The sequence below is a fragment of the Rosa chinensis genome, chromosome 1 (genome assembly GCF_002994745.2).
Source record: "Rosa chinensis cultivar Old Blush chromosome 1, RchiOBHm-V2, whole genome shotgun sequence".
NCBI lineage: Eukaryota > Viridiplantae > Streptophyta > Magnoliopsida > Rosales > Rosaceae > Rosa > Rosa chinensis.
The window spans coordinates 1,505,069-1,574,265 of NC_037088.1; the positions used below are offsets into that span (position 1 = coordinate 1,505,069).

Below are 69,197 nucleotides of genomic sequence, written 5' to 3' on the forward strand. Positions count from 1 at the left end.
TGGCAGCCCCATGCTTTCACTTTGACACTTGTTTTTGCCACCCATATGCAGGACGCACCACTATACAGGCATCAAAAACAAGTGCAGTGCACCCTCTAGCTTGGACCTTGCTTCCGCCACCCATATGCAGGACGCACCGCAGTATAGGCATCGAAAGAAGGCCGAAAACACCCGTGAGCCCCTTCCCTTGCCGAAATCTCTTCTCCTCTTTCATCTCTGTGAACGTGCTTCTTTTTTGTCTCCTTGGACCTGCACTGTTTGTTAACACAAAGGCAAATGGAGGTGTATTTGGTTGTTTTGTTTTCTGATTTTGGTGGGCAACAATGAGGGATTTGAGGCTTTGTGAGTTGTGATGGTGTTGTTGGCATATTTGGCCGGAGTGGTTTATTTGGGGAACGGAAGGCTTGTTTCTGGTGCTTAGAAGCAGAGGCAAGTCTGCACTTCAGCAACGATGAAAGGAAATAGTAGGAAAAGACCATGGAATCAGTAGGATACCTGACTTTAAAGCTCCTCGCCGGGTCGTCATCTCCAGGTAACTATCTCCCCCTTCTGAACGATGCTTTGTTTCGATGCAGTGCTTCGACTCTCTAATTTCTCTGTTTCTCTTCCCCCTTTCTTATGCAGCCTTGTGTTCCTTATATAGGGGCAGTGAAGATTCTAGAGGGCTGGATAAACATTTGCTTGAAATTTGAATCTCCCGAAGCTCACGAAGATAAGTTGTTGAACGGAGACTTCGTCTTTGACTTTGAGACTGAACTTGGACGCCCTCTGCCACTTTATCCTTATCTCTCTTTGAGATATTTGATTCAAAATTTAAATGCCGCCCTTTTGTTTCTGTTTTGCAGCTTTTCACGTTGAAACTAGGTCAACATTCAACTTGTTTTGAATTTAAGAAAGAGATAATTTGTAACTAAAGCATCTGTTTAATTGCTGCCATTATCCTCATTTTTTGAATAATGTTGCGACAGCTACACGCTTTGTACATTGTGCGCTTCTTTTATTTTTATTTTTTTATTATTCAACAGGTTGACGTTTACCGCCAGGTGGGTAGGTTGGGGAATGGCTGACTGGTCTGCCTGCTCTTCAGCGTTTCCCCCGCTACCATTAGTCATGGTGATTGTGGCGGGATGACCTTTTGTTCAAGGGTTCCCACATACGGTGCCAATGTTAATGCTCAAAGTCCGGCGGTAGCCGATCTTTCGTTAAACGCGGGTCCGGTGGGCGGACCGCTACTTTGAGGATTTGATGGCCTCCGCTAGCTGTCACACAAGAGACAAGGCGTCAGAGGGAGACCGCTTTGGGCGGTCTTCACTTCTTCGATGCCTAAGTCAGTCAATGCATATAGGCAACGTAAAAATAAATGAGTAGTAAATGCGTAATTAATGAGGAGAGATGGGAGAACCTTTTATAGGTGAGGAGAAGGTTGATCTTCTTCTTGTTTTCGATGTGGGACTGATGTGCTTCGATTCCCAGCGTCTGGAGCTTCTGATGCTATCTTGGCGCGGCGCGTGATGGTGTGTCAGCAGTGATCTGGGGGCTATCCAGGGCTCGGGTGGTAGCCCGTCTGGCTGTGCCTTGGCAAGTCACTCCTTTGGTGAGTCGGTACCTCTGGCGGTACAATGAGCGTGGCTCATTATAGCTAATTATGCTTGTTCTGGCACATATAGGTACAAAGAGTTTTCAAGCTCTATTTGTCATCTCTCATCGTCGATTGACCAATACATGTCTTGTAAAACTATTAGCATAATTGTTGGTGGATACGACATCGGTCAACTAAATGTTATCAAGCTAATTTCGGTTTGACTAAATGGATTGAAGTCAAAACATAGACAAAAATGGATGAATTTTGAATTAGAAGTGTAAAATGTTGTAATTCTCACATCCAATGGCGGTGCCCCAAACCTTATATCCGTTGACTATCTTTCCCTTTGAATTGTGTAGTTAATAATAAAGCCTTATTCGATTGACCAAGAAGATCGAAGTTGAAAAATAGACGAAATTAGATGAAATTTGGACTAGAAGCCTAAAATAATATAATTCTCACATCTAACTGTCGGTGTCTCAATCATTATATCCATTAATGGTCTTCCCCTTTGAAGTGTGGAGTTAAAAAAAAAAAAAAAAACGTATTTATGTGATTTATGGAGGGACGGATTTCTGTTACAATAAGTTTTTGGTACAGATTTCTGTGTGAAATGAGTAACACACGAATATCTGTGTGAAATGTTAACACGGAAATCCGTGTGAATAAACAACAGTAACAGATGTCTGTGTAAAAACTAAAACATTTTTACACGGTTATTTGTGTGAAAATCAATTCACACAGATTTCTGTATGTATTATAAATTAATTTATTTAGAAATTGTTAATTTTTTATGTTATGTAAATTATGGAGGGATGGATTTCCGTGACAATAAGTTTTTGCCACAAACTTCTGTCTGAAATAAGTAACACACGAATATCTGTGTGAAATGTACACTCGGATATCCGTGTGAAATAAAAAAATAGCTACTGAATTCAGTGTGAAAAGAGTCTAGAGACAAAAATCCGTGCACAATCCCATGTCAAGTTACTGAGATAAATAGATACAGATGTCTGTAAAAAATGTAAATGTATTTCACACGGATTTCCGTGATAATTCCTTTTAAACCAGCAAATTGATAGGTTTGTCACTCTTCTTCTTTTCTACTGATCACATGTTTTTAATAAGGTTGGGTAGAAACCGAACCGGAGCCTCAAAATCGGCCGAACATGCCCAGAATACCGGTTCGGGGACCGAACCGGATGAAACATGGGTGGAAAAATGATACAACCGGATCGAACCGGAGTATTACAGTACGGGACCAGTTTTAGTTGTTGAACCGCCCGAAAATAACCGAACCAGACTGGATATTTAATATTTATATAAATTAATATTATTTTACTTAATTTAGTATTATCTATATATTTTTAAATGAGCTGTTGAATTGTAATTGGTGGAAATCCAGGTACAGCTACTCCCTGATGCACTGGATTACTCTCAATGAGAGAAAACCTTAGCATTAGCCTCTCAATCTCTCATTTCGACTTTGCCTGCTCCCGACCTCATCTCTCTCGACTCAACTAGTCAACACCGACCTCTCCCCAGTTTCTCAGTTGACTGAAGATGCCTCGACTCAACGCCAATCGAAGACTGACGACGCTGACTGGAGCTGAGGACGCCGACATCGACTGACGCTGACGACAACGGTTTTCTCAGCTCTCATCTGATATGAGGATGGAATCAGTATGGAGAGTTAGTTCGATTTCGATTTCGAATTAATTTTGAGTTGGATTTTGGGTTCAGCTTGTTTGGGAGCATCAGTTTCAGATTGATCTTACTTGGGTTAAATTTTGGGTATGGTTCAGCTTGTTTCGATTTGATCTTAAAACTCCATGACTGGTTCTTGGAGATTGTTTATCTTTTGGTGAACAAACTCGATTCTTAGTTTCTTGGATGATTGTCTTTGTATATGAACTATTACCCTGCATCATTTTTCGTTTCTTGGGTTTGTTTGTGTCAAAAATGTTCCTTGTTGTTCATAAATTTGGCCATGTTTCTTGGATTTGTTAGTTTTTGAAGAATGAACTTGATCTTAGTTACTCTGCATTCTCTGAAAATGGGCATTGTTCTTAGCAGCTCGATTTTGGGTTCATCAGTTTCTTACTTACTGTTTGAGAATTGTGGTTTGATTGGGAATGTTTCGATTACAAGTCTGTTTTTTATTTTACTGTTAGGGAAGTGGAGCATCGCAAACTCCCAATGCGACACCAACTGGGTCAAGCACCGGAACAACACCAACTGCTACGAGTGAAGTTGCCGTACCGCTTATGCTTCCTCCGCCACCACCTTCTGCAGCAGTTGCTCCACACCTAAAAGAGTGGTTTATTTGAAATGTTCATTACTTGATTTAGTGAATAGATTATAGTGGTTTATTTTGTTGATATTTTGATAGTAATGGTTACTCATTTTAGGACAGCTAAATTTGTTGACTTTGGTCGAAAATATGCGAAAAAATAGAAAGTCGAACACAGCCGAAACCGATCCGCACCGCACCACAAAACGGTGTAACCGAAGTAAGTGGTGTAGGTTTTTAAAATGCGATTGCGGTTTTAAATATAGCACAAACGAATGAAGTGGTTCGGTTATGATTTTGGCCCAACACCGACCCGCACCAAACCGCGCCCACCCCTAGTTTTTAAGAAGAGGGATCCCTCTCTTAACAAAAAATAAGCCTTTCCCTCTTATGACTCTTATTCTGCCTCCTCTCACCCCCAAGGAAATTCGTTTCTAGACCCAACCCGTCCAAATCCCTCAACCTCACGCTGGCAAAAGCCATCGGCAGAGGTGTCGATTGCAGATCAGCCGTCGTCAATTCCAAGAGCCACTCTCCAATTCCTCGACATTTCCTTCTCCACCGCCGATAAACAATAACCAGCTCGTCTTCGTCGACGATGAGAATATGCCCTTGGAAGGTGCCATTCAGTTCGACAAGCCCAGCTCCTCTGCTCGAATCAGAAAATAAGGGTTAGTAATTCATCGATTCAAAACCCTAATTTCCCTATTTTTGACTTTGAAACCCTCTTCTCGAGCTCATCTCCTTTCTTGAATGGAACCCTCCAACTGGATCTCCGATGTCAAGCTGGGTCTGTGAAATTGTGGCTTAATTGACGCCATTGTTAGGGTATCTCTGCCCAGTCATCCTATCTCTCCCTTTGAACCATTTTGGATGAGGTGTGTCATAATTGTTCTGATAGTATGAATATGGGGGTAAATAAATTAATGTCTATCTTCAAATAACGGGAATAATAACCAGCATCTTTTAGTCAATTGTGGATGTGGAAATTGCATCCATTAAATTGCTTTGTTCATCCTTTTTTTCTTTGATTTCCCTCCAGACTTTGTTTAATTATGTTCTGCTAACTTTTACTGCCTGACATCTTGTTCAAACATAGGCACATTACATAAAATCTAGGCGTTGCAATACTGCAAAAGATGTTCTTGCTTTAGAGTCTACATATAAATAGGCTCTAAGCAGCACGCCCCTTCAGAATCGTGTTGGAGAGATATATTGACTATAATCAAGGTTTCTTGGTCATCCAACAACATATTTGAATTTGATTTACGCAGGTCCGCTACTTGCAATTAGTCCCATACTCGTATTACTTGTGTAAGGACTGTGACTGCAGAACTCTTGATCATAGGTACGTCCTATGAATGAATGTTACAATAACTTGCATGCCTAAATTTGTTGGATAATTACTGTTAGACATATAGGACAAGGGAATTTTGTCATAATCTAATAGCTATACTTTTATTTGAATTATCATTTGGCTTAAATGTTCAATACATTTTTTGGTGTCTATTTGCAGTTCCACACTAATTGTTACAGGGGTTTGAATCTCTAAGCAGATCTATCTCTCCAACTCTCAATTCCTCTCTAGGTATATTCAATTCTCAAAACCATCATCTTCCATATATACATTCAATTCACTTCATGCCACTCTCCATTTCCCTAAGCGTATGAAATGCATCTCAGTTTTTTTTTCTGAACCTACAAAAATCACAAGCTTCACTTAAAAATCCATGGTTGTAGTATGTGCTAGGTTGGTTTTGTCTTAGGTTTGTCTGGGAAGAAGCATTAGATTGGTGATAAAGTTATTTGAGTCTATATTTGCATCTTAGATTTCATTTGCTGTTTGTGATTGAGAGTTTCAAGCTCTGCTTTGTGTTTGGGATTAATGGTCTTTATCTCTCTAGAGCCTGGCCTAGAGATAATCAACACCTTGCACAATGTTAACTACATTTTTGTTTGTTTCTGTAGTCAGGTTTGTCAAGATGTTTACTTCAAGGAAGAAGATTCATAAGGATAAGGATGCTGAGCCAACTGAGTTTGAAGAGTCGATTGCATAACTAAGCTATATTGCTTTCCTTAGCATTGGATGCTGGACCTGTGATAGCCAGTGAAAGATTGGAAATTGATGATCAAACTAATGTATTAACAATGCTTATATGAAACTTATGGGTGCAAAAGTTTTAGATTTTATATGTGAAGATTCCCATCTAATCTTTCTTTTCCAAAGTACAAATCTACCATATGAATACCTCATTTGCATGGAAGATTTCTAAGGCTGCCTCACCAGACGGCAAATTATATGTTGACATGTCATTTCACATATACCACTGTCCTGTAGTACATTTACATTGTACAATCGCTGTTGTGCTTCATAGTTTAGTTGATCTATCCAAGTCCAATCAATATTTCCAGTTATCTGTTGCTTCAGTTACAAATCATTTAACTAACCTGATTCTTATCATGCAGGATCCAAACTATTTATTCACTGGATTCCTTCCATATTTGATGGTTCAGCTAAATTAAAATTATGCTGGAGCTTAAAATTATCACAACCAAAGTTCGCAGCCATAACACTATTCAGGTCAACCAAGCAGATTACATTTTTTTTCGAAAGGGTGCATTAGTATTCCCCTGTGGAGGTCCACATCACTTGAGGTGCTACTGCATTTGACAAAAATATGATACTGTCTAGTTTACTGCTGGGATAGGATCATGACATACAGTCGTGCCTTCTGTTGTTTTCTGAACCATTTCTACTGCTGGGATAGGACCAAATGACACAGCTTGCATCAGTCCACGCACAATACAGTAGACTTGTGATACCAACCCCAGCCATCAATGATGGGTATCGACCCGAAATGCCTCAAACTGTTCCAGATTCGCTGCTGAACTGAAAGGGTTGGTTTCACTTACCATTAGCTGGTTTGATGGTTATGTTTTTGTCTACTTTGAGTTAGTCCTCAAAGCATTTTGATGGAAATTATTCTTGGACAAGGATTATGTTGTTAAAGGGGGGAAATCTTAGTGATATTCCACCTTCAATAACAATGTATTCTAGAAAGCAGCCTTGTTTTTTGTAATCCAAGAATTTACTTTGGTATGAAATGTATTTTGCTAGGAATGTAAATAACATCTTGCTATGAATGCAAAGTTTAATATTTTCGATTGAGTTGTGGATTTGTTCACTTTATTTGAAGTATTTGAAGTATATTTATTGTAGATAAATAAAAGTATTATTATGTTCAGGTTGCAAATTAATTAGCAGAAATAATTTTTTTTTAAATGCTGTCACTCTTACACACTGAAATTAGTGCGAGTTAGAGTACAGGGATTACCTATAGAAATGCGTGTCAATAAGTTATAGGTTTTGACACAGAAATCAATATGAATTGTATTTCACACAAAAATCAGTGTGAAATAGAGTTTACATATTTAACACAGAAATCCATGTGAAATAGAGTTGTTCACACGGATTGCATTCTATTACGGTAATTCATATTTATGGAGAGATAGTGGGGCCCACATCTAATATTGGCACGGACAACATAATCTGTGTGAGATGAGTATTACCCCCCCTCCAAACCACACGGTAACTCAATCTGTGCGTGTACGGTAGGTAAAAGCTATCACGCACTGAAATCCGTGTGAGAAAATCTTATTACACACGGATTAAAATCTGTGGGTGATTGTTGTTTTGCTAGAAAGTCTCATGAGCTCCAACTGTTTGTAAAAATCCCTCAATGAATACATACTTGACTTGAGATTAAATTTCAAAATGTGAATATATGCATTTGACATCAGTCATGTAATGCATCTATGTGTGTAGCTAGGCAAATAAGTTTTGATGTGTATATATACCAATCATATGCCTATATATATAGTTAGTTAGCTACATACATGAAATCCATCGGCTTGCGAACCAATGGGTCGACGAAACTCAATGATTCATGTTCTAATCCAATAACGTAGCTGCAGCTGCTGTGAATTTAATCCTACTTTTTGTGAAGTTGTTAATCTCATTGTTTTAGAAGAGTCCGTGTTTGTATGTTGGACAGAACAGTTTTAGATAACTCTAAAAGGGCTTGTTTTTGTTTTGGTATACCTCTCCACACTTTAGGAACTGGGGATATATTTACTATAACATTTGATTGTTTTGGTGGTCATTTGCATCTGGAAAAAAGATTTGGTGTTGTGAAGTGAATATTGCAAAGCTTACTTTCAGTGGCACATGACCTTTACTTTTAGTATTGCCTCGATACAAGTGACCCCCTGAAAAGGAGGCATGAAAAAAAAAAGTTTAAGCATGATTCGTCACACATTGCCTATAGTACTTGATACCATTTGCATTGGTTCACATTTCTTTGTGCTGCTCTAATCCATCGAAACAACGAAAAAACTTGCATGTCCTAATCCTCATTTATTCGATTGTTTGATTACATTTTTTTTTCCTTGCATGCTCAGTGTGCTCTCTTTCATTTGGCAGGAAGTTTGATGCACAATCTAATTACCTTCATTCTTATATTCCATATGTTAATATATTACTGTCCTTAACATGATTGGTGATATTAAGATTATATGTGCTCTGCAGTTTCATTCCTTTGTTCCTTATCTTACTACCCAATCTTTTAGTGTCAGCTCACTACATGTAGAAACTAATGAACTCATCAACACAGATGAAGCGTTAACAACAGTCGATATATGATCTAACTGAAGAAACGTTTAAAGAATTTATGTAGATTCATTGGTTCGAAGTATGAACGTAAAATATTTTGATGACAACTAACAAATTTTGTAATTTGTACATAAAGAACAAGTTTGGTTAGAATGACCATCTTTTGAAAAAAGTAGATATATGAGCTCGGTTAAAGTACCAACTTTTCCTAAAAAATTTCATTTGTGAAGATATACAAGTCTAATTCAAACACCATTTGTAATGTGTAAAGATATATCACTTTCAATTAACGTTTATTAGCTTAACATTTTCTCTCTTATAATTGTAACTATATTACTGACAAAGTTTGAGGGAAAAAAAAAACCCGCAGCATTGCACGGGTACTACCAGTATATATAATAATTATATATATATATATATATATATATAGGCTTAAAAGGATAATATAAATACTTATTATAATTTATAAATAAGAATATTCTAAAACAAATATTTTATTAACGGATACCAATGCAAGTCAAACATGACCTGATGGTTTCCGTAATCCTAGTCAATACAAACTCAACAAATTTACATGGACACCAGCAAAACCGTCTTGGAAGTTGGAAAGACTAGTTCCTCTGCGACCAACTGGTGGTTCTTAATAGTCTGGAACGTTCAAATTTCGGTTTCGGTACTTCAAATTTAAGGAAATTTAGGAGAAAATTTCGATTTCGGTGGAAATTTCGGTTAAAAATAAAGAAATCAAATTAATTGCATTTATAAAATGATATTTTTGAATGAAACTTTTACATAGACTAAACTAACCTATAATAAACCTATTTACAATGTAACATCTCTAAAATTATACATTTATAATAGAATTATGATATTTTATATGGACGAGTAATTAACTAGTACTGTAGTAGGTTGCTAAACTAGTGTTTTTATCTATGTGTATTGATAATGTGTTGTATATTGATAATGTAAATATGATTTACTTTTTTTAATAATTAGAAAATTACAAGGGGGTGGAGCGGGGCACGTAAAACCAAAACCCCGTGAATGAAAATGAACAAGTACAACAAAAGGAATATAAAAGCTACTACGATGTGGTTTAATCTAGCTGGTTGAACTGGTTTCATTTAGTATCATACAATACTGCTCCCAAGTACATGAATTTTGGAAATGATTTTCGTACTTCATCACATGGTTATTGTATGTGTACGTGTTGTTTCTTTTCCATAGGCAATCCATATATAAGATATTGTGGAATTACCTAATATGATGTTATAGTGTATGAAGCATATAATATTTGAGAAGCCAAAAGGAAATCATGTTATGGTTGGAGCATTCAACTTTGTAGCAGATAAAACAAAAAGGTTTTTTGTTGTATTCAACTTGATTGCCAAAAAATAAAAATAAAAATTTCATATTTTTTCTATAAAAGTATGAAGTAAAAATTCATTGTAGGTGAGTAGGTGACATAAAAATTTAACAGAAATTTTAGAGAAAATTTCGAACAAAATTTCGATGTGAATTTTTAAATATATATTGTGTGTAGATATTTCAGAAATTAAGAATTTCGTGGAAATGTATGGAAAATTTCGGAAAATTTCGGGAAACTTCTGACGGAAATGATATAGTATATGAATTTTGTTTCAGTACTTCAAAATTACGGAAATTTTGGCAATTTCGGAGAAATTTAAAACCTTGAATAGAACATTCAAAACCGACAGATTGCATCAGACAAAATGTATCGGTGTCCACCGTCTGGGTATTCAAAGAAAACTCAGAGAGCTCGTCGAGATCTACGCCGTTATTCTCTGTAGCTTCCGATTCTCCAGCCTCTCTGCAAAACAGCCAGCGCCTACCTACAGCCGCCCAGACGGTTCAGACACCCGCCTAGGTCGCCCAAGCGCTCGTTCAAATTATGACCGCCCAAAGCCACCAATTACACAGTAGGTGAGTCAGGAAGTAGCCGCCCAGTGCCTAGGCACCTCCTAGGCGGCATTTTTAGAACACTGATCGTAAAAAAGTCACCTCTGCATGCGCTAATCGTCTTCTTCTTCACTAATCTGCCAACTCCCTCTCCCTCTCTAGCTCCACTAGCGAGTCCTGAATGAAGCTCTGCTGCTTCTTTGAGGCCAAATCATAGCCTCAGGTATACCTCAGCTCCTCCGCCATTGAAGAATTGCAATAGAACAAGGAATTAAGATAACTCTACACAAAATGCTCATATTGTTTGAACCTAAAATTAATATTTTTTCTGACAAGGGGTGTCTCAGGGAATCCGAGCTAATATCTGTGGCCCAAGTTCTATATTTCTGGCAAGTTCGGAATATATTGTTTAGAGGCTAAATATAGCCTACTTGGAGATCAAGCAATCTAAAGACAAATTTAGATATTCATTGATTTAATGGTAATTATCAAGGATTTGATAATTAATGGTGAGTTGCTTGATTGTCAAAATTGTGCAAAACTGGAAGATAATTATGCAAGCTTCATGGCTCAGATTACGTGGGCAATATATGTGCATGCAAGTAATCAACGATTGCACGGGTAAGGCATGTTAGGCGTGAACAGATGAACTCCTTAATTGTATTTCACAAGGATAGATGTGCATGCCCAGAAGTTGTTTCCTAAGAGGCAATTACGTTGCCTACAATATTGCTACGTCACAGAGGCAATTTTTTATTGCCTACGATAGTTATCAAGACTAATAAGAGTTTTGATTTGATCTAATGCTAATAATTGTGGTCTAAAATATAGTATTGCAATCCTATTAGGAAGGTGAATATGCAGTAAGTAATATACATACATACATACATACATACATACATACATACATACATACATACATACATACATACATACATACATATATATATACAGGAGTTCTTGGTTGCAGACGTCTGTACCTAAGGATTAGGTACGGATTTCCATTCCCCCCCCTTTCCGATCACACATTTAGATCTTAATAGTTCAGTTTTTAGATCCTAATGTATAGATCATCTCTGCAAAATTTCAGCCAAATTGGTGATCGTTAAGACATTCAAAACTGCAATTTACAACAATGAATACGAAAAGTTCCGGTTTGACAATTTTGCAGAGATGATCTATACATTAGGACCTAAAAACTGAATGGTTAAGATCTAAATGTGTGATCGGAAAGGGGGGAAAATGGAAATATGTACTTTTTACTTAGGTACGGACGTCCGCACCTGAGAATATCTATATATATAGGCTAAAGGCGAAATACAAAGACAACCTCTCAATCAACTAATCTCAACGATTATCAAAGTCTCTCTGGAGCAACCTACCCTTAACATCAGTTGAACCAGTGAAGCCAGGGTAACCCCCTTGCAACTCAGCGAAGCTAAAGATCACGCTTTAGCAGCCTTCTGTTTTCTCCTACTTCCCGGTGATTTCTCTGCTTAGTCTACAAAACTAAGTATCGACTCGGTGACGTAAGAGATCACACCCCAAGTCCTTATCCGCAAGACAAAAGTCCTTTTCCGCAAGGCAGATAAAAGAACCCTGTGACAAGCTAGGTTGGTGCTCTCCTTGTCCACAATGTTTGGTAAGAAGTCAGGTTAAGTTACGCCTCGACGACTACACCCTCGGTGTTGGCATGCTCGCACATCAAAAGATACAGTTGGCTAGCCCAAACCAGGAAATAGCCAAACATTTTGGCACGCCGAGTGGGACCGCACTAGAGTCTTTTTTTGTTCACCGTCATTGGGATGCCAGGGGAAAATCTTCACCAAAAGAAATTCCAAAAGTGATGCCTATCGTGGTCTTTCTGAGAAAGAAGTGTAAATTCCTAAACTTCCCAAAACACAAGACCTCTAATTACAAGCAACATAATAATGAAGCATGTCGTGGTCTTTTCAAGGAAGAAGTGTCTGCAAAATTACTCTAGACTCGCAGACAAGCACGATGGCTAATTCGAGCAAAGGAGTTGAGATCAGTAAAGTCGTCAGTGCTAACACAGCTGGTGCTAGGTATCTACAACAGCTCGATATCATGGAAAAGCGGATGGAAGAAAGAGATAGCCCGTTGAGGCTCGTGCAAGAGCTTCTCACGACCAGACTCAAACAGGCTGCTCAGTTTATTGCAAACACCGCATCTGAATTCACGACCTTGCGCAAGGACGCCAGTCTAGCTGTAATAATAGAAAGCATAGCTACTCAGGTGGATTCATAGCATGGTGAGGTCGACGCCATCAACACGAAGCAAGAAAACTTCTTGGAAAGTCAAGTAGTTACGCGTGAAGATGGTGTTTCTAAGATTGAATTGCCTATTAGTGGCGATCAATCTAAGGGCAAAAACCTTCGTCCAGACCAGTCCGTTTTGGAAGATGAAATTAGCTTGTCCACTGGTGAGTCACAACCTTACACAGAAGTTGCTTATGGAGAAGATGATCAACAAAATGGTTCTTCTGACAATACAATTGTCTCTGAACAAATATCTGATTTCTCTACTGATCCAGCCATATACGTGGATACTAGTCAGATACATGGGGGGCAAGATGTAGCCCATGTTCATTCCTATGATCAACGAGAAGATGAGTTGGATAGCCGAGAGATGCTTAAATATCATCAGAAAGATCAACCTCTTAATTATAAGAAAGAAAGGGCTACCATACGACTTTATTCAAGAGGGTGATAATATCGATGTTATTGGACCCTACCATGGTCAAGAAAGTGATCAAAATGGTCAACTCATTTATCAATCAAGTGGTTTTCATGGCAAAGATGGTCAAGGTCATGACCAACTTAATTATCAATTAAGTTATAAGCCAATATGTGGCTTCATTAATCAATTCAACTTGAAATTCATCTGTGCTTCAAGGCCAGGTGGTGGCTTTGACATACATGGAAGACACATCTGCAACCCACCTTCCAAGAGTGGCGGGAACAATAATTCTAGTGGTCAATTTGTCCTTCGCGACTATAAATTAGAGTATCATTAGTGCAAGTTAACTCTTGCTTACAACTATCCAGCTCCAAATTTCTTGCAAAAGAAATTTGTCTATGATAGTACTGAAACAGTTATAAAGGCATCTCAATATGATGCCTGGAAAGAGTATAGAGGCAATCAAAATTTTCGAACATTCTCATTATTTGATATGCCTATTTGTAAAGAAGGATTTGGTGACCCCAAGTTCAATCTTGACACGGAACCAATTTTCGACCAACAAGTGGTCATCTATAATAGCTAATCTGTGGCTAATTCTAGAAAGACCATCACTAAGCCAAAAAAAGCTAACAGACAACAGGCCAAAATCATTGTGTGATTTGGACGATCTCCGTTGTGTATCAGAGCGTTGTGTGAATAAAAATGGCACAACAGTGGAAAGCCGTTGTATGAAACACAAACACTCAATGGTTTATTTGTTATCAACGTTGTGCCTTCCCTCAGCAGATGCCAGGAACAGGTGCTGCGCATCCATACTATGCGCGGCAAGTGCATGCTTCAGACAACAAAACTTATTTTCAAACCGTTGTTGGTTAAGCTCGTCAGACAACATGCCTTTGAATTTTACTGTTGTGTGATTGCTCTTCCCACTTCAGTTTGTAGACTATAATTGTCGTATGATTTAATTTCACACAACTAAATTTTAGTGTGTTATAAGAAGTCTGTTGTGTGAATTGTTGCTTGATTATTATGTAATCCGAATTTTGCATAATTAATACTCCATTGTTATCTAAATAATAGTATTGATCTATATTAGAAAGAAATCTGAATGCAATTCATCAATTCAAGTACTCCAATCCATACATTAAAGCATTAAATGTACCATAAACATAGTATTTCTCAATCATTCATACATTAAAACACAAGAACAACATTGAGAACAATATTACTAAAGGCTGAACAGCTACTCTTCCTTGAACCTCTTCTTCACTTCATCCAAGCTTTCAATGTCCTTGTAAGCACAGACAAATTGAAAACAAGTAGAGCATCCTACATGATCACACAAATTGAACAGTAAGTACACCAAAGCAAAAGACTTGGTCACCTTGATCAGCCTTTAGGCTAACTAAACTATGACTGCACCAGATACTAGTATATAAACTAAACAGATACTTCTTGACTGAAAAAAAGATACTCGTATATAAACTAAACAGAGAACAAAAAAGAAAATAATAGAACTACCTGTGAAACCACCCTTTTCTCAAACCCTTGGGAGTTATCACCATATCATCTATTCTGGACATATCACATATGGCAGGACCAAAAATTAGAACAAGTGGAGTCTGGAAAAGAGGAAAAAAAAACCTTCAGACTCCTATAGACATTGTGCATCATTTACAAATAACTAAAAAATATAAACCTCTCTTACAGCCTTGGTATGACTCTGAGTCATAATGCAAGGTCACTTCCAAATCTCATATAAATGACTTTATCTCTCTGTTTTCAAATACCTAGCATATCAATAATCTCAACTGCAATAGTATTCCAGTCAATCTTTGGAAACATTTGTGCTCCCCAGAAACAAAAAGTTCTTTCAATTTCCTGCACACCGTAAACATCTAAGTTTACAGTCAAACAAAAGAGCAGAATTGAACTACCTTCAAGTACAATGAATCATAAACTAATGAGTAAAAGCTATATCTAGTTTCCAAAACACTACTAGAATTATGGCCCCAGACATCGGCCAAAAACCGATGAGAAACAAAAACCCGACCGATGTCTTTGTGGGTGATGAGAAAGATCCGGAAAATGCAGACATCGGTTTTTAGCCGATGTCTAGTATTCGTGTAGACATCGGTTCCTAATTATAAATCGATGTAAATAGGTTTAAATGATAACAAACTTACATGTTTTACTATTGTTAAACCCACATTTTATTGTATTTAATGCTTAAAGAAATATAGATTACACAACACAAGTTTGCGTTTTAACATCGTTATTGATTTAAGAACCGATGACTGATACTGTTACAGACATCAGTTCCCATTTTGGAACTGATGTCTGGTACTCAGTAACATATCGTTTTTGACAAAAAATCGATGTTTGTATATTTTTAGTAACATCGATTTCCATTTTGGAACTGATGTCTGGTACTCAGTAACATATCGGTTTCGACAAAAAATCGATGTCTGTATATTTTAGTAACATCGATTTCCAGTCTGTATATTTTAGTAATATCGATTTCCATTTTGTAACTGATGTCTGGTACTCAGTAACATATCGTTTTCGACAAAAAATCGATGTCTGTATATTTCAGTAACATCGATTTTCATTTTGGAACTGATGTATCTGTATTACTAGACATCAGTTTTTATGGTTAAAACTGATTTCAACTTTATATCTAGCCATCATACTAGAAAGTACGTCCGCGCGATGCTGCGGGTTTAGGCGATAAGAGTAATAGTCACAATCTTATAATGTTTGCCGAATATACTATCGTTTTACATATCATAAAAGCTGGTTCACAAACTTTTTCACTAACTCTTACAAACTCTCTCTAATTCTTCCATTATCAAATCTATACATTCCTCCATTTCTGCCTTACAGAACACCTGATTTACAAAGCCAATTACTAATTGCATAGTCCTCCAATTTACTGTAAAGTTTGTAGGCTAATTCTAATCTAACAAAAACAACGAAAACCAACCATAAACTCAGAAAATACTTGATCACCCTCCAAACCATTTGACCACAAACCTGAAAATGCACAACAAAAGAAAACAAAAGTGTAAGACCTACTCAAGCAGCTTCGTGGCTTACCACTTGGTTGTTCACTTGTTCTTCAAGGATAGAAGTTACCTCTCAAATGAATACACCTATAACCAATTCAAGCAATATATACTTAACTGTAGATGATTAAGAAGACAACAAACATTGGGAGGGCAAGCAATGAACAAAACCCTCAATAGGCAATGAAAAGAAAAAAATAACTGAGAAAATTATATTCCTGTATGTACTAAGGCTACCCTAGGAACACTTTTTCACTTTTCAGGATGTGTATTGCATATTTCATTCTACTCATTAAAACATATAAAGAGCTGAAATATTAAACCAACCTTCGTTGAGACACAGTGCTGCTGCTGCACTTGGAAAATAGCACTTGATGACAGGATGCAAAAATTAGTACTTTTGGTATTGCCCTGTGTGGCCAAACATGACCACTGCCAAACCAAGAATTTGTATTTATGACATGAGAACAATTTGCAGCATTGGAGATCGATCTGAGTTTCAGGTCCCTAACCACGGCCCTAAATGATAATTGATCTTTTGCACATTCGAGTAGCTGGTTTGCAAATATTCTCTCCAAGGTATACTTACTGTTCCATGAAACAAATGAAATGAATTAAGCTTATATCCACCACATGAATATTTGAACAAACTACAATACTATATAGAAAAGAAGACAAAAGCATGAATATGAACCCCACAGTAGACATACCTGGTTGTTATGTTAGCTAACCTTGCTTTGGTACGTGGCCTTGTTAAAGAAACCTTTTTTATTGCTTGATCACCACAACAGCATATCTGCAAAGAGGAAACTATTGATGTATGTGTGCACTCACCTCCCACTTGTGCCTACATAAACATAGGTCATCTTAGTTGCAAGCATGAAAATTTCAAATCTATTTGTTTGAATTGTGAATATGTAGCATATAAACCCAAACTCAAAACCAACAACAAACTGAATCATCCACTTATAACCGCAAAATGCAAGATTAATATGATGAAATGCCAAAACAAGGAACAGATTTAGAACAAGAAAACTGACGAACAGAGTATAAGATTAAAACCAACGCCAGAGTAATTAATAATTAACTCTGAATATGAGTAGGTAACCCAATATAGCAGAACCAACCCGAGTCCTGAAGTTCCACAGTTTTAATAGCAAGACTGCCCTGTATCCCTGCAAATGCAGTGAAGTTCAAACAAAAAACCCAGAAATGGAAGACTGGAAGTATCGAATGAAGTCACTAAACCAGAAATTGAATGAAGTCACTGTATCCCTGCCCCTCCGAGTTTGTGATGCTTTAACCTCTAAAACTGACTTTTCTCATGTTCCTTTCTTTCCCGTATATGAATAAGTGTGTGTTTCCTTGGACATACCCATCTACAAAAGGCCCGTGTATGGATTGTATGCTTGGACAGGCATACCTGCTCCATAGGGGTGCGCAGGTGCTCCATGAGGATTCCCAAAAGGATTCAAAGATTGTGGTTGTTGTTGGCCCATCATCATCATCTGCTGTTGTTGATACATGAAGGCCTGTTGCTGCTAGTTGGCCATTGCGGTCATCTGTACAGAGGGTGGTGCGGCCACTGTGTTGGATGCATAAAAGGGATCATGAATTGGTTGTCACAGAATCAATATCATTCTTGTGTATTCCAACAGCAACCCTCATTAGCATGTGCTGAGGCCTTTCTACAACCTTCCCATGAACCTTTAAGAGGTAAGACCTCTCAAGAGTCTTGAAACCAAAGTAGTCGTAGTCAAAGTCTCGGTCGTAAATGATCTCACTGTCCAAACACACCGCATTCTGAATAGAAACAAAAGCACTGACATCAGCTATTTCAGATCACAAGTCTATTTTGTTTCAACTCCAGTATCTATCATTCCACAGTTATAGTCCAGAACACCAAGTCAAATGACCAAGAGTTGCTGAAAGATATTACCTTCATGATGATTTCATAAACATCATCAGCAATCAGAGGAGCTTCTAGCCCAGATCTATCATTGACATGGTTGTACATAATTTTGACCCTGCATCAACCACACACACTCTCATCAACACAAAGACCAAAAGACAACAAATGATAAAAACTAGCAAAAAGTCTCGACAAAACTCACATCTCTGAAAAGGACTTCTTAGTGTTCTTGTGTAGGTTTGAAACAACAATCCTTGCCGCCAACTGCACCAAATTCACATCAATTCTAGAACTCTCAGAATTCATGATCTCACTATGAACAAAACAGAGAGCTCTTTCGATCACAATTCACAAATCAATACACACATAATTTTCACAGATCAATTACAACCATCAATTACACATCAAAATTCTCAACACACAGATACAAACACAGATAGAAGCTCAACAACTAGACCGATAGTCAAATCAACACAATAAGAGATGCAGAAGCAAGGGATAGACTTACGCAGGCATAGTCAGGGTGGTTGGCGGTCATAGCGGCGGCGGTCTCAGCAGCCAATTCATCAAGCTGGCTAGTGGTGATGCCCTTGTAGACTCCGGCGTAGACCTTCTGGGCCACCAAAACCGGGTCGCAATGCTCGATGCTAAGCCCATAGCTGAGCTTCTTCAACCGGGCCGTAATCTTGTCGAAATGGACCGCCTCCTGGCGCCCGTCTCTCTTCACCACATACATGGCTCTCTCTCTCTCTCTCTGGGGAATTTCGTCGAACAAGTTGTGTGCACTGAAGAAGTGAGGAGGAGGGAGGAGGAGGAAATGGAGGCCAGTATATAAAGGGGGAGGGTAGGAGAATGAGCTCGTGGTAAGGTCGGAGAAGGAGCTCGAGGTCAGATCGGAGAACAAGCTCGAGGTGGCTCGAGTCGAAGAAGGAGCTCGAGAGGCTCGGGTTGGAGAAGGAGCTTGAGCATCTCGGATAGGACAACGAGCTCAGGCCAGGTTGGAGAACGAGGTCGGGGAATCGGGGCAGGTCAGGTTGGAGAGAGAACGAGGTTGACAAGGTTCGAGAGTTTTCAGAAAGTGAGAGTTATTAGGGTTCGATAATTTCAGACAGAGGGAAAAAAATACTAAGTGGGGGAATGAAATAATTGGTCCCCGCGTTTCTCAAAAGTTTCAAACTTAGTCCCTCCGCGTTTTTGAAAATTTTTCGAACGAAACTTTTCTCATCGTTTTATTTGGTGACTGATGTCTATAATAACAATAGAAATCAGTTTTTTCACAAACTGATGTTAACATGTTTTTTAACATCAGGTACAATCCTAACCGATTTAATAGTGGCGATGTCTAATGACATTATTCTAGTAGTGAAATCATCAAGTAACTTTAGTAAGATGATAATGAACCAAAAGAAAAAGGGACTTTCGTGAGAATTTCAGTCAGTATCTTGACAACCAAAAGATCAATAATAGCATTACTCAATGGTTAGGACAAGTTCAGTAAAGACATTTTATGGCTAGTATAGAAAATCGTGTCTTTAGCCATCAAACACCACAAGACATGCAAATAGACAAGACATGACAAAAGAGCAAGAATTATGAATCCTCATAGACTGATAAGGATTATAATTTACAAAGCAGGGGCCTACATAAGTTTGAACGAGCAGCACAAGGACATGAGACTTATTTCCGATTCAAAGAAGCTTAAACCAAGAAAAAAAAAAAAAAAGCTAAGGAATGCTTCTTCAATTACAAGAAGCAAATATGAAAAATTTACAAAGACAATATAGGGATCGGTAAATAAAGAAATCAGCTTTTCAATACGACATTAAAGATGGGGTAAACATCAGATTTTAAGGATACTTCAATACTATTAAAACTTAGTAGGAAGAGAACAAAAATGAAAATGAAAAGAACATATATAGTCTTTCATTAGTAGAAAATGAGCTTATTCAACAACTTAGTAAAAGAATATTTGTGCAGCAGCTACATATATAAATTCTTAGCTGCAAACCTTTGTAAGAAGAGAACAAAATTAATAAGGTAAATGACAATAACACTAGTTCGTGTGCATGTTTCAATTAAGAATAATCAAAGCATTCAGTTCCCTTATGAAAATCATAATAGTAAGAATAAGCAGAGCATTGAATTTGTTTGTTTCAATTAAAGTTCACAATTGAAAAGCTTTGGTTTAACTTGTAGAAAACAGAACAAACATCAACTTTGTTTTAACCACAGGTATATAAATCCCTATGGGGGGTAAAGACACTAATATGAAGAACTTTGTATGAATGAACTATGAACATGAACGGACAACAAGAATGGGATAAGAAATAGACTCAAGTGCAGCCATATAAAGACCAAAATATTACTTCTGCTATTGTGTCGGTTTGATATTAAATAGGGTTGGGAGGAAAGTGCTTCTTATGTGTTACTGTTTGATCATATTCAAGATTACATTTCAACGGCAACTTCAGTCACTCTTTTCTTCTCTTACCATCCAATCTTTCAGTGGCAGCCCCCAGATCAACAGCAGATGATGATGATACATCTGAAGAACTTATATATAGTAATACCAGGAAAAATTTTACTTTTGAAATATGTAAATATGCAAGTCTGGTTAAAACACCAGCTTTTGTACCATGGAAGGGATAACATTTTGAATTAACATTTCTTAGCTTTATGATTGTGAATCTATTACGTACAATTTAGAGAGAAAAAAAAAACTAACCCAAATAACATAGAAGGGCTACCTTATATGCGGCCCAAATATTAATAAGCCAGCAGCTTGTGGATTTAACTTATGAGGTTTGGAGGGGATGTAACTTGTATTTCCTGTGTCTTTTCATCAAGAGGAGGAGGAGGAGGAGCTAGTCATAATCAAGACATATCAGCAAGAATATATTAATAAAAATTAAGAGAAGTGATCAATAAATAAATCTTAATTTGATTACATAGTTGAGTCAATTGATGACATACCATCCACAGTTGATTCCACAGTTCATGTATGAATGAACTATGAACATGAACAGACAACAAGAATGGGATAAGAAATAAACTCAAGTGCAGCCATATAAAGCTTCATTTGAAATCACAAAGCACTACTATGAAACAAGGTAGACATATAGATAAGATTTTCAATAAGACACTTTAGATGATATAACAAAATCTAAGAGTCATTACTGCAATTAAACTTGATAAGAAGGGATTTAACAAGGAAAAGGACATAGTCTATGGTGCACACTTCAAAGAGTTCCAACAAGGATACTCAAAGGCTAGTTTTGTATCAAAACTAAAACATACAGTACAAGGATACTTGTTACCCTGAAATATTAATGGAAACTCAATAAAATTTCAGTTTGACAAGCTAACTATGCTTGTCAAATTGCACTTAAGAAAAATCGGAGGGGAAAACATTCCAAACCAATCACACCAATTACATACCAAATTAGAATCAAAGCTATAAAGAAAAGTTTGCTTTCCCTACCTCAAGTCTTAGATTTCAGTAGCTAATAAAGCCAATCATCTGCTACATACGAAAAACCCAATCCAAATGCTAACACCCACTTTATATTTCAGCAAAACTAGGCACCTAAACCAAATTTACGACAAATCATACCCAAACTCTTGGAAAGGTTGAAACAGAATGAATGGGTTTGAGAAGATAGAAAATTTGAACTTACTGGAGATAGCTGCAAGTAAACAAGAAATTTAAATCTCCGAATCCTGCCACAACCTGCATCCAACCCCAAAATTCAAAACCAAGTTTTTCCAATTTAGGGTTAATCAAAATCTGAAAATTGAAAGACCAAATAGAACCAACCATCTAGCAACCTAGATTGAGGCGAAGGTGCGAACATTGAGACTAACAGAGTCGAAATCTAGGATTGGAAAATATTGCAGGAGACAAGTGGAGCCTTGCTTTGCATTCTCTCTGAGCTTGAATGTATCAATCTGATTCCAATTTGAGTCGACCAAAAGATCAAAACTTTGAAATGGTGGATTATCGGATGAAGTCATAAACAGATCTAGGGTTTTGTTTGATGGGGAAGAGCTTACCCATGGAAGTCGCTGGGATTTAGGGTCTTGGTTGGATGAAGAAAGTCGCTGGGATCTTTTGTCGAGAGAGAAAGAGAAGAACCAGCAGATTGAAAAACCTTCTCTTTCAATATGCAGAACCCTTGAAATCCTCCTTCACAAATGGAACCCTAATCTCAAGTCAAGAAAGTAAAGAGAGGAGAATCTCACGCATCACTACGTCAATAATGGCATCAAACAACATGCTTCAGACAACTGCAAAAATTTTAACTGTTGTCTGATACTTTGGGACGACAGCAAAAATTATTCTGTCGTCTAAATTTTTGAATCAGACAACAGTGCAATTATAAACTAGACAATGATTGTTTTTTTTTATGTTGTCTGAATCCACAATTCAGACAATAGTTATTTCGTTGATGTTGTTCAAGGTTGATTAGCACAATAGTTGAGAAAATATGTTGTCTGGTTGTTTTTAATCACACAATAGTTATTACTTCTCTATTGTGCAACTATTATTCAGACAATGGTGGCATTTTGATGTTGTCTGAGTAATTTAATTCAGACAATAGTTTTTCCATGTCTGTTGTGCGATTATTATTCAGATAATGTTAATATTTGATGTTGTTTGATTATATCTTGAGACAATAGTTTTTCTTGTGTCTGTTGTGCGATTATTATTCATATAATGTTAGTATTTGATGTTGTCTGACTATATATTCAGACAATAGTTTTTCTATGACTGTTGTGCAACTCTCCTTCAGACAATAATCGTGTGCGTTTTTGTTGTCTAAGTTTTTAAACGCTGCTGCCCTAATTGAATTTCTTCACTCAGCCAAAATTCAATTTTTCAACTCCCTCCATTTCGATGAATAACACGACATCGTTTTAACACTTGGCCAAAATTCACCATACTTATACTCATCTCCAGTACTCTCTCTCATTAATCCCAATTCTCTTCTCTCTCCTCACACACATTCTCTCTCTCTCTCTCTCACACACACACACACACGCACATTTAGACCAGAAGGATTTCTTAGACACCAAATGCCGCCGGCGATGGAGGAACCTTACACGACGGCATCCTCGATGACGTTGATGATGATCGACACGATTTATGAGTTCTCGGCCCAGTGCTTCTTCGATTTCATCAAGGACGAGACCGACGACAACAAGATCAATGCCGAACTCAGGTTCGACTCTGCCCCTTCCTGTACAATTCCCTATCCCTCTTCTCTTTTCTTTATTCTTCAGTTTGTCAATTCCTTGGCTCACTTGTAGTTTCAGGTCAAATTAGAAGTGAACTTTGGTTTCAGTAGTCGCTCATTGTTTATCTCGTTGGTTTTATTGACTATGTTTCTGTTAGCCTTGTATATGAATGTTTTGGTTTGAAATTTGGAACAGGAACTGTGCAGCCTTTAGTAGACCCATGTCTTTATCTGGGCATCTGCTAAATTGAAATTTAGTCATCAAATTGAAATTTCTGAAATTTATTTGTGTTTGCCTTTTAGTAGACCCAGTCTTCATCTGGGCATCCGCTAAATTATCATAAAATTATGGATGTGAGAGAAAATGACTTTGCTACAAGCCCTCTGTAAATGTTAGTGTTGAAGTAGTCTTGGACATTAGGAAAATGTTGGTTTTACAAGAGTTGTAGACTCTCGTGTTAGCGCTACAAACAACGAAAAGGCTGCTGCCAAGGTAGCTGCAGCTAATGCCGACAGTGGAGCTCCAACAATGTATCATCCTTCACATATTAAAACTGGTTTGATCTCACTTTCAATATCAGGGCATAGTTTTCAGTCCAAAGTATTCTATTTAACTGTTAAGTTTTGATCAATTAAAACATTGAAACTCGGTGATGGTTCCAATTTAAGGAAAGTATCCAGAGAGAAAAATGATAATAATTTTTCTCTAGTTAACTTTAGAAGGACTACTTGCAGTAATCTAATTCAATGGATTTCAATATATAAATTATGGGGTCATGCATCTAGAAAAGATAAAGTACCTTGTCAATATCATTGCTGCTTCTTTTTTCTTTTTCTGTTTAAACCCGTATGTCATTTACATTTTCCTGACAGGATGACTAATAGGTATCCTGTCAACATAAACAAACAAAAAGACCTGATCAATCTTTTGGGAGCTACCTATGCTGTTGTTCTTTTCCTTGCAGCTAGCAATGCCTCTGTCGTGCAATCTATTGTGGTGGTTGAGCAGCATGAATGTACTCAGGGTTTCCTTATGCATTTGCTCAAGTAAGATATTGGAAATGAATCTCGTTTATCTATTTGATTTTTTATCATATTGAAGTCACATGGATCTGTCATTGATACAAGTTTCTGGTGCTACAGGTGGCTGTTGAATCCTAGGAACAAGGCATTGTTAGAGATTTGGAAAAAGTCTGGTTCCTACTCTATCAGGTTCAAATGATGATTGGTAAGTTTGATTTAATTTTCCAACCTGAAAAATGGTCAGATTGAGTTATGAGATATTGTTGCACGCTAAATAGGAGAAAAAATGTGAACTGCAATTTGTTGGTACAACATAACAAAATGAGAATCATTCATGTGTTGCTCTCTCATAAGTATACCAGACTTAAGCTTTGTCTAAAATGTGTCTCTCATGTGAATAGGTACTGGTTGTATGTTGCTGCTAGTTCACGTTTTCTTACATGTTGTGTTTGTCCAAATGAAAGAGAAGGCAAATGTGTCGCTGGAAGTGTTAGCACCCCAGGCATAGATCCCTTGGATGTCTTTCAAGGACATGAGCTGCTTGTCATAGAGGAAAAGTGAGCACACCATGCAGTGAAGGCTTTCCCCAAAGATGACCCATCTAAGCCCTACAAGCTGACTGCTTCCCATATATGAAACTATTGTTACATTTATATAATTAAGTCCAAATGTTGTTCATCGTAGTTTTATTGCTTTCTTTCGATGCTATTGCATCGCCCCATGTAATCCTTAGTTTCATTTAATAAAGATTGTTGTTCTTCCATAAAAGAAAATGTACATCATAAGAGTCACTTTCAGACCACTCTCAACTAAGTAAAAACAATTGTCTGAGAGAGTTAAACACATCTAAAATGATAGCAAAAACTGTTGTTGGAACCATCTTAGCACAACAAGACTACATCAAAAACCATTGTCCAATAAAAACTCAAACAACAGTTATTTAGAGAAACCTATAGTGTCAAAAGTGGACAGCCAACGCCATTTCAAGTAGTCTGTTGTGTTGTTTAAATCCAGTCAACAGAAAAAAACTAATCCTTTGATGTAGAAGCTTCATAGAGACAACAGTAACCATATATGGCGCTGTTGTTCTTTCTGGTATTCAGACAACAGTCATGTAAGTAGCCGCTCTTGTGTAAAATTTACTCAGACGACAGTTCACTACTGTTGTCTGATAATTCCATCAGACGGCACAGGCTTTAACAACAGCGCCCAGACTCATCAGACGACAGTCCAAAACTGTCGTCTGATGCCATTATTGACGTAGTGCATCTTGGAAATTCGAAAATCGGGGATTGAAGAAAAGAGGGGTTAGGGTTTGTGACTCAGAGAATCGCAGAGAGAGTAGTGAAATGAGAGAGAGGGGAAGTGTGGAAGTTTTTTAGTCTGAAAATAGTGTTGAAACAGCCGAAGTGGGAGTGAGAGATGGAATAAAAGCCTGATTAATTTGTCTGGTCCAAGGACTATACTTTTTTTTTCATGACTCAAACAACACATAAATGAAGTTATGTTGTCTGATTATCTACACATCAAATTTGAGCTAAAGAAGCAAGGAGGGAAGCTTCCCACCTATGTGCAATTAAAGTACCAATTTTGGCTCTAGGAATATATATATATATATATATATATATATATTTCTTATTCAGACAACACAAAATAAGTAACTACGTTGTAAGAGTATATATACGTAACCTACATTTCATCAAAATTTGTTCCTTTTGGGGGAATGAATGACATTTTGGATGCCTCAAAATCTTGGCAATATATCTTCCTCCCTTGGACAACACAAAGAAAAAAACTGTTGTATGACGATTTACAAGCTAACTCATACAACAGAGATAACTATACTGTTGTGCTATGTAGTACAAAAGCAGTGCATGTTAGGTAGAATTTGGAGCCAAATTTGAGTGAAGGTAGGAGGGAAATGTGCTGCCCATTATTTTTTCATCCACACAACGAAACCTTCTTCTAAGTGTTGTGGAATAAGACTCTAGCTAAATTTTTTTTAATTGTAACAGCCTTATACAATGCGAGTTTCTTATACCTGTTGTATGATTCAGTTTCCACAATCACATAATGAAAAAAAAAATTCGTTGTGTAAAAAGTGTTGTATGTTGAGGTTATTGGCCTAGTGCATGTTCTATGACATAGTAATTGGCAACAAAGCCAATCTATGCTCATCTTCATCTCCAAAGGTACAACTGAAGGTCATGCTTAACCAATCAACAAAGGTACTTGGGGGGCAAGGTGACGTGTCCTACGAGCCGAGTTTTCAATTTCTTGGCACAAAGCATCTTCATTCTTTGCCTAAGAGTTCAATTAAAAAGGTGTTCCCTTCTAAAAATTTCAAAGCATCAAAATTTGGAGTGAAGCATAAATGGCCTCCTCCATGGCCTTCTGAAGGTTAGCTAAACTTGCTTTGGTATGTATAATCTTTCTTCGCTTCCAATAAGCTGCAGTTTTTTGGTTTATAGTTTTTCTGTAGTAATCTTTCTTCGCTTCTAGTTTGCATCATTTTTGTCTTTAGTTTTCTTTCAAAATCACAAAATAAAAATAAAATGAATAAAAGATAAACAAAAAAGAGTTTCAAGTTTGTGCATTGCGGAGAATGAAAAAATCGTGTTCTTGCCTAACAGTGGCTTGAACTTGCTAATATACAGAAGAGGCCTTCGTTTTTGGCCTGAGAGGCATTCGACACGCTAAGCATATGGCACTGGCGAAATACATGTGTATGCATGTATATGCATATAACCTTGGCATCAAGTTTAGCCAGCGAAGTGGCTTTGATATATATTCGCCTTGCAGGCTAGCATGAAGAACTCTAGATATTTCTTATATATATATATATATATGTGTGTGTGTGTGTGTGTTCATACACTGCATGTATATGATTATGAAGAAAAGAGTCTAATATCTGGCCATAATTCATTTAGTATGGCTATTTGAATCTTCTTTGAATTTAATGCACGTACTATATCAGTGTGTGGTAGAGGCCAGAGGCAAAAGGTTGCTTAGCATGCCTGGGTGATGACAGATTAAATTCAAGTGTGCAGACTTGGGAGGGCAAAACATTTGCCTTAGGCTGCAGGAAAATACCAATCCCCAATGATCACCAACAGTTGCACAAGTTGAAGGAAGTTATATCCTTATATGTAATTTACTCTATTTATAAGGAGGGGCGGGCTGCACAAAGCCGGCGAAGTAGCATTGGTGTTTGTAAAGTATGTGCTCCCTGTTGAAAATTTCTCTGCTTGAATTTCAAGAAAAGAAGCATTCATTCAAAATGGAGGCAATAGATGTTAAATGTGTCTAGAAAAACATATATAATTGAATGATGGCATTGCACCTTTCCCTACAGATAAGAGCCAGCATAGTGGCTTGATGCTTTTAATTAAGCATGATTAAAACCAATGCGGTTTTAGTATTATTTTTTTTTATATATATGAAAAGACTATAGATTAAAGATGAAGGCCATGAGGACCTCCACAATTTACAGAACAAAATAGCTCTAGCAACAACAGGTGGGAACCTATCAACCCACATGAAACTATTATAATGAAAGTGGCCTAGATTAGTAATCGAATCAGCAGCAAAATTTGCCTCACGAAGAACATGTCTAATGTGATAGTGGAGAAAGTTGAAGCAATGGTCGTAATATATTGGATAATCTTCCGCAATCTCCAAGGTGGATGGGAAACTCCGTTGACTGCATCAATAACAAATTTGGAATCTCCCTCGACTTCAATGAGCTTGAAACCTCTTTCCTTACCAGTAACAAGGCTATCATGTAAAGCAATCGCTTCCACCATCGGCACAGTAGAGTTGCCAAGTTTGTTACATTGGCTAGAATTGGTTTTCCAAAATGGTCTCTGAAGATAAAACCCGTAGCAGCGGAGCCAGAGCCAAATCTAACGGATCCATTGAAGTTAATTTTGACTGTATTTTGCGTTGGGGGTTGCTAGCAGATGTTTTGTGGTGCCTGTCTGGAACGGCCAGTTGTTGGAGTTTGATTTCTGTTATCTGACGATTGTAAAGTGGCATGAGAGGCTGCAATAACATTACTTGGTTCTGCAGCATTTCCTTTGAATTCAAGGTCATTCCTTGCTTTCCAAATTTTCCAAGCCAGTACTATCACCTTTGGAAAAAGCATTTGGTCATATGGTTTAGTAATGAACATCTCTCTGAAGACTTGAGATAGCCTTCAGTCCAATCAATCGGTGCAGAAATCCCTGCAAGCCTCCAAACATGTGAAGCAAAATTACAATAACCAAAAAGGTGGTCAGCTGTTTCATTATCATCATTACATAGTGGGCAAGAATTATCATGAACTATACCAAACCTTGAAATTTTGTCTCTTGTCTTAAGTCTTCCACAGAGAAGGAGCCAGCCAAAAATCTTAATTTTCAGCTGGATGTTAAGTTTCCACATCTTATTGATAAGGGTCTATTTGGCTATGTTTGTTTGTGCTGTCCAATTGAAGCTAGGTTGCTGATTTGATTGAGAACTTCCCACTAAGAGAGGGGCCCCAAACAAATTCATCTGCTTGCTCTGAAATTGGAATAGGTATACCAAGAATTTGATTCATTGTACTGTGGTCAAAATGAGAGAGTAATTAGGTTTATTCCACTTACCTGCATTGATGTAATCCTCCACTGTGTCATCCCAGTTTATGTAAGCTTTCTGGTTGTCAGTTAACAGGTTGCAAAGTGGAAAAGCAAAGGCCTAGTTAAAAGACTAGAAGTTGATGGTTTTACCATTCCCGACAATCCATCTCATGCCTTTAAGAATAAGATCTCTTGCATGCAATACTCCTTTCCAAGCCAAAGAGCCAGATTGCTTCTTCTTCGTCTGAGAAAAAATAGAATTTCTCAAGTATTTTTTCCTTACTATTTGAGTCCACCAGTTATTCTGGTCATTGCAGACTATCCAGGCTAGTTTAGCCAAAGCTGCATTTTGAAGAAAGCTAAAGGTCTAATCCCTAGTCCGCCAATAGCCTTCGGTTGACAAATTTGCTTCTAGGCTACTAGGGGGCATTTCATATCAGATCCCCAAAAGAAGTCTCTTGCTTGCTGGTCAATCTTGTCAGTAAGATCTCTTGGACATTTGAAGCATGATATGACATGATTTTGTAGAATAGCTGTAAATCTTATGTAATTATGATTCTTATTTATTTAGGTTATCATGTAATTATAGGAATGATTGTTTCCTATTAGGGTTAGACTACTCCTCTTGTCCTTGTATATATACCCCTTTGTGGGATGAATAGTATTATTATTGAAAACCCTAAAATCAAAGTATTCTTTTCTACTTGGTATCAGAGCAGGTTCAATCCTTTGAACTTGCCTGCATCCTTTGAATCCTGAATCCTGAATCCTGAATCCTGAATCCTGAATCCTGAATCCCAAAGCACACCACAAACCGCTGCGTACCACCACCATTAAAATCAAGCCATCCCTGAATTTTTGAAACCCTAGAAAAACCAAACCTGAAAAAAAACAAACAAACCCCAAATTTCTCAATGGCCGGACCTGCAATTGAAGGCGAACAGTCAAATCCCGAGAAGACAATGGTGTCATCCTCACCGATAATCCATCACCACTACACCACCCAACAAGACAACTCTGCTTTCCCCACAAGTGTTGTCTTGAATGAATCCAACTACACCATATGGGCTCCTCTTATGAGAATGCGCATTGGAGCACGAGGGAAGGTTGGTTATCTGACCGGAGTAAAGGCTGAACCCGCCATGAATTCTGCAGAGTATGAAGCTTGGGCCACGGACAATGAAAAGGTGAAAAGTTGGCTAATTGACTCCATGGAATCCTCTCTCATGAACCGGTATATTCGTCTCCCTACTGCGAAAGATATTTGGGAAGCTGTAGAGAAAACCTTTTATGATGATTCTGATGAAACCCGAATCTTTGAGTTGAATAAAAAGTGTTTTGAAGCAAAGCAGAATGGAAGGCCCATTCCGACCTACTATAATGAGTTAGTGGCAATGTTCCAGGAGATTGATCAAAGGGTGGCCTCTCAACATGATGATGTTGCAGCTGTCGTTCAAGAAACTTCAGCAATGTCCCGGATGCGTGTTCACTTATTTTTGAGTGGACTTGACCTAGAGTATGATCAGGTGCGTGGAGAAATCCTACGCAAGGAGCCTAAATTCTCCTTGGAGCAGAGCTATGCTTACATTCGCAAGGTGCAATCAGAGAAACAAGCTATGGGGCGTTCGGTACCTACCGAATCTTCTGTGATGACCGTTCAACGCCGACCAGGTCCTCCTCCAGGCTTCTTAGGTCCTTCTCCACGCCGTCCTCATGACAAACCAAACCCATACGCAAACAAAAAATGTGTTGTCTGTGGGGAAGTAGGTCATACCAAGGAGCGGTGCTATGAAGTGATTGGCTACCCTGATTGGTGGGACTTCACCAGGAAACCGCGAAAGAATCTGGGCAAGGCGGCTATTGCTACTACAGAGGAAGAGCATCTCGACAATGCCTCCGCTCATGTAGCGCAGTCAGGTATGAAGGGTAAGGCTACTTTGAATAATACATGGATAATTGATACAGGTGCATCTGATCATATGACCAATGACCCTAGTCTTGTGAAAAACTTTAGACGTTCCTCTCAAAATATTGTCTCTACTGCTGATGGTACTCCAACTCCGGTCACCGGAGAAGGTTCTATTGTTGTATCTGATACCTTAACCCTTGAATCTGTCCTAGTTGTTCCCTCACTAGCTTATAATCTCCTATCTGTTGGTCAGATTATTTTAGCACTTGCATGTATTGTGACCTTCTATCCATCTTTCTGTGTGTTTCAGGACATTCTGACTCGGCGGATTCTTGGTTATGGTGTTAGAAGGGGAAAATTATACTACCTGGATCTGACAGAGACTGGAGAAAACCAGAAGCATCTTTTGGGGCAAGCTAATCAGATTAATGGGGTAGAGAATGCAAAGGAAGCAATATGGTTATGGCATCGCCGTTTAGGTCATCTATCTTTTAGTTATCTTAAGAAGCTGCAACCTCATTTGTTTTCGGTTGTCAGTGATTTGGATTTCCATTGTGACATTTGTGAACTGGCCAAGAGCCACCGTATTTCATATTCACCAAGTCTTAATAAAAGTCCTGTTCCTTTTATGAAAATTCACTCTGATGTCTGGGGTCCTGCAAAGATTCCTTCTCTTTCTGGAGCTCGGTATTTTGTAACGTTTATTGATGATTGCACTCGCATGACATGGGAGTCATTACTGAAGAATAAGAGTGATGTATTTGGAATGTTTATCGAATTTCACAAAATGGTGGCAACTCAGTATCAACAATCCATCAGAGTGTTTCAGTCTGACAATGGTGGAGAGTTTGTGAATGGCCCTATGATTGAGTTTTGCCGGTCACATGGAATTCGTCATCAAACCTCCAATTCTTATACTCCTCAACAGAATGGGTTAGCAGAACGGAAGAACAGACAGTTGATGGAAGTTGTTCGTGCTTCCTTATTTGGCATGAATGTACCTCGGTCCTATTGGGGAGAAGCAGTAAAATCTGCAGCATATCAACCGTACTCCTTCACGGGTGATTGAGTTTCAGAATCCTCATCAGAAGCTTCATACATTTTTGACCATCCCTTCTATGCCTAATTTGGAGCCCCGGGTGTTTGGGTGCACATCCTATGTTCATATTCCCAAGCCTCAACGCAACAAGCTTGATCCCCGTGCCCGTAAGTGTATCTTTGTTGGTTATGCTGACTTCCAGAAGGGTTATCGATGTTATGATCCCCTTACTGGCACTTTACATGTCTCTCTTGATGTTGCTTTTCGTGAATCCGAGCCTTATTACTCAGGGGGAGCTTCTTAGTCTTCCCTTCAGGGGGAGAGAGGTTGTGAAGGGAATCCTCGTTCTATTATTGATTTTGATGTCTTTGAAGACTTGGAAAATTTGGAGGATACATTTGAGGGTAGAAAAAATTTGGAAACAGAAAATGCAGTTGCCGAACAGAGCATTGTGAATTCCGAAATAGACAATGCGACTGCCGAACGAAGTGTTGCGAATTCCGAAACAGAAAATGCGACTGCCGAACAGAGTGTTGTGAATTCCGAAACAGAAAATGTAACTGCCGAACAGAGTGTTGTGAATTCCGAGACAGAAGAGACGACTTTTCTGGATAGTTTGAATCAAAATCAAGACGTATCTGAAGCTCACACACAAGATATTCCCCCTTCTACATCACCAACTGAAGATCCCGGTCAGAATGATCCTCCTCAGGTACCCCTAAACTTTAATGAATCTTCTGGGTTAGAAAGTGTCGAACCTAGGAAATCACAAAGGGTTACCAAGGGAATTCCTAAGAAACAATATGAACCAGATATCAAAGCTAAAGCTAAATACCCTATAGCTAATTTTATGTCTAACCATAGGATTTCTGGGTCACATGCACTTGTTATTGATCAATTATCTACTGTATCTATTCCTAGTAACGTGCAGGATGCATTGACCGATCCAAAATGGACAAAGGCGATGAATGAAGAATTGGAAGCTCTTCAAAAGAATGCAACATGGGAACTAGTACCTATGCCGGTTGGAAAGAAGACTGTAGGGTGTCGTTGGGTATTTACTGTGAAGCTTAATGCAGATGGAACTATTAATAGATACAAGGCGAGGTTGGTTGCCAAAGGATACACACAACGTTATGGGATTGATTATGAGGAGACTTTTGCACCTGTGGCAAAGATCAATACTGTTCGGATTCTAATCTCACTTGCAGCAAACAAAGATTGGCCCTTACACCAGTTTGATGTGAAGAATGCGTTTCTTAATGGGAATTTGGAAGAAGAAGTGTACATGGATGTGCCCCCAGGTGTTAAGAATTACCCAAGTGAAGTTGGCAAGGTGTGTAAATTGAAGAAGTCTTTGTATGGCCTGAAGCAATCTCCAAGAGCCTGGTTTGGGAGATTTTCAAAGTCCATGAGAGCCTTTGGGTACAGACAGAGCAATTCTGACCATACCTTGTTTATCAAGCGCAAGAATGGTAAGATTACAGCTCTTATTGTGTATGTTGATGACATGATTGTTACAGGGGATGATCCGAAAGAGATGAATGAGTTACAAAAGTATCTGTCAAAGGAGTTTGAAATGAAGGATCTGGGGCAACTGAAGTATTTTCTGGGTATTGAAGTTGCGAGGTCTAAGAAGGGAATTTCACTGTCACAGAGGAAGTATGTTCTTGACTTACTTACTGAAACGGGGATGCTGGACTGCAGTCCAATTGAGACACTCATTGAGATGAATCACAGACTTGCCATTTATCCTGATCAAATTCCAACTGATAAAGGAAGGTATCAACGTCTTGTAGGAAGGTTGATTTATCTTTCACATACTAGACCTGATATTGCTTATGCTGTGAGTGTTGTCAGTCAGTTTATGCATTGTCCTAGTGAAGATCATATGGATGCAGTTTTTCAGATTTTGAGGTATTTGAAGATGGCGCCAGGTAAAGGATTACTGTTTGAGAAAAAGGATGAATTGGAAGTTGGGGGATACACAGATGCAGATTGGGCTGGTGATAAAACTGACAGGCGTTCTACATCTGGGTACTTCACTTTTGTAGGAGGGAACCTTGTCACTTGGCGTAGCAAGAAACAGAAAGTTGTGGCCAGATCAAGTGCAGAAGCTGAATTTCGAGGTATGGCACATGGAGTCTGTGAAATGTTATGGATTCGTAATGTCCTGAAAGATCTAGGTTACAAGCTTAGACAACCTATGGATTTGCATTGTGATAATAAAGCTGCAATTGAGATTGCACATAATCCAGTTCAGCATGATAGGACAAAGCATGTGGAGGTTGACCGTCATTTTATTAAAGAAAATCTTGACAGAAAGTTTATTCGTTTTCCATTTGTAAACTCAGAAGAGCAGTTAGCTGATGTTCTTACTAAAGGAGTGTCCAGGAAGATATTTGACAGCTCAGTTGACAAGTTGGGCATGATAGACATCTATGCACCAACTTGAGGGGGAGTGTAGAATAGCTGTAAATCTTATGTAATTATGATTCTTATTTATTTAGGTTATCATGTAATTATAGGAATGATTGTTTCCTATTAGGGTTAGACTACTCCTCTTGTCCTTGTATATATACCCCTTTGTGGGATGAATAGTATTATTATTGAAAACCCTAAAATCAAAGTATTCTTTTCTACTGATTTGGCATACTGGCAAGATTTGATTTGATCAAAGTTAATCTACCAGCCCTTGATAGCGTTCCTTTCTTCCAACCACTGAGTTTACCTGTCATCTTAAGGAGAAGTTCCTTCGCATTGATCGGGTCCTTCTAAAAAATAACATTGTGTATACCAAGATACTTTCCAATGGTTGCCTTATGTTGTATATTGAGAATGCAAGTAATATCCTGTTTCAAAGTGACTTGCACCTTAGGTGAGAAATAAATGGAGGATTTGTGATAATTGATTCTCTGACTAGAGGTAGCTGAGAAGACACTGAGAACATTAGAAATGCTCCTTGCCGACTTCCTGGAGGCTTTACCAAAAAATGAGATAGTCATCTGCAAACATAAGGTTAGAGATTCTAAAGCCAAGAGGGGGGACAGAATTCCCACATGGGCCTTATGGTTTGTGGCTAAAGAATTTAGATGTCTTATTAAAGGTTCCATTGCCAAGATAAAGATATAGGGTGATAGGGGGTCACCTTGTTGCAGACCACGATTTGGTTTAAACCAACCATTCGCAGTGCCATTTACTAAAACAAAAAAGGAAGTAGAGGAAATGCAATTCATGACAAGATTGATCCAGAAGGAATGGAAGCCGAATCTTTTAAGGCAAGCTTCAATATAACGCCAGCTAATCAGGTCATAAGCTTTTTCCAAATCTATTTTAACCACCATACTACATGTGTTTCCTTTCTTTCCCTGGAAATCTGAAAAAAGTTCATGAGCGATAAGAATATTATCATGTATAGCTCTTCCAGGTGCAAAAGCACCCTGATTCTTTGAAATGCAATTTTGGAGTAAAGGTTTCAACCGATTGATTATTATTTTGGTAATAATTTTATACGAGACATTGCAAAGACTTATGGGTCTGTAGTCACTTACTTGTTCCGGACTATCCTTCTTAGGAATCAAGGCAATATTAGTATGGTTAATAAGGTTAAGAGACATACCATTATTAAAGATATTCTTGACCAGCTTGATAATAGGATCTCGTACTTCATTCCAGCAGGTTTGATAAAAGATGGAATGTAAACCATCTGGTCCCAGGGCTTTTAGGCCTTTGATGGAATTTACAGCATTCCAAATTTCGTTATCTGTAACGTGTTCCATCAGAGAATGATTGTCCTCATAAAAAATGCAAGGTGTAATAATTGAGACAAAGTTCAGCAAGTGCGGCAAGTGTGGTGTCTGCATATGCTATGTTGGTGGGCTCACATGTACACGTGTTATGGTTTTGATAGCCATGATTCATGCATGATCATCAGGCAATGCAATTGGCATATTCACTTCATCTGGAAAACATGTATTTCGCACCTCCATTCTCTTCAGCGAACGATTCACGAAGGAAGACATATAAGTTCGCCATGAGATTTCGCTCATCTCGCCAAGTACTGTGAACCTTGATTGAAATTGATCTAGCCAGTGAACTAGGCAGATATATGCTGCTGTACACCCGGTGAAGCTACCACCAAGGACGGCGAAGGCTATTCAGTCGCGATCAAAAGCAGCCATCTTTGCATGGGGGTACGCTAAAGTTTTGATCTCCTACGCACAACCTTCCCAAGTTACACTAACCCCTAGCTCAACTTGCTACGGACCGGACATCAAAACTGGGGGGTACATATGGGGCATCATGTATTTCAAATTTTTGTGGCATGAATTTTTTGCCAAACTTTACAGATCAAGACTCGCTGAAGTATCTTAATATCTCCTGGGTCAATACTTATGGCCTTAAAAATTTTCTAAGTTGTTTACCCTCGGAGGTAATGTAAATGCCAATTACAGTGGCATTGAAGATTCATCAGACTAAGGCAAGAAAGACTTTTGAATGGTGGTAGACAACTTTTGACAAGGTCTTCGCAGCAACTTTTTAATTGTATCAAGACTGTGAATGGAGTATAGAACAAGGTGAGCATACAGGGAATATGTGCTTGCGAAGTAAAAGTACCATCTTTTCTTGGCCAAATTCATGTGGCTGCAAACTTACGGATATTTGCAACATGCGTTGTGCAGTGGCATTAAATGATTAACGACAACATGTTCTTATCCATTAAGGGCAAGAGAGGCTTTATTGATGAGCCTGATGGTTTGTATAAGCAGATACAAAGGCATGATCATAATGCTTGAGCCACATAATTATTCATAATTCACTCAGAGGCAACGAAGGAATTACGTTTTCCATTGTTCTTGATCAATTCAAAGAGCATTTCTTCGTGCCTGAGCATAAACTTTCTTGGAGAGCCGCAGCGAAGTTTCTTAGTACCAAGGAGAAGGCCTCGTCTCTTATTTTAGCAGCCTTGGTGTTTCAAGAAAATATAACAGAGAGGCCATTGTTCTGTCAATAGCCTAAGACTGTCAAGGATGGCAAAGTGCTTTGGCTCATATTTATCTTACTGACATGGGAGATGTGCGACAAGCAATTAGCTACAGGTCTAATAATGGTTACAGAGGCTTGAGCGTTTTGCTTATAATCTGCTCACGCTGCGGGGCAACAAAGCTGGAAAAGATGACGTCACTCCATGACAAAGATGCAGAACCTGAAGAAAGGTGTCTTCCCCCCAAATTGATGATACTGCTGAGAAGTGGACAACTTTCCAGGTTCTTTATCCCATATGTTGCTTCGCAGTTGTACTCCATTTATTGTCAAGGCCTATGCATAAAATCATGCTACTGACCTATTGAGGAAGGAAGTGATTTCTCCACTTTGTTTTGGGAAGAGGCTTGAGTTACATAGCCCATAATATCTGAATCCAAGTCTGGGGTTTTTAGATATTTTGGTTATTCACAGTTGTTGACAAAGCCTAGTTTTGCTTTGGAAAGTTATACACAGGCTAATAAGTAGCCTAGTCTAAGGCTGCTGCACGACATGAACAAGCTTAGGTAGATAGGATGCTAACTCAATTTAATCTCTGCATGTTTTGGTGATGACTATTCATGGTTAACGACCTTCAATAAAAGACCACATCACAACAGCTTAGCCGCTTAGGGGCAGCAACTGAAAGCATAAATGTGGTATCTTGGTTTGACCGACAGAGGACAGAACTGGAGGTGCAATTTCCTGAGCATTACACGACTGAAATGCAAGTTTTCTAACATGGGGCATCATGTTCTTATCAAGAAAGCATGCAAAGCAATAATAATCACGACAGTGTGGGAATCGAGAAGAAAAGAGGCCTTGGTTTCTTGGCCTAAAACATCACTGGCCTATAGGCATTTCTAGTTTCTCAGCTAATTAATGATCCACTTTTATGCAATGGAATGCATGGCGAAGAATTGAGTTGAAGTTGGCACAAAGACAGCCATTTTGCATTCACTAGAAGGAAATAGTGGAGGACACTCCTTTATCTTTTGGAAGAATGAAGATAGAGTTGGGATAATGCAAGAAGGGCAGGCTATGGTCCATTTGGCTGAATGTCTGTGGAAGCAAATTGGTACAAGTTTTACTGTGACTAATCACCGACCACAAGGAGCTTGTAGTTCTTGGTTATGGAGTCAAAGCACATGGATACAACGAATTAAAGAAGTTTCAACTCTACACAAGCATGAATTTGTCAATAAGCTCAATGCACTACACAACGTACTGCAAAGAATCAAGTCTGGAAGCATATCAGAGAGTGATGTGGCTTAAGGAAAGAAAAGCCTGATTAAGGCTTAATGAGCTAATTAGCTAAGAGCTAGCTATCAATAACTGTCAAAGCCAAAGGTGGTTTTGGAAACTCGCTATGATCAAGCTAATTTATCCAAAATACAAGTGTTTGGTCATCAATGTGCAAGGCCAATACCTATGGCCTTTTTATCATTTTGAAACATATTGGAGTTGGACATGCCTTATAGCAAGCCTTCTGTACTTAACAGCAAAGTTCACATTGTCATAACAAGTTGATGATCATTAGTGGTGATGCAAGTTCCAGGTACTTATGTTTGCATGATTATAGTTGATAATTAAGTGTGCTACTATTAGAATCATCCAACAACATCTTTATTCGTCAAGGTGATTTAGATTGTGGCATTCTAGCTTCACGGCCTATTTAGAGGCCTATATGGGATCAGTCAAGTGATTTCAGTTTGTACTTATCATTAATGCAAGTGGCTTTAAAGCGACGTTACTGACTCAAGACCTCTTCAGTTAAGACTGGGACCTATGACTTTGAGGTCTGGGGGGCAATGTTTGAACCCAAAATTAACATTTTTCTTGACAAGGGGTGTCTCGGATGAGAATCTGGGCCAATATCCATGGCCCAAGTTCTATACTTCCGGCAAGTTCGGAATATATTGTTTAGAGGTTAAATATAGCCTACTTGGAGATCAAGCAATCTTGAGGCAAATTTGGATATTCATTGATTTACTGGTAATTATCAAGGATTTGATAATTAATAGTGAGTTGCTTGATTGTCAAGACTATGCAAACATGAAGATAATTATGCAAGTTGCATGGCTCAGATTACGTGGTTTATATCTGTTCATGCAAGTAATCAAGGATTGCACGGGTAAGGCATGTTGGACGTGAACAGATGGTAAGGATATAATTATCCTTAATTGTATTTCACAAGGATAGATGTGCATGCCCAGAAGTTGTTTCCTAAGTGTGTTTGGATGAGGGAAAAAATGATGAAATTTAATTGAAAGTGAGGATTTCATAATTCCTAAAAGCCAATTCTCTTGTTTGGCATTATCAGATTGAAAATTTTAAATTTCTCTATGAAAAAAAAATGAAGCAATTCATTATTTAAATTTCCCACTTCAATTTCCACCAAAATAGGTGTCATTTACGAATTCCTTTGCAATATTCAATTTTTATTTCTAAAACAAGGCTTTTTTCTATTTTTTTATATTTGTTTTAAACTTTCTTAATTTATTACACATTTCAAATCCTAAATAGATACAACCAAACAATAGAAATTGCAATTAATGAAATTTTAGATTGGTGGAGTGATGGAGTTAAAGATTTCATCATTTATAAATTCCTATGGATTTTATAATTTTCTCATCCAAACGCACCATAAGAGGCAATTACATTGCCTACAATATTGCTATGACACAGAGGCAATGTCTTATTGCCTACGATAATTATCAAGACTAATAAGAGTTTTGATTTGATCCAAGGCCAATAACTGTGGCCTAAAATATAGTATTGCACTCCTATTAGGAAAGTCAATCTGCAATACGTAGCCTATATATAGGCTAAAGACGAAATACAAAGACACAACCTCTCAATCAACTAATCTCAACGATTATCAAAGTATATCCAGAGCAACCTACCCTCAACATCGGTTGAACCAACGAAGCCAGGGTAACGCCCTTGCAACCTAGGAAAGCTAAAGATCACGCTTTAGCAATCTTGTGCTTTCTCCTGCTTCTCGGTGATTGCTCCGCTTAGTCTACAAAATTAAGTATCGACTCGGTGACGCAAGAGATCACACCCCAAGTCCTTATCCATATGGTAGAAGTCCTTTTCCGCAAGGCAGAGAAAAGAACCCTGTGACAAGGTTGGTGCTCTCCTTGTCCACAATGTTTGGTAAGAAATCAGGTCAAAGGCCACCTCGATGACTACACCCTCGGTGTTGGCACGCTCGCGCATCAAAAGAGACAGTTTGCTATCCCAAACCAAGAAACAGGCAAACACATATTTCCATTAATTAAAGGCTCGTACCTAGGTTTAGATTGAAACAACCTAGGTTTAGATTGAAACAGGCAAACCTAGGTTTAGATTGAAACAACCTCAGAACAAAAGGCTCGTTTTTTCTGTCTTCTAGTGAACAAAAACCCAGCTCCCTCTTTCACTTCAGTGCATGAAATTCATTCTTCCCGCACAAGGAAGCATCAAACAATGTTCTAGCACAACCCAGCACTGTTTGTAAATAGTTAGCTCCTCGAAACAGTATCTGCCTCCAAAAAAGAAGCAGCTAACTCACTTCAATCTTACGCAAGATCATTGTCCACCATTCAAATTGATTTGAATTTGAGCTGGAAGTCCAAATTATGAAAATTATGAGCATTGAGCCAAATTTCTGAAGTCAAAGTGGATGATGAAGGTACTTGTTGCGGTACTCAATTGTGTCTATATGGCTCCAACAAGAGCAGCCACTTCGTTCAAAGTATGTGGCCACAATGGTGAAAGTGCAACTACTTTCCCAATGACGATGAGCGTTGGTGATACTAACTCTGCTAATGTAATTTCATTGGCAAGATCCTTCAGTTCTGCAAAGACCTGTATGCATGCAAAGTCAACAAAATAAATCAGTTAGGTTGACTGCAAATGAAAATTGGAAATGAGCAAGCTGTTTATGAGTATGCAAATGCATCCAATTGATCTGGCTAATTCGGTTGACTGTAAGCTAAGAACGGATTCCCCTGTGAGGATTATCAGAATATAAAAACTACCCCATTCAAGTGGCTTGACTTTATTTATACATGCAAATAATATTTACCTCTCTTGCTTACGATTATTAATATAGACTTATTTACTTTCTACTTCATTTTTTATTTTCTATCAGCCTATTTCCCATTGAAAATTTTTCAACCAGAGAAGGAAGCTACACTTTTATCAAAAACCAGGAAGGAGTAACATCAGGGGAGTAATAATTTCTAAGCATATTGGAAATGTGTGATTTTGATTGCCAATGAACTGCTTAATTAGTACCGTATTATCATTTCAAGAATAATTAACTGCTGTCGGAAAAAAAAGAAGAAAAAAAACAAAAACACACACTTTACAAAAATGCGTTGCATCAAATGTCTTTTCAATCAACAACATATTTTTTTTTATTGTTTTCATAAAATGCAAGCTTAATATCTGATAGTTAGCTTTTGTTTCAGATTTTCAGTCAAGAACTTCTACAAAGTTAATTTATTGTGACTGGTGCAATGACAATATGTAGATGAATTGGCAGCTGCATATCTAAAACAAATCAAAGAATATGGTATAAGTGTATAACTAATGATTTTCATAGATTTTTTTATTCTTTCACTAATGATTGTGATACATCAATTGGTCAACAGCATCAAAGCATGCATCTCTTTTACTATTTTTTTACAGATACAATTACTTTTGCCTGAAAATGCTCACTTTCAAGAATCAAACCACAAATCCATGACATACTTAAATCTTGGAACATTTAGGTGTTGCTGAAGGCACTTGCCCAAATCTACAACAAAAGATAGACAATGGGTGGCAAACAATCTTTCTAATGAAAGCATCATGTATAGTTCCATAGCTTAAGAAAAATGTCTAAGCAAAAATACTTAATTTGACTTGGGTAAAGCTGATTGCTAAACTTCTCCGAATTGTTGAATGACATATTCACTGTCCATGACAGTCCTATTCTATTTGCCACAGATGATATGTATAATTGGTGAGGGGCATTTAAATATTTCCTACATGCAATACACAAAACAGAGTTCTCCCAGGCCATCAGTTTAAAAGTTAATGAGAGAGGTCTTAAGAAAAACTATGATTAGGTAAAGAGATGGACACAGTTCGAATGCAACAGTCTCCAAATGAAAGAACATCTTACCATGCGCTGTTGAGGTGTGGTCCCTCGCTCAACTGCAACAGCTGGTGTTGTTGGTGGCAGACCATGATGGACCAACTTTTGAGCAAGAGAAGGGAGAGTCGACAAACCCATGTATACCACCAAGGTTGAATCAGGGTCAGCTGCATTCTCTGCCACAAAGAGAGGATCGGTTCCTCCCTTCCTGGAGTGCCCGGTCAGAAATCTTACACTATTTGCAACACCTCTGTGAGTTAATGGGATCCCTAGCTCTGCTGCTATCCCAGAAGCAGCAGTGATACCTGGAAAGGAATAAAAGATTTTGAGCATATACACAAGTCTCCATCAGGTGATCTTTTTCGCTGTCTGAAAAAAGCTTCACTGTTCAGAAAATCATTTCAAAGCCAGAGAAGGATGCACAATTTGCTAAATCAGAAAATAGCCAGACCCTAAATGGAATCCTTCTGCCTTATAGCTGAAGGCAAACTGATGAAGACTCCCTTAGTTTTTCCTCAATGGAAAGTAATCCCACATGTTAACTGCATTACCTTGCCATTTTATTTTGTTTATCTGTTTATTTTATTTCACTAGTGTTCCCTTCCCCTGCTTGGAACTTAAGGGCTTCCAGTATTTAGGAATTATGAAGAGACTTACACCAATCTTAGGTTCTTTCTTTATATAACGTAGAGCCGTAGAGGCTAGGATTTTCACTCCTTTTTAATAGGAAACTTATATGAAAGCAGGAAGTACTAACAAAATGTGCCAGCAGTCCACAGAATATGAAAACCCTACAACTCTTTACAGTTTAATAGGATATATAAACCATGATAATCAACAAACAAAATCAACCAAAAAGTACACAGCAAACTGTAAACAAACATAGACCTAAGAAAAGCCAGTAGACAATGAGGACAAATTAAAATTGAATCAAAACAACAGACTGTAAAGGAACCACTTGAAGGGAAAAAAAAATGTCTCACTTCGATATCAATTGCCACTGCTGACAATGTTGGATATTCTGAACATTATAATTGAATTTTTATTGATGTTTCTTCGGTTAGATATTGAACATGCTCACTTTAAAGGAAATATGTAACTAATGGAGCCACCTAAAGTTCATGACATTCAAATATTCTCATAAAAAGGCTCAACAAAATAACAGAGTTTTACTAATACTGATTCATTATTGTACCTGGAATAACTTGCACTCGAATTCCTTGCTGTTGCAAAAAATCCATCTCCTCTCCACCCCTTCCAAACACCTAAAGACAAACAATATGTTTCACTTTAAATGTTACAAATTCCACAGTAAGGAATCGCCATAACTTTTTGAAGATAAAATCTAAGAACTCACCAGTGGATCCCCTCCTTTTAGTCTCACAACAGTAGCTCCAGCTTCAGCAAAACTCAGTAGCAGTTCATGTATCTCCTCCTGAAATGCGAACAAAAGGAACCAATTACTTAACGGTTCCGCAAAATCCCAACTCATTAACCTTAACAATCATTATCACAAAATGAAATGTTTTAGTTAGAACTCCAATGCAATTCATAACACTGTACAATCATTACCACAGACCCAAATGCCAGATTCACCCAGTTACACAAAGATTTAAAATTTGCAGTTGGGGAATGCACCCAATTAGAAATGAAAGCAAAATTTGAAATTTGGTTTCGGCCAAGTACAAGAAATGATGATAAAGATTAGAGCTTCACCTGGGTCCTGCTATGGTACCCAGCAGTCTTGCCCACATAGACAAGTCTAGCATCAGAGGCAACAAAATCCAACACATGATTGGACACCAGCCTATCATACAACAATAAATCAGCACTCTGTACAACTCTGACAGCCTTCAATGTGAGGAGTTCAGGGTCCCCAGGGCCAGTGCCGACCAAGAAGACATTGCCAGGTCCACACTTGCCTCCTCCTCCACCACACCCTCCTTCCCTCTCTCTCTTCTCTCGCAGCACCTGAAGCAGCTTTCTTAGCTCTGGTAACTGCAAAGCAATGTCATTCTGCCTTGTGAAATCAGAATCAGCATCAGTATCAGGAGGGAGAGAGAAAAGAGAGGGTTGCTCCAATTGGTTATTGTATAGCCACTGGTCTCTCTGGTACCTCTCAATAGAATGCTTCTCTGTAAAAGGAGAAGTGTAAGAAGGGGAGTTGTTGAAGTGTAGGGAGCAAATGGGTTGAGGGTTTAAGGAATTGGGTTTTCTGAAATGGGTGGAAGACAAAGAGGAAGACAGAGATTGAAGCCTACTGACAAGAGCCATGATTCAGGAGGAGGAGAACTCGTGTTTGTGTTTATGGTGCGAATATAGCATTGGCGTCGGGAAGAGCATTGATGGAGTTCTAACTTCTAAGTGGGAAGAATATATGCGCACATGTGATGTGAGACTCTTAGAGAGACGAGAAGGCCAAATTGGTTTTGCCTTTTGAGGTTTTGAGAGGGGCAAAATGTATTGGGCCGTCTTTGCTCACATGGTACATTCTTCCTCGTCCCAAACTGTTGTTCCTTTTTTATTATAGTATATAGGGCCTTTCCCCACCCACGGGCTAACTGACCTTTTTGTTACCAGAGGGCTCTCGAAAGGGCATGTGCATCGAGGAGATGGGACCTTTTGGGTCGTTGAAGAGTCTTCAGAAACTATAAACGGATTGTTCGGGTCTCAATTTCATGGTGGTGTTGTTCAAAACGACGATGGAGGAAATGCTCGCGCCGCCTGAGCTCAGTTAGTAGATGAATTGGCTCAACTTGCCCATAACAAGGCCAAAACTAATTCCGGGTATCTCTAAATTTTTGTGCTTTCATTCACAATTTCCAATTGTTGTTGGCTTGTATTGATGGTGTGGTAACTGAAAGAAATCTTGGGCATGTGGTTGTTTTTATAAAGGTTTTGGTTGCAGCTGGTGTTTCGGCAGCTCTCCAAGCCTTTCACTAATGTAATTCTGTATGGCAAAGAGTGTGATTTCAAGTCAACCCTTCAGGCTCCACGCATTCCTCTGTAGGCTCTTCATAATTTTGTAATCCAATCCAATTATGTAAATGTAGAATCAAATGATTGGTCATACCCTCAGTTGGATATTGACTCATGCTGAAAATTGCTTTTGTTGCTGTTTTCTCTATGTGTAGGCAATGGTGGCTACTGCAACAACGCTTGGACTTGAAATGTATGCACCAATTTTCTTTTGTTTGCACCTGCATTTGGGCCAGAATTTAATCAATGAACTGATATTCACCTCATGACTGTAATAGGGGACTGTCGGATTCAATATTTGGCTTGACTGTTGTTTATGCAGGCGTTGTGATTTATGATGCCCAGGTATTAATGTTGACATGTCTCTTTCTTTCTCTATCCATCTTTTCCTTGATCCTATTAAATTGATAGGTTTACATATTTTGATTAATTAAAATTTGAGCTGAAATACTGTTTATGATTACTGAATTTGATGTATTTGACACTGAAAACAGCTTAATTCTAGCAAAACTTGATTTGTGTTCAATGGTAGTATATTGTTTTGAAAATTTGGGTTTGTTTGCTTGACAGGATTTGCGGTTCTAAAGTACTTGCAATTTAACTGTTGGTTTTATGAGGTCTGATTAAAGAGGAACAAAAAAGTGACTCTCTACTCATTGATTACTTTAGCATATGGGATTATCTGCTGAGAATGCTCACCAACATAATGTTGATGTTACAACAATATACGAGCTAATTAGCTTTTATCTATTGGGGTTTAGTCCAGAACTTACTTTTAGACGGATGACAGAAAGGGCACCAACACATTAGAGTATTTCCTGTCTGACAGTCTAACAATCTGCCACATAGATTCATTAGGAAGGATATATTTTACTTGCGTATGAGATAGTGATGATACAAAATAGGTCTGTTTCAATTAGTTAGAAGTATTAATGTGAGCGCATGCTGATTGTAGATTTATACTCTGCAAGTTGAGAGGCTGCATAGTATCTCTCTGTTCCATCTTAGTCATCAGGAAACAGATGCTTCAGAATACTATGCAAGAACAGATACAGTACTAGTTTTCAGGAGAAAACAATCAAAATAAAGAAAGATTTTATCTTTTTGTGACCCCAGTAAAAATATTGCATTCTTCTTATTCGATGCTGATGATAGAGACCTTTATTCTTTCTTGGAGCCTCTTCTTCTGCTTGTTATTAGGATGTTTAACTGTTGGCATCCCTAGTTTAAACCTGATCAAGTGCCATTCTACTGACAATAATAGATAGGGCAGTTCTATGCTTTTGAAATCCATACCGCACCTTGCCAGTATTTATACTTGGTGAGAAGTTTATGAATTGTGAATGGAATGTTTGATAAATTTGTTCTGGCCGTGTTTTGTACACTTAACCATGAATGTAGGAAGTTGTCCTCGGTGTTGATGTTTCTGATTGAAAACCTATTCGATTTAGATTTCTCCTCCTATGAGCATATGCTACAACAGCTAGTGTGTAGGATAGAATAAATCCTTTTCTAATTTATTTTTGGTTATGCTTTTCAGTGATTTGATATACGACTTTTTGCTTGTTTTGAACAAGCAGTTAACAGAGATGTCTCCACCATCTTGACTGTTTTGCAATGTAAGCATTTCTGAGGTTTACCATCATGCTAGTGATATAATAAGCTCTGCACAAGAGATAAAGATATTGTGTTATCCAAAAGCTGCAGATCTAGCACCTCTACTCCTTCACCTCCAACTAGGAGCCCCTCTCAATCAATTGAACTCCATAGAGTTATAAACACATTGCATGCTATGCTTCCATTCATATATTAGCACATAATCATACTTATGATCATATTATATTTTTTCTATTATACATGTCTGGTTAATGTTTTGTATTATCAACAGAACTATTACAAAATTTGGTTTTGCCTTTAAGTACTAATAGTTAATTATATTGACTAAACACAGTTGGAGGCAATACATGTGAAGTTTCTCGACCGGAAGACGAAGATTTATCTTTACTGTAATAGTCCGTTTATATTGTTTTGACACACTTTCTTTATGAACTTCGTAAGTATTTTTTTTTTCTTCGGGTATACATTTACTTTTTGTCTTCTATAAGATGTAAAGATCCAACATCTTGAAGCAAGCTAGCTTTGCTGAGCAAGTAAAAGAAATGCATCACTTCAAGTTGACGACACAAACAAATGTTAAAAATTCCAAATTTTACTATATTAGGTTTTCTGGCAATCAATTTAACCATTCGTTGATAATGCATGTGATGATGTGATATTTACATATGATACCCAGAGATGGGACGGCCATGAAGGAATGCAACCCGGTCGATCGCCTATCAGGACCAATTTATTTTTTTCTAGGTTATACCTCTATAGATTTATGTATGGATCACATCAACTGTATATGCTTATTTTTTTTTTTACTACTTCTTGTCCTTGCAATGAATCTTGTACATAGTTAACCGAAAAATTGAAACATTTAAATGTTTATTATTTATTTATTTTATATGAGGCTATATTTTAATTGATCGCTTAACATCTCTAAACTTTTGGGATTGGCAATGAGATCACAAAAATGGTTTACAATATTCACAATGGGTTAGAACATACTCAGATTTGTTATGAACTCAACCAAATGGGTGATTTAGAAATTTCGTCGAGATGAACTTTTGTTAATTTCAAGGAGTACGTAGTGACACTTTATTAGTCAGTACTTATTCATACATTTGAAAAGAGGAAACAACAAAATCGCGTACGACATTAAAGAATTCTATTCTTCAAAACCCAAAAAAGAAAAAAGAAAAAAAATCAAATAATAGTCATCCAGGTAATAATTCCTGTCTTCAGGCTTCAGCTCCAGCCATGAATGAGTTGCAAGTATGCGGACGATCCAACAAGGCCGGCAGCGGAGGGAGAAAGCCAGCTGCCGACCTCGTGAATTAAACTACTCCAGAAAAGCAGCGGACCATATGTTCATCACAATTCACGATAGTACAGGAGTATAAGCTAGACAGTTAGCTCATGCCCTTCTTCAGATGCACTACTGTAAGTTCTTAATTAATTGATGATCACAGGCGAGAAATGTATGAGTTATGGGGGAAATGAGAAACTATTATTGGAGCTCCCGACGATGATGTGGATTTCATAGATTTACTTTTTCTGGATTCGTTTGAAGAGGGAGCTTTCGCAATGTAACTGGTATTTCCTGCATCATCGGAAACTTGTGATGATGATGAAGGAAAGAAGCAATTTAGAAGAGCTGAAAGTTTGGCCATTGGTTATAGTGTTCAAAACTGAGGGGGTTCTGGAAAAGAAAGAGGCTATAGAGGCTTTACGGTACTGAGACAAAAGGTACTGTGAGATCGAGAGCTCGAGGTAGATATAGATTTGATGGATAAGGTAATTTCTGTTTGTGTTGGTTGCTCTAGCGATGGCGTTAACATATTTATAGAGATGGATCGACCGAGATACCTGCTAGCTATAGCAGAGGACCATATGCATTGTAATGTACACATTTATGTTTTTAGGGTTTGCTCATGTTAATTTCTCTCCACTTTCATGTGTAGTTATCCGTAGTTGCTTTGACTACACCAGATGAACAAAATCAACGCGTATATATACACCATGTTTTGTTAGTCAATTGCTAACAACTAATTTAGTAAAATAAATTTGACTAAACTAACCTAGCTAATAATAGCTATAGTGACATCATCTATGTGCAGATTTTGTATATTATTCACATCTCTTCTATATATTACACTTAATTTTGTGATGCTTATTGATCAGAGGCATGAAAACTTGACTAGCTACAGTCCTACAGATAGATGCATGGTAGCACTGCACATACAAAAGTTGACCTTTAATTTGGTTTTCTCTAATTTGTACTGAATTCATCTTTGAATTAACTTCTAAGAATAAGTCGCAGTCGCTCCTTCTTCTATGCATGCTTCATTCTAACAAGTAGTAATGCATGGATTGACTGATCAAAAGAAATGCCTGTGAACTTCTAAGAAGCTAGGCTTTCGATCAATTATCAGAACGTGTTGATTTTTCCAAGATTGTGGCGTCTATTATATATTAAAATTTTATTTTGTTGAGACGAGTGAACCATCAAAAACAAGGCACGTTCAAGAGAGAGAGAGAGTAAACTTCTTCTTATTTTGCGCCGTCCGGTGACCAGTCTTGAGGCTGTCGTCGTGGGACAGACCGGTCTAACTTACAAGGGGAGCGGCTGGGTTGAGGGGCGTAGACGGGATCATGTTGGGCTGGTGGCTGGCTGGCTTGGGGTTTCCAACTAGCTAGATTGTTTTCGATCTGGTGTGTGTGGTGCGTTGGAGATCTGCAAGTGTTTGAACCTATATTTGGCAAGGCTCACATGGCAGACAAGTGAGTCTGGTCCACAACGAACAATGAATGACCGCGGCATATTAAAGATTGACAAAGTTAGCTGTCAGCTTCATGGCAAAAGATAACATGTTCAAAGAACCGGTTACTAAGTATGGAGAAATCAAAGAACCCACGAGTCATAATGAATAACCGCAGCGTATTAAAGATCTATAAAAGTTGATTGTCAGTTTCATGGTAGAAGATAACGAGTTAAGGAGGCCGTTACCAAAGCTTGGAGCAATCAACTTGATTGTGCATTAAGGGGTTTTATTGCTAGAACCATCAGTTACTGGATCTGATTAATTACCAATGAAAGCATTGATAGCGTCAAAGACATCAGAAATGTGAAATAGTGTTTTATTTGTAATCAATACGTTCTCAGCTGTCAATGCTGAGATTGTGTCATTTTCTTCATTCAGTAGTTTAGCTTCACTATAAAAAGGACCATAGGTATCATTGTTAGAGGTCCTCGACCAAACGCTCTATACGACTTCATACTTTTACCTCAATACATTTCAACAATAATGATCAATCTTTACATGTTTTATCTTATCACTTTTCTTTACCGGTATTTATATTTCCTGCACTTTACATTACCATCTTTAATTACATTCTAGCCATTTATCTTTTCGCTTGTTACTTTGCTTCACTTGATTTCCCGTGGTTTACATTCATGTTCTTTACTTTGCATGCACTTTCTTTTATACTATTTATGTGTTGTTGTTTACTTTGCGTTATTTACTTTATGCAAATATTAAGAAAATCATAAAAGAATCATCGTCACCTCACTTTCACATTCACTCACCGAGTTACACAGCACGGAGACTGCGGCTAGGTAAGGTCGATCCATGCTAAAGTTCTTGCATCCAAGGCAGAGAGAACCCTGCGACCTAGATCAATCCTTCCTCAGCCCACAATCAATTAATCATAAGTCAGATCGGCGCAAGATCTACAAATAGAACAAAACCTCGTTTGGCCTCCAATTGCGAGTTACCATGCTCGCGCACACATCACCACACCAGAAAGACACGTGTAAGCCAAAGAAGACCTCAGTCCAGTGACACATGGCCGAGACAATTTTTGAGCGAACAGCAAGTCAAAAGATAAGGAGGCTAGTGGCTAGAATATGTTTGTTGCTTGGCTTGATGAGAGTTGTCAGCCAAATAGCCACTCTTAAGTATAAGGGGTACAAGTAATAGTATAGAGATTTAAGAATGATTGTCGAGCCCACGAGGATTGAATTTCTTTCACTAGCTAGGGGTGTGAACCTAATGAGAGCTAGATTATGCAAGTGTACAATCCCGAACCTAGAATCACAAGGAAATTTAGGCTCATGGTGAGTATGTACAAGATGGAGTAGTGATTCGATTTTGATTTTTGTAGATAGTTTTGAATTGAAAACAACTAGATGCTCAAATGTAAACTAAATTACTCTAAACTCAACTAGTGATCTAATGGATGAAAGTTAGGATTTAGATTGTCTAGCACTAACCTCCCTTGCAAGTATTGAAACATATCCATATGAATGATTCTAAATTAATCAACCAAATTCTCTACTTGCATCCCTCTAGGGTATGACAAGGGACATGCTCATTTTGTGATATTAAGCAACTCCTCTTAGGTGTAGTACTTAACTATACTTAAGTCATGCATTTCAATCCGGTTAGATATCTAGTGCATTATCCTAAGTGCATAAAGTTTAGAGATCATGAAGAAATCATGCAAACCACCAAGCTTATCTCTAAGTGATTGTAATTCACAACCCTTACATGCACACCTAGTGTGTTTTCATGCTTTAACATTCAAAAATTACCAAGCTTTGAACATTATACCATGACATGGCAAACACACATACTCAAAGTGGTAAAGTTTAAGCATATGCATTCAACTCTTGAACTAGCATGTAGACATGTTAAAGAAAATTGCATCACATCATATTATAGCATCAATTCATACAAGATTGGCTAGGGCTTTCAACCCTAGCCCTAAGAAAGTAACAACTAATTCATAATCATACAAATTAGCATCAAATATGTAATATACATCAAGGTAAATTAAATAGTTAAGCTTGCAAAATTGATGGCTAGATCCTCGTTCTCCTTGATTGCTCCTTGGATCCTCCTTGATGGTACGTGGAATGAATAGATTATGAACTTCTTGTTGATGATGAATGAATTATGGAGATGAAGATATGGTGTTCCTTTGGCTAACTTTGAGTGGTAGTGATAGAGTTTATTGTGGTGGAAGATGGTAGTTGTGGTGTTGATGATTAAGGAGATGGAGTAGTATGTGTATTATGAGTTTGGATTTTGGGAGGTGGAGATGGAGATGGAGGTTTTGTGGTGGAGATGAAGAGAGAAATGAGATGTCATGGGGTGGTATGGGTGATGCTTTGTTGAATGGGGGAAGAGATGATTATATAGGAAAGAGAGAAGTGTAAAAGAGGGTGAGAGAAAACAATCAAAATAAAGAAAGATTTTATCTTTTTGTGAGATCAGTAAAAATATTGCATTCTTCTTATTCGATGCTGATGATAGAGACCTTTATTCTTTCTTGGAGTGTTTTCTTCTGCTTGTTATTCGGATGTTTAACTGTTGGCATTCCTAGTTTAAACCTGACCAAGAGCCATTCTACTGACAATGATAGATAGGGCAGTTCTGTACTTTTGAAATCCATACTGCACCTTGCCAGTAGTTATACTTGGTGAGAAGTTTATCTAGGGACATGTCATATGTAAAGCCCTAAACCTAGGCCTGCATATGCAAAATAGATTTTACATCAATGCTGAATGAGGAGGCTTCAAAGCATTCATTAAGGTCTTTTAGGGAACCAGCGTTTACTGATCCTATTGTGATTAACTGGCCACGGATAACATCAGTGAATATATGAATGTTATATTTTGTATTATACATGTCTTGTTAATGTTTTGCATTATCAATAGAACTATTACTCTTAAACCAATTTGGAAAGTTTGAGACTCATGGACTCTGCAGGGTTGGTGTTAATAGGACTGTAGCTTTTTCAGGATGGTCTTCAACTCTTTATTGCTCGAGTCAGACTAATTTTGTTGATGTTTTGGGCATTGATTCTCACAGATTTTCTTAATGTTTTTGGCTTCTGAAATGAATCCCTAATTGTGAGATATGGTGCTGATACTAATATATTTTCCTTATCTTTTCTGTTCAAAAAAAAATTGGTACCAGTTCATTTTACTAACTCTCATCTCTTCTCTTATCAGATCATACCAACAGTGATGATATGTTGACTGGAGCATGAATCCTGGTGAGGAAGCAATGATCCACATTCCTGATGGATTAAAGGAAGAATGTATATTTAGATTCATAATTAGCAGTGGTCAATGGACAATTGCTGAAGTGGGTTTTTTTTGTTGTAGTCATGATCTATTCTAAATTGAGAGATTATGAACATTTTTTCTGTTTAATGGAAGTCATGGATTGTGTGTTATGCTTAAGTGTTGAATTTTGATTTATCAGCTGTAACGGTTAGTTGACTGCTCGGATAGATGCCCATTGAGAAATTTAATTATTTTTTTTAAATATAATTTTATAGAGTCACCAATCAATTTTTGGGACTCACAATTTACTCACTATTGTTTTGGTTGGTAAGTTTGTTGGGTCTTTGTCACGCCAGCAAAAGAAACCAACAACAATTAGTGTTTAAAACTGTGCCCATTGATCCAATTCACACCATTCAAAATGGTGTGTGAAGCCCACTTTTGTGGTAGTGACCCTGCCCATGAAGGCCAAGACTTTACTAACTGATTGATCGATCCTGTGGATTGCGTACTCAGAAATCAGAATTCATTTCAAATACTTATTTTTAAAAACAATGATTACATGGGAGAATGATAGGAGTTCAACAGAAAATGATGAATGACTATGGGAGTTGCCGTTAACAATTTGCTTTTTATGGGTTTGCTGTTTGCTACTACTCCTGTATCATCAGAGACCTGTGACGATTGGCACGAAGCAGTTGAGAAAACAAACGTCTTTCTGTTTCCTTTTGTCAAATAGTTTTTCTAGAGTCATTGTATGAGTTTAGCCAATATAAACTGATGAGAATATATGAAGGAAGGCCATAGGATTAAGCGAACAAGATTGTTGATGTGTATCAATTAATAATTCGATCAGTTAAGTATTAATTTAATGGATTAAATACCGTTTTGTCCTTGAACTTTTACTGAGAAAAAAAAAAAATACTTCAGTCTCTGTCCCTCTAATTTCACATGTTTAATCCTTATACTCTCAATTTTGGACCAATAGGTCCATTCTGTTACTCTCCATCCAAAAACTCTGTTAAATTACTGACATGGCATTCCTTCCACACCAAAATATCTATTATATCCTCACTTACTCTTTTTTTTTAATTTATAATTGCATTAAAGCTAGTACGGTTCAGGTTTGACAGATTCAGTTCGTCCATTAATTTAAGCAAGTTAGATACCTTAAACATCATCAATTTGGTTGAAAATTTGCAGAGATGATCTATATATTAGTACCTAAAAACTGAACGGTCGAGATGTGAATATGTGACTAAAAAGTGACCCTAAACTCTAAATGCGCATTTTAACTTCAAAGCGGAGCTCCGCTCTAGATATATATATATATATATATATATATATATGTATACATGTGTGAAGTTCGAGTTTTGAGTCACTTTTCGGTCGCATATCCACATCTCGACCGTTCTGTTTTTAGGTACTAGTGTATAGATCATCTCTGTAAATTTTCAGCCAAATTGATGATCGTTAAGGCATTGATAACTGCTTTAAAGCTAGTACGGTTCAGGTTGACAGATTCAATCCGTCCATTAGTTTAAGCTAGTTAGATACCTTAACGATCATCAATTTGGCTGAAAATTTGCAGAGATAATCTATACACTAATACCTAAAAACTGAACGGTCGAGATGTGGATATGCGACCGAAAAATGACCCTATCCAGAGCGGAGCTCCGCTTTGAAATTAATGTGTGAAGTTCGTGTTTTCGGTCGCATATCCACATCTCGACCGTTCAGTTTTTAGGTACTAGTGTATAGATTATCTCTGCAAATTTTCAGCCAAATTGATGATCGTTAAGGTATCTAACTAGCTTAAACTAATGGACGGATTGAATCTGTCAACCTGAACCGTACTAGCTTTAAAGCAGTTATCAATGCCTTAACGATCATCAATTTGGCTGAAAATTTACAGAGATGATCTATACACTAGTACCTAAAAACAGAACGGTCGAGATGTGGATATGCGACCGAAAAGTGACTCAAAACTCGAACTTCACACGTTAATTTCAAAGCGGAGCTCCGCTATATATATATATATATATATATATATATATATATATATGGGTTTTTATCATAGGTGGGGTCTGAACTATGTCTGACCGGACTGAATGGTACCTGGACTTTTAAAATGATCAAATAGGTACCTGAACTTCCAAAACCACATCATTAAGGTACTTCCGTCTATATTCCGTTAATCCTCCGTTAATTACAGGGATAAATCAGACATTTCACCCAAATTGACCACTAAAATGACTGTTATAACCTCATCTGACATTTTGTCCATTTCCCTCCTTTCTATCTTAATTTCCCTCCAAAAAAATTGACTCTTCCCCCAACACTATTCAATGTAAAACTTTTCATCAAATTTTACCTCCAATTATTGTCTTTCGATAAATAAAAATCAACATCTCAACATCAAGTTTTCTTGAATAATTTTTATTGTTCTTCAAAAATTAGCCTAACATAATGAAATACCAAATTATTCAAGTTTTACCTCCAATTATTGTCTTTCGATAATAAAATTAGCCTAACATAATGAAATACCAAAATAATTCTAACATAATAAAACTTTTCATCAAATTTTACCTCCAATTATTGTCTTTCGATAAATAATAATCAACATCTCAACATCAAGTTTTCTTGAATAATTTTTATTGTTCTTCAAAAATTAGCCTAACATAATGAAATACCAAAATAATTTTTATGTTAGGCTAATTTTTGAAGAACAATAAAAATTATTCAAGAAAACTTGATGTTGAGATGTTGATTATTATTTATCGAAAGACAATAAAATTATTTTGGTATTTCATTATGTTAGGCTAATTTTATTATCGAAAGACAATAATTGGAGGTAAAACTTGAATAATTTGGTATTTCATTATGTTAGGCTAATTTTTGAAGAACAATAAAAATTATTCAAGAAAACTTGATGTTGAGATGTTGATTTTTATTTATCGAAAGACAATAATTGGAGGTAAAATTTGATGAAAAGTTTTACATGAATAGTGTTGGGGAAGAGTCAATTTTTTTGGAGGGAAATTAAGATAGAAAGGAGGGAAATGGACAAAATGTCAGATGAGGTTATAACAGTAATTTTAGTGGTCAATTTGGGTGAAATGTCTGATTTATCCCTGCAATTAACGGAAGATTAACGGAATATAGACGGAAGTACCTTAATGATGTGGTTTTGGAAGTTCAGGTACCTATTTGATCATTTTAAAAGTCCAGGTACCATTCAGTCCGGTCAGACATAGTTCAGACCCCACCTATGATAAAAACCCTATATATATATATATATATATATATATATATATATGCACATTGAAATTTCTTTCAAATTAAGCTGGTGAACAAAATTTGGTTTTACCTTTAAGTATGAGCTAGTTAATTATATTGACTAAACATAACTACATGTGAAGTTTCTCCACTAGAAGACGAAGATCTATCTTTACTATAATAGTCCATTTATATCGTTTTGACACACTTTATGAACTTCATAAGTATTTCTTTTTTCTTCGGTATACATTTACTTTTTGTCTTCTATAAGATGTAGAGAGCCAACATTCAGGGACGGAACCTTAAATTTAAGTTGAAGGGGGCTAATTTTACCTTACCTTATGATGCTGTCAAGTTGTCCTAAGTTCATATAAAGCTTATTTGTTGTACTTTGACTTCGGTGAGTTCGTATGAATTTAATGGCTTCATGCAGCAAAACTATTCTGTTAGCATCTACATCTACTCAGTACCTAGAGCATCAGTGCCGGTAGCATCAAGATTTGACTGAAATTTCAGTTTGATTGATTTTTCATTAGTAGTTTGGGACTTGCGGCTTAGCTTCTTTTGATTTCTTTGTGATTGGTCGAAGTTTTCAAAATATACGTTTTATCATTTCAGGATACTGTACTTCGCTTGTATCAATTTTTTAATATTTTTGTATTAGCATGTATTTACTCATATATAGTTGTTTTTCTCATGCTTTTCTCAAATCTTCCCTCTATCTTCATGCATTTTCTTGCTTCTATACATTAAATATATAGAAGATTTTTTTTTCTAAATATAATGGGGGGTGCTGCAGCACATCCCAGCACCCCCTAGGTTCCATGCTTGCCAACATCTTGAAGCAAGCTAACTTTCTGAGCAAGTAAAAGAATGCATCACTTTCAAGTTGACGTACGACACAAACAAATGTTAAAAATTCCGACAGCTAAAAGTTTACTATATTAGGTTTAAGGACTGAAAAATCGATAATATCCTCGAAATTTCCACTATATTTCCATTTTCTTAGGATCTCGATAAATCTTTGACTTACCAAGAGAATATCGAGAGAAATTTTCGAAATTTCATGATATTTCCGGAAATATTGGAAATTTTCTTGATATTTCCGAAAATATTCAAAATTTTCGCGAAATTTCAAGATTATCGCCACCTCTTGCGATATGTGGCTCGTGAAAACTAGCCCTTGTCCTTATCCAATCTGACTAAATTGATAACATCTAAAGAGGAAAACTTTAAAAATTTATAGGGTCATGTATTACTCTGTGTCGTTTTCCTCCATGCTTATAAATCTTTTAATTATTTAATTTGCTAACTAGTAAACATTTGGCTCTATTAAAAAAAAAAAACTTTTCTATGTATTTCAATGGACCATTTTCTACTTCTTTTTCTGTTTATTTGAAGACTGATTTTTTTTTTTTAACATTTGTATTTAATTGTAAAATATTATTATAATTAATAATTAACTCTCATAATCTTCTATTTAAATCAATTTTGAGAATTCTCATGTAGAATTTCATATCTTTGTCATGTCAGTGTATCTTATTATACTCCAAATTACTACAATCATTATACAATTAAGTTCATCAAACACTTTTTTTGAAATATTATAGGTAACTGATCATGTAAACATTTCATAAAAATTCATTAATGATTTTCATGTTACTTTCTAAATTTCCATCATTTTTTTTTTCAAAATTTACTTAGATCGAAATTTCCTCGATATTTCCATCGAAATTTCCATTTTTTTTACTATCGATATTTCCTCGATATTCGATATTTTAGTCCTTGATTAGGTTTTCTAGCAATCAATTTAACCATTCATTGATAATGCACGTGATGATGTGATATATAAATATGATACCCAGAGATGGGACGGCCAAGAAGGAATGCAACCTAGTCGATCGCCTATTAGGACCTATTTATTCTAATTTATTTTTTTTCAAGGTTATACCTTTATAGATTTATGTATGGATCGCATCAATTGTATGTGCTTATTTTTTATTTACTACTTTTAGTCCTTGCAATGAGTCTTGTTCATAGTTAACCGAAAAATTGAAACATTATTTTTTTTTTGAAATATAAGTTGATTTCATTAGATCAACAGTCAATAGGCTAGAGTCTACCATAACTTACATAAGCAAAACGCAGCAAGAAAAACCGAACTAAACTATCTAAGCTAGAGCAGATCATTATAATCTCTGAGACACTCGCATTTAAGCAAGCATATCTAATAATTCATAAACTTCGCCCTCTGCGGAAAGGAAATCATTCAACTAGCTATTCCTTGTCAATCACGAAATTGTGGTACAAGCAAGAAACTAGAAACTGTTGGATCATAATTCATATACATATTTGTGCCCTAAAACATAAAAATTACTTATTCTAAAGTCCAATTTGATGTTGACTAATTCAATTTCATTATTTTCTTAATCTTGTACTTTACTTAATCTTTGTGTTTATTTATATATTTTTATTTTTCTTATCATGTTAGGAAATAATGGAGAAGAGAAAGTGAGCTAGACAAGAAAGGAGGGTAGCCGCCTGACCAAACGAACTCTGAATGAGTTGAAACTTTTCAGTTTCATCCTAGAAATCCCAAGGATCATTTGTTATGAAGAATACTAGAGCTAGTTTTTAGTGGAAAGTCTTCAAACAGTCGGTCCAATTTTCTGAAAGACGAAAACTGGAAAACCTGACCTGTACTTATTTCAGAAGCATTTACGGCCAAACCACAATGAATTTAACTCTAACATTTTACCAAGATAATATACACTCATGGAGGAACATTTGATATGAAGAAGTCAGAAGCCCATTCTAAATTCTTAGTGGAGAATTAATTGAAGGAATTAAGGAGCAGAAAGTGACCTAAAACCAGCTCAACATTCATCATGTTCATGTTTCCCACCCACATAAAGAAAGCTAGATGCTTTTCTCTTTTTCCTTGGATATATTTTTCTATTCCAATCTCTTTAATAGATCATCAACACTCCCATACTCCACCTTCATGCTTTGTTTTTATTCATCATTACTTCCCTCTTTTTCTTCTCTATATAAGGCACCACCATACCACTCCATAAACATCTTCTTTCTCTCTTCATCTCCTTCATAAAAACCTCCATATCCACCTCCCAAAATCCAAACTCATACTATCCATACTACTCTATCTCCTCCATCACCACCACCATTTATTATCCTCTACCTCCATTAACACCATCACTACTACATCATTTCTCCACTCTCTTTTCTATCATCATTTTCTCCATCTAGTCCACCTATTCACACAATACATAATACAAGATTCACTATCTTTTATCATCAATGCTTCAAGAGCAAGAAGGAGAGGGAATCACCACCACCACCATCACCACCAAGATGTGAGCTTGGGGACCATCCAACACATCACTAAGCTAACTCTATCCCTTTTACTCTAGATTATATTTTGGTGTTTAATTTGATTATGAAGTTAGTATATGTAATTATGAGTGAGTAGTACTTTGTTGGGGCTAGGGTTCAAAGCCCTAGCCAATCTTGTATGAATTGATGTTTTAATTTACATTTGATGTTATTTGTGATTTTCATCTTCATATGCTAATTCAAGAAGTGAATGCATTCATTCAAACTTAACTACTTTGAATGTGTTGTGTTTGTCATCTCATCAAAAAATGTTTAGGGAGTAGTTAACCTTGAGCATTGATAGCATGATAGCATCCTCTATGTGCATGTGAAGGTTGTGAGTTAAAATCACCTAAATCTAGGATTGGTTTGCTTGCATAATTATCTAAACTCAAAGCTTTATGCATCTAGGAACAATGAATTGAGACTTAACCGGTAATAGGATTTGTTCTTAGGTAGTTAATTCTAGACTTATCCGGTTGTAATTGATAACATTAAAGGAGTTTAAGCCTTTGTAGTCTTATCTGGATGCAAAGAGGGTAATTGGAAAACTAGAATATCATCACTTGTATTTGAATTTCAATACTTGCAAAGGAGGTTAGTGGTAGACAATCCAACCCCTAACTTCACCCATTATATTACTAGTTTAGTTTAGAGTAGTTTAGTTTACATTTGAGCATTTATTTTAATTTGGTTCACTATTCTATCCAACAAACAATTTCACTATCATCACAATGCACATACTCACTATGAGCCTAGATTTCCTTGTGAATTTAGGTTTGTGATTGTACATTTGCATATTCTAGCTCTCCTTAGGTTAACACCCTAGCTAGTGAAAGGAATCCAATCCTCGTGGGTTCAACAACCTTTCTTGTACCCCTTATACTTGAGGGTGGCTATTTGGTTAACAGAAACGTCATAGAAGACTCATAGAGGTCCATTCACTCTCACATAAGCTTTACCCCAAGTACAGAAATTAAAAAAGAGCCAACTCTTTCCTTTTTGAGTTGGAGTGTTTCCCCACAAACTACTTCTTCTTTGGAGACTTGTTCTTCTCCTTACCCTCACCATGTTTTGAGGTCTTCTGCTTGTCACCAAAAGATGACTTATTCCTTCTGCCAATAGGTCATTCTTATTTCCACTTTACACTCCCAGAATGGGTCTCATCCTGTGCCAGATCCAGGCCAAGATTTTCATAATCAAGAATGAATCTCTTACCCACATCCAAACTCAATTTCAGCTTCTTTAGGGAGATAGTCAGATTGTCATCTCGCCCCCGACGCTTACCAGTTATGTGCTCTAGAGTTCCTGTTGTCTCCTGAAGTTCACACACCACTCGGACTAGGATCTGGAGTCCGAAACACCAAGGGTGGTCATGGGGTAGGAACCCTAACTCTCACACCAGTATTGAGCCCGCTGCTACTAGCAGTGCCAGATGTTGACCTCGCCAAAACTCCTTGCACCGACGAGCCCCCAACCGTCGCCTCCGGCACCGTATTCTAGGACCCTAGAACAGTCCGTTAGGCTTCATCATCATCTTCATCCAGCGCCGACCCTGAGCACAGCAATTCCACATGCGTGACAAGTCCACAAACTAAACATCTCCTGAAAAGCTTGTCATATCAAAATTGGCATTGAAACTCGACCTCGATCATCCTCCACCAAGTACCACCACTTGAAAGGCAATGGTTTGTTCAGCGAAATCTCAACCCTAATGCTGAGTTTCCCAGTCTTCTTAGCATTCTCATCAACTTCCTGGAAATCCCCCAGTGTGTATCCAATCATGGTCATGACACATTCACACCGGAACGCCGGTAGGATTCCCTGAAGAGTTATCCAATACGATGCTATGGTCAGGGGCACTTTCTCCACCGGCATGATGCCATCATACCCAAAGTTCTAAAAATCAGCCTAGGCAGTGCCTAGGCGCTAGGCACCTCCACCCCGTTCCGATTTTGGCCTAGTCGAGGGAGCTAGGCGCTGGGCAGAAAGTTGGCTGCCTAGGCGGTGCTGGGCGGTTCTGGGCGTTGCTGGGCTGTCCACGATTAGGCGGCTAGGCTGTCTCTTAAAACTTAAAAACCAAATCGATGAAGAATCGAAGATAGGGTTCTTAGGTTCAAAATCAAAACGACGATACGTCGTCGTCGTCTCTCTCTCTCTCTCTCTCTCTCTCTCTCTCTCTCTCTCTCTCTCTCTTTCCGGCACTGCTGCACGGGCCCTCTATTCTCAGCCTTTCTCTCAGTCGCCGGTGACATTGTTGATTTGCTACCTCGCTGGTAAGTCGAATTTCTGGGTTTTAGACTTTTAGTTGATTTGCTGCCTCTCTCATGAATCATGCTTCTCACAATCTCACAATTTCTGGGTTTACACTTTTCAGTCGAAGGCTCGAACTCTTCACTCTTGGTTTGCTCTCTTCGACTCTTCCTCAAGCTGTGATTATGTGAAGCTCAGTGACTCAAGCTTGGAGAAATTTAGGTCGATTTCTGGGTTCAAGTTCGATGATTCTTCAAGCTCAATTTCTGGGTTCGAATTTCTTGAATCTCTTGTTAAGTTGCTGGGTTCGATTAAGTTTCTCATTCTTAAGTTTTTGATTTTGGGCTGTGGTGTTTATGGGTTCGATTAAGTTGTTGGGTTTGAGCTGTTTTGGACGACTTTGCTTACTGTATCTGTTTTGAAATATCAATATTTGGCCTTTGTATCTATTTTGGATGGGAATTGAATCAATTGATTAATTAATAATTGAATTGCATTTGTTTTGGCCTCTGTGAATGAGAATTGAATCGATTGACTGATTGAATTGCATATTTGCATCTGTTTTGGCCTTTGTTAATGGGAATTGAATCGATTGATTAATTGAATTGCATTTGCATCTGTTTTGGCCTCTGTGAATGGTTGTTGAATGTTGAATATTGTTTTTGTTTATATAATTACATGATTTCTTCTGGTCAGCCAGTCAATGAGTACATTGACGCAGCTGTGAGACATATTCTCCTTAGGCAAGGTGTTCATTAAGGTCAAGATCATGCTTGACTGGGATCCCAATGGCAAGCAAGGACCCATGACTCCTCTACCTGATCTTGTTACAATCCACCAACCAAAGGATGATGAATTGATGAGTTTGTCAGGCGGGCACCAGAAATTGAAGCAGCACCTATTTTGGCCCCAACTGATATTGAGGTCCCAGCAATCCTAGCTCTCCCAGTGGCTTAACTCTTAAGACATGTGCTGAGCTTCTCAAGTTTATAACTTTAGCTTCAGGCTCTCATATTTTTGATCAAAAGTTTGGCCTTAGACTTCGTTGTTCTAGTTCTATTGTTTCCTTTGGCAAATTTTGTGCACTGAAAAGATGGGGCGGATTGTTTATCTTGAGTTGTTTCATACTTGATACTTTATTTAATGTTTTCTTAATTAAGGATTTTATGAATTTTCACTTTAAAAATATATATATATATATAATTATATGTTATAAAAATAAAAATAAAATAAAATATAAAAAAATAAAAACCGCCTAGTCCCCAGGCTTCCACCCGACTAGAGCTTAGCGTTTTTTAGAACCTTGATCGTACCACGCTAGAGCCACCAGCGCGTGATTATACCCCCACGGTGCACCACACTAAATCCAAACTAGATCAGACGGGTCCGACAACGTGAAGAGCATCCTTTGCCCTTCTTCTTCCTCCACCTCCAACGACCCATTGACCCTCCAAGTGTTGTGAAACATCCCCATAAAAGACTTGACCTCAAAGTCCCGAGCGGTGAGAAGCTTGCCCACCAAGAATAGGTTCTCCTGTCGCAAACCTTTGCCCTACGTTGGTCGCAAATCACTATGGCTCTTGCCTTCAGCGATAGCAAGAGAGGAGGCTAGTCTAGCAGCCATTGCATCAACAAAAGACATCTTGTTGACAAGGAGAAGCACGGAACCGAAACCCTAACGCTAGGTTTTGAGAGAGAGAGAGAGAGTTGACGGCTTAAACTAGGTTTTTTGACAAATATGAAAAATTGAAACATTTGAATGTTAATTATTTTTTTATATGAGGCCACATTTTAATTGATCGCTTAACATCTCTAAACTTTCGGGATTGGCAATGAGATCACAAAAATTCTTTACAATATTCACAATGGGTTAGAACATACTCAGATTTGTTATAAACTCAACCAAATGGGTGATTTAGAAATTTGGACGAGATGAACTTTTTTTAATTTCAAGGAGTAGTGATACTTTTTTATTCAATACTTATTCATTCTTTTTTTTTTTTTTTTTTTTTGACGAGAATACTTATTCATTCATTTGAAAAGAGGAACAAGAAAATCGCCTGGGACATTAAAGAATTCTATACTTCAAAAAAAATAAAAATAAAACATTAAATAATAGTCATCCAAGTACTAATTTTTGTCTTCAGGCTTCAGCTCCAGCCATGAATAGCTACTATAATCACAAAGTGGCAAGTATGCAGGTGAACGAACAAGGCCGGTAGCGCAGAGAGAAAGCCAGCTGCCGACCTCGTGAACTAAACTACTCCATACAAGCAGCGGACCATATGTTCATCACAATTCACGATAGTACAGGAATATAAGCTAGACAGTTATTAGTTCATGCCCTTCTTCAGATGCACTACTGTAAGTTCTTAATTAATTGATGATCACAGCCAAAAAATATATGAGTTATTGGGGAATTGAGGAACTACTATTGGAGCTCCTGACGATGACGAGGATTTCATAGATTTACTTTTTCTGGATTCATTTGAAGAGGGAGCTTTCGCAATGTAACTAGCATTTCCTGCATCATCGGAAACTTGTGATGGTGATGAAGGAAAGAAGCAATTTAGAAGAGCTGAAAGTTTGGCCATTGGTTATAATGTTCAAAACTGAGGGGTTCTGGAAAAGAAAGAGGCGATCGAGGCTTCACGGTACTGAGACAAAAGGTACTGTGAGATCGAGAACTCGAGGTAGATATAGATTTGATGGATCAGGTACTTGCTGTTTGTGTTGGTTTCTCTAGCGATGTCGTTAACATATTTATAGAGGTGGATCGACCGAGATACCTGCTAGCTATAGCTTGTTGATTTGAGGACTGTACTGTACACATTTTTGTTTTTAGGGTTTGCTCATGTTAATTTCTCTGCACTTTCATGCGTAACTATCCGTGGTTGCTTTGACTACACCAGATGAACAATATAAGCGCGTATACGTATCCGTGTTTTGTTAGTCAGTTGCTAAGATATATGCATGGTAGCACCGTAGCACTGCACGTACAAAAGTTTACCTTTAATTTTTTTTATTTTTTTTTTATGACAGTTGCCCTTTAATTTGGTTTTCTCTAATTTATATTGAATTCATCTGTGAATTAAATGAATAAATTCTAAGAATAAGTCGCAGTCGCTCCTTTTGCTATGTATGCTTCATTCTAACAAGTAGTAATGCATGGATTGACTGATTAAAAGTAATGCCTGTGAACTTCTAAGAAGCTAGGCTTTCGATCAGCGTTCAGAACGTGTAGATTTTTCCAAGATTGTGGCATCTATTTATTTATTAAATTTTTATTTTGTTGAGAATAACCATTGTTATTAGACGAGTGAGGAACCATAAAAAACAAGGAACATTCAAGAGAGAGAGAGTAAACTTTTTCTTCTCATGCGCGGTCCGATGACGTGTCTTTAGGCTGTCGTAGTCGGACAGACCGTTCTAAACTGCAAGGGGAGCGGCGGGGTTGAGGGGCGTAGATGGGATCATGACTGGCCGGCTTGGTGGCTGGCCGGCTTGGGGTTTCCAACTAGATTGTTTCGATCCGCTGTCTGTGGTGTCTTGGAGATCTGCAAGTCGAAAGATAAGGGGGCTAGTGGCTGGAATATGTTTGTACGTTAATTGCTTGGCTAGAGCTGTCAGCCAAATAATCATTCTTAAGTATAAGGGGGTATAAGTAATAGTATAGAGATTTAAGAATGATTGTCGAACCCACGAGGATTAGATTCCTTTCACTAGATAGGGTGTGAACCTAATGAGAGTTAGATTATGCAAATGTACAATCACGAACATAGAATCACAGGATGGTGAGTATGCAAGATGGAGTAAAGATTTGATTTTGGTTTTCGAAGATAGTTTTGGATTGGAAACAACTAGAGGTTCAAATGTAAACTAAATTACTCTAAACTAATCTAGTGATCAAATGGATGACAGTTAGAATTTAGATTGTCTACCACTAACATCCCTTGCAAATAATGATGCATTTCAATATAAATGATGTCAAATTAATTAAAGCAACCCCTCTCGGGTGTATTACTTAACTCCTTAAGTCATGCATTTCAATCCGGTTAAGTATCTAGTGCATTACCCTAAGTGCATAAAGTTTGGAGATTAAGAAATCATGCAAACCAACCAAGCTTATCTCTGAGTAATTGTAATTCACAACCCCTACATGCACACCCAGTGTGCTTTCATGCTTTAACATTCAAAGGTTACCAATCTCTGAACATTATATCATGACATAGCAAACACACAAATTCAAAGTGGTAAAGTCTAACTAAGCATATGCATTTAACTCTTGAACTAGCATGTAGGCATATTAAAGAAAACTGCATCACATCATCTTATAACATCAATCCATACAAGATTGGTTAGGACTTTCAACCCTAACCCCAACAAAAGTACTACTCACTCATAATTACATATACTAAGTTTATAATCAAATTAAACACCAAAATATAATTTAGAGTAAAAGGGATAGAGTTGGCTTAGTAATGTGTCGGATGGTCCCCAAGCTCATGTCTTGGTGGTGGTGGTGGTGATTCTCTCTCTTTCTTTCTCTTGAAGATTTGATGATAAAAGATGGTGAAGCTTGTATTATGTATTGTGTGAATAGGTAGAGTATGTTGTATATATACAGCCCAGGCACAAATATCGGAAGCACAAGGCTCACTAGCCACTCAAAACAATGCTAATAATGCCCAGACATGATGTCGATATCATACACTTGCAATATCAGATAGGCCACATCTAGGCCCACATTGGAAATAAAGGGGTGACAAGCCCTAACCTACACTATAAATACATGCCTCTCCACTCATTCAAGGTAAACCACCATTCTTCACTTACTCCTACCTAGTTTACATTCTTACATGTAACTGACTTAGACATCGGAGAGTTGAAGGCCCGCTAGCCCGGTCTTCCCTCTGACCTTTGTTCATGGCTAGCAAGTACGGAATCCGAAGATGGAAGCTCTCATGACCACTCTATTTCTTACACATAAATATTTGGCGCTAGAAGGAGGGTCGAACCTCTTGAAAAGACCCTCATAGCTCACCACGAGCAATTTCATAATTTCATCGGAAATTTTTTTCTGGCAAAAAATTTTCTCTCTTCCCTTGGATCTCCCTCTGCTAACACACCAGGAGCTCATATCTTTACATCTCTTTCTTGATCTTCATCTCATTCACATGAGAATCAAAACTTTTCAGCTTCTGGGATTAATTTATAGAGAGCTTTGGGGAGCGAGAAAGTAGATCTGAGACTCTCTCTCTCTCTCCTCCATAACTGATTTCTCATACCATTTTGCAGCTCACCTCCTTCACACAATCTTAATCCAACGTCAAAGGGTTCTGGGTTTTGGAAAATCATGCCATTAAGTTGCTAGGTTCTTTCAATTTGTCTGCTGGGTTCTTTCAATCAATAGAGTTTTTGAGGAAAGAGAAAATAGATCTGGAATTTTCTCTCTCCTCTACTGCTGCTCTATAAGCACCTCTATGCCTCACCTCCACCACCACGAAGCCCAATAACCTTCGGCGAGTCAAACCTAGTCTCCATCTCGTCGGGCGACTTCGGAATGAGACTCACGCGCCGATTTACGGATACTCAAAAACCCATTTGGACACCCAAATCCTTCTAGCACCCATCTATGTGGCACACCCATCTCTATGCATTCAAATCAGATCTGCAACACTTTTCTTCTTCAGTCCACAATTCTCACAAATTCACAGTTCTGGGTTCGTAGCTGAGAGAGAGATGGAAAACATGAACAAAAATCCCATGTTATTGAACCACTATAATGGTCGAGACCAGGGGACTTCGATCTGCTTCTAGGGTTTACTAGCTCCACCAGAGAAAGTTCATGAGCCCACGCGCCGCCAATACTAACATCAAATCAAAGTCCAGGACTCTGTTCTCATCTACACCCTTTTAATTTGAATTAATGTCATACTTCACATGCTTCATTGATTACTACAATCTAAAGCATGCCTACAAAACGCGATAATTTTAGTAGCTTATTTGCTATGCCTTAATATTGATACCATATCTCACATGTCTCTATGATTATTAAGCATGCTTACAAATGCAAGGTGTCATTAGCATCTCCACTACAATTACACACTAACCACATGCCATGCTTTTATCTTGATAACATTACTACATATATACTTGCGATACTCGCTTCAAAAACTGTGACATGCATTGTCACGCCCCTGATTTTACACACATGAAAATCGATATATATATATATATATATATATATATAATCCCATAATTATACATGCGTGAACGTTCAGTCATCAATACAAAATACCTGGAATCTTTTTTCCTTTTAAACCAAGTACATACTGATGCCCTGAACCCTCAAAGTTAACATACACTCGCTCCAAAGAGTTATATATTACAATGCTTACGAATTAAATTGTCAACAACAAAATAAAACGTAAATGCAGCTCAGAGTAACTATACAACGGAAGTCCTTATCAACGGTAAAGTCACAGAGATAGCTTCCTACCGTAAAGCTGCACAGGCGTCACCTCAGCTTCAGCCACGATCTCCTTGACCTGCAGGATTAACCCCTACACCATTCCATTGAATAGTGCACCGGGTTTCCACACAACAAACCCGGTAAGCTTAGGAAGCTCGTATGAGTAACTCAAAACCAATTACACAAATTTCACAAAAGCCTCACACTCATAACCTCAATCCTAGCGTCCAATTACACAATTTTTGGTCAAACAAGACTTCCTCAAGAAATGTTTGACGCCATCCTAACGCACTACGGTGAATTTCAACATTACACTCATTTCCCATTTCCCCCCCTAGGAGCTTTTGCCATCAACATGACATCAAAGGTGAAGAACAATGAATCACCTTCCTATCCTCACTACAGAGTACAATTCATAACCACTATGGCTCTTAATGTAAATCAAACCATCAATCAATACAATCAAGAAGGAAATCAAGGCAATCACATATCAAAACAAGCAAAACAATTCATAGTAACCCTTGCATATAATTTAGTTCAGGAGGTCACATTTAGTCAAGCAATTCAAGTCAAAGTAGTCACCGAAGTCCCACACTCTGACGTCTGTAGGTAGCCCCAACCATCACAGCAATCTTCTCGATTTTTGTTAACTTAATAACAATTCAGCTCCGCTATCGAGCAGTCATCACACTGATCATCGCACAGATTCCACCGGTCATCACCCAGATATTCATCATCCAACTGATCATCACCTAGATTTCAAGGATCATCACATAGATTCACGCAGATATCGCCAATCATCACACAGATAGCGATCATCACATAGATTTCGCTGGTCATCACATAGATAGCAATCATCACATAGATTTCAACCATCTTACTCATATTCCTACACAAGCTACACAGATATTTCTATACAAGCTTTACATGACAATCATCACAAAAATTCACCACGAAGTCGCTAATACATGAATATATATGTATATATATATATATCCCATAACATATATATATATATATAT

General features: G+C 37.6%; 2 protein-coding genes and 4 long non-coding RNA genes across 11 annotated transcripts; 3 read left to right on the plus strand and 3 right to left on the minus strand.

Annotated features, from left to right (window-relative positions):
- The first annotated feature begins 4,227 nt into the window (after window positions 1-4,227).
- On the plus strand, window positions 4,228-7,044 carry LOC112177841. 4 transcript variants are annotated; one of them, XR_002927377.2, is made up of 5 exons: window positions 4,228-4,753; window positions 4,975-5,223; window positions 5,392-5,463; window positions 5,844-6,014; window positions 6,342-7,044. It is a non-coding gene; the product is annotated as an uncharacterized LOC112177841 (long non-coding RNA). The 4 variants fall into 4 exon arrangements; XR_002927378.2 differs by having other exon boundaries at window positions 5,150-5,223; XR_005808491.1 differs by having other exon boundaries at window positions 4,228-4,546.
- A 9,109-nt stretch (window positions 7,045-16,153) lies between these two features.
- Window positions 16,154-16,712, minus strand: LOC121050993. Its single transcript, XR_005804699.1, has 2 exons — window positions 16,566-16,712; window positions 16,154-16,325 (listed from the first exon to the last, which is right to left on the minus strand). It is a non-coding gene; the product is annotated as an uncharacterized LOC121050993 (long non-coding RNA).
- A 366-nt stretch (window positions 16,713-17,078) lies between these two features.
- On the minus strand, window positions 17,079-19,151 carry LOC112181485 (ribonucleoside-diphosphate reductase large subunit). Its single transcript, XM_024319845.2, has 4 exons — window positions 18,659-19,151; window positions 18,353-18,414; window positions 18,178-18,265; window positions 17,079-18,041 (listed from the first exon to the last, which is right to left on the minus strand). The coding sequence occupies exons 1-4, from the start codon at window positions 18,884-18,886 to the stop codon at window positions 17,847-17,849; spliced, it is 573 nt and encodes a 190-aa protein (XP_024175613.1). The 5' UTR covers window positions 18,887-19,151; the 3' UTR covers window positions 17,079-17,846.
- Window positions 19,152-23,844: 4,693 nt separating this feature from the next.
- On the plus strand, window positions 23,845-25,212 carry LOC112182589. Its single transcript, XR_002929511.2, has 3 exons — window positions 23,845-24,434; window positions 24,531-24,615; window positions 24,812-25,212. It is a non-coding gene; the product is annotated as an uncharacterized LOC112182589 (long non-coding RNA).
- A 14,391-nt stretch (window positions 25,213-39,603) lies between these two features.
- Window positions 39,604-44,500, minus strand: LOC112178593 (S-adenosyl-L-methionine-dependent uroporphyrinogen III methyltransferase, chloroplastic). The gene is made up of 5 exons (XM_024316754.2): window positions 43,832-44,500; window positions 43,473-43,550; window positions 43,311-43,380; window positions 42,143-42,420; window positions 39,604-40,836 (listed from the first exon to the last, which is right to left on the minus strand). Exons 1-5 carry the CDS (start codon window positions 44,387-44,389, stop codon window positions 40,687-40,689), a joined length of 1,134 nt encoding a protein of 377 aa, XP_024172522.1. The 5' UTR covers window positions 44,390-44,500; the 3' UTR covers window positions 39,604-40,686.
- Window positions 44,501-44,652: 152 nt separating this feature from the next.
- On the plus strand, window positions 44,653-47,331 carry LOC112174190. 3 transcript variants are annotated; one of them, XR_005808233.1, is made up of 6 exons: window positions 44,653-44,902; window positions 45,011-45,121; window positions 45,250-45,287; window positions 45,373-45,711; window positions 46,635-46,713; window positions 47,046-47,331. It is a non-coding gene; the product is annotated as an uncharacterized LOC112174190 (long non-coding RNA). The 3 variants fall into 3 exon arrangements; XR_005808232.1 differs by having other exon boundaries at window positions 45,373-45,439; window positions 45,665-46,713; XR_002925884.2 differs by having other exon boundaries at window positions 44,656-44,902; window positions 45,373-45,439.
- The last annotated feature ends 21,866 nt before the right edge of the window (window positions 47,332-69,197 follow it).

Excerpts from the sequence above, each read along its gene's own strand:
- LOC112181485 (XM_024319845.2), bottom strand. The coding sequence starts at position 18,886 with ATGTATGTGGTGAAGAGAGACGGGCGCCAGGAGGCGGTCCATTTCGAC. Across the intron at positions 18,415-18,658 it reads ACCACCCTGACTATGCCTGC|TTGGCGGCAAGGATTGTTGT; the intron begins GTAAGTCTATCC and ends AATTTGGTGCAG. Across the intron at positions 18,042-18,177 it reads TTTATGAAATCATCATGAAG|AATGCGGTGTGTTTGGACAG; the intron begins GTAATATCTTTC and ends GTTTCTATTCAG.
- LOC112178593 (XM_024316754.2), bottom strand. The coding sequence starts at position 44,389 with ATGGCTCTTGTCAGTAGGCTTCAATCTCTGTCTTCCTCTTTGTCTTCC. Across the intron at positions 43,381-43,472 it reads TAAAAGGAGGGGATCCACTG|GTGTTTGGAAGGGGTGGAGA; the intron begins GTGAGTTCTTAG and ends GTTTGTCTTTAG. Across the intron at positions 42,421-43,310 it reads TCGAGTGCAAGTTATTCCAG|GTATCACTGCTGCTTCTGGG; the intron begins GTACAATAATGA and ends ATTCCTTTCCAG.